At 39.0% G+C, this 72,089-nt stretch overlaps 1 long non-coding RNA gene across 1 annotated transcript; it reads right to left on the reverse strand.

The window, feature by feature from the left end:
• Nucleotides 1–38,896: 38,896 nt before the first annotated feature.
• Nucleotides 38,897–40,120, reverse strand: LOC141626945 (uncharacterized). The gene is made up of 3 exons (XR_012536510.1): nt 40,058–40,120; nt 39,741–39,777; nt 38,897–38,923 (listed from the first exon to the last, which is right to left on the reverse strand). It is a non-coding gene; the product is annotated as an uncharacterized LOC141626945 (long non-coding RNA).
• Between the last annotated feature and the right edge of the window lie 31,969 nt (nt 40,121–72,089).

Consider the following 72,089-nt stretch of genomic DNA (forward strand, 5'->3'; position numbering starts at 1 on the left):
AGCATTTTGAAAATATGATTTTTTGAATGAGTAAATAGTCATCTGATCCGTCCTATATCCGAGATAACCGGAGTCGGGATCGTCCTACAATAAAGCTGGAAAGGGAACAGACCCTGCACCAGGCAGCCATATGAGGCGCGAGCTTGTTGGTGATGCAAGGGGGTCTCCCCTGGTTTTGAAAATGAGAAAGAAAAGGGCATGTTTAGGCGCGGGTCAGTCAACGGTTTAAGACGCGTTCTGAACATTTGAAAAAAACGTTTATAAAACGTGTTGAAAAATGGGTATTTGAACCCGTTTTGGTTTAAAAGGGTCGTTTAGACCGCATTTGTTGATTTGAGGAACGAGACTCGAATAATCATCATGATTTTGATTATATTCGGTGTCTAGTTTGACTTGGCAAGCTTGACATGAATAGTTTTGAAAATAATTCTGAACTAATTGTTTTAAGTTCATTTGAATATAATTAGTCGATGCTCATCATCGTACCCGGTTTAAAATCCGGCATGGTATGTAGAACCAAGGATGACTTTGTGTTGGTTATTAATATGCTTGTTTTGAAAATGTAAAGAAATGATGAAAGGCTTTAAAATACCTCCCAAAATGAAATAAAAGGCTTTAAAACACTTTTAAATGTAATTAACTAAATATTATCACTGAAACACGGATTTAACCGTCATGGTATGAGGAACCAAGGGCGAAAAATGTTTTAAAAACAAATAAACTAAAAGAAAAGGTTTGAAAATATTTGAAATGGTAAAAACCGATTACAAATATGAAAATGGATTAAAGGGAAAAGACGAGAACAAACACGGTTGAGTTCTTACCTGGGCACCCCATTGAGGCACGAGCCTTTGTGCACAATAAAGGGCTTCTACCTCAGGCCAAAACTCAGTTTTGGCTCGTTTATCCCATGTTTTGGATCGTGTTATGCATGTTTTAGCATGTTATAGTCATAAAACAAATGAAGACATGATAAAAGAAGGATTTTTACACCCTCATACTTACATGTTTGGTTATGGCGAGAAACCAACGTAAGTGTAACAACTCGTTTGGTCGGAAAAGACTCGGTTTAAAACCGTTTTGGTAAGTAAAAAGAGTGTTTTATTAAGATTAGTGACGGTGTAGTGGTCGAAGTGGTCGGTCAAGTGATTTAATGCATGGTGACGGTACCAAACAATGTGTAAGGCTTGTATTTACGATCGGTAGGTCGTAAATACGCGTCGGATTGTGACTTAAGAAGTCGAGTCGAGAATTTTAAGGGAGAAAAGAGGGGGCGGACACTCGCGTAAGTTCTCAAATGGGGGCATTTAAGGGGTATTTATAGAAAAATGAGTGGTTGTGTGAGTTTTTAGCAACGTGGCCACCTGGGTTGCTCAAAGAGGCGCGAGCCACGTCGCGGGTCTTCGAGTTGTCCTGTCACTTTCACACAAGTGCAATCATGATTTGTTCTATCTAAGGATTTGTAGTCACATGTTTGGTACTTGACCATTCATGAATCCGGGAAATCTTAGTATATAAGGCTTTGAATGTTTTGTTTTTTGTGGTTGACTCGGTTTGACTCGTTGTTGGAGTCGGGATTTGAATTTTTGAGTAGTTTTTTGGTCCGGTGTCGGTTTTGACTCTAGTTAGTGTCATTGCGACCCCGTCATCGTGCATTAAACACTCCAGGTACTTTTGAAAGTTTTGAAATGTTTTATTTTCGAAATCGTTTTAAGTTTTCCGACGTAAAGTTGTACACAAACTGTCGATCAAACGCTGCGATTCCAAAACATGTTATAGTCCGATAATCATCGGGTGTTTGTTGGAGTCTCAGCAGATACTGGGTATCTACACTATTTGAGGGGAAAAGCGGGTTTGTGGTGGAATCGTAGTAAGGAGGGTATAAGGGAAGCTTAGAGGGAGAATGATGAACCTTTTATCACTTGGAGGGGTTTCAAGGAGAATATGAGAGCTGTATTTGTACCACAACATATTAGGAGTAAGATGAGAGCTGAATTTGATTCTTTCAAGATGACTGAGGAGATGACAGTAGAGACGTATTATAACAGGTTTATGGAATTGGCAGAATATGTGTCTGATTTGAACTTCAGTGAGGAGATACTAGCATTAAGGTTTGAGAAGGGGTTAACAACCACTATTAAAAAGAGGCTTGCAGCTGGTCAGCTAAGTACCATGGACGATGTTTATCAGCGAGTTGGACACGTAGAGCGTATTGCAGATATGTTAAGAGAAGAGAGGATGGAGAAGGAGGAGAAGAAGGAAAAGAGTGAGAAGAGAAAGGTTGAGTCATCAAGCGAGGGAGTTGGGGGTAGTAAGAAGCAAAACAATACTCAAATCTAAACATCTTTCACTCGGAGGGTTTAGTTATAGTGGAAGTGGAAGTGCAACACGAAGTGGAGAAGGAGGCTCAGGCCAAATTCCAGTTCGAGGATGGAGGTGTTTTAACGGTAATAAAATGGTGCATAGAGCTTTTGAATGTAGGAGTGCACCTAGGGGAAGTAATGAAAATATGAAACAAGAGGGTTATCGAACTCCCACACCAAGTATTGGGAGCAATAGGTATCCGGGACAATGGAGTACCCAGAGGAGCTACAACAATAGGCAAGGCAATGGGGGAAATCAGAGTAATGGTGGAAAGACTTTTGGTATAGCTAGTACAGTACAAGGGAATGGGGAGAAGGGTAACTAGTTTATTGATTGGGTTAAAGTCTTAAATTTATATAAGTATTTAAGTTGTCAGTAGTTTAATAAAGTAATAGTAGTTCCGAAACTTCGGAACGAAGTTTATTTTTAGGGGGGTAGAATGTGACACCTCATGTTTTAAGTTTATCGTGTGATTCATTTTCCTGTTTTGAAATAGTTTTGTGATACATTTTGATAAGTATGATATGGTTTGATAATGATTAAGTAAGTTAATTATGTTGCAATGATCATAAGTTAGAATGAGGCTTAGTTGTGCGGATGTTTATAAATGTTGTTTTAGTAGTTATGGGCGAACTTCGGGATGAAGTTCATTTTGAAAATAATTTATGAAAATAATCCATGTTATTTAAATAATTAATTAATGGAATTTCTAATAATGGTTGCGAGAAAGATGTTAATTAAATAATAAATAAGTAAGCAAGTCGGGAATTGGGTTTAGCTTGTGATAAGGCCTTGGGCCGTGTGATATAGATTTGGGCTAATTATATTAGGGCTAGTATCAGTAGTAGTCGGGATTTAAAGCGGGATTTAATAATAAAATAATAAATATAATAATTTGATAATTCCTAATAATAATTGAAAAAGGCAATAGTTTCTTAATGGCCTCATATATGATACCTGTCGTTTAAGTACCATAAATAAATACCTAAGTACTACTAACAGAAGTCATTGGTAAGTAGGGTCGATCTGCACAGGGAGGCGGTCAATATCTACTTGTCAATTTAATCTGTCTACGGTCACAATTTGGGGGTTTGAATTGTTTAAACTAAACTAAAGGAGATTAAGACAAGAGAAAAGGCTAAGAGGAATTAATAAGATAGAAAGAAAACTAGGATTGTCGGTTCACCAATGAATCGCAGCTAAGGTCACAGATCAGTCGATCGTATCGGTCCAAGGGGCAACGAATATCTCCTTCCGATCTCAATTCGCCCTAAAATACTATTAGCTTAGCTTCCGCCCTCACTAAAGCATCATATTTTTCACTGCGGGTCTCACCCCTTCCAGCCTTCCGGTCTAGGTTAAAGCTTACCAAGGTTAAATAGGCTCAATGAATCTATTCAAGTAGCTAGTTACAGTTAATAGCAGTGATTAACAACATAGACATAACAACAACGAAAGATCTATAACCTAATTAGCAACTAACAATAATTCATCGAAACCCCTAAATCCTAGCAGGGAATTTAGCTAAACATAATAAATAAAACGGAAGCAGGAGACAAAGAAATAAAGAACATTGCAAATTAAAGAGAGAATAAAGAGAGAATTACTAAATAAGTTCCGGAAGAATAGAGAAAGGCAGTATTCAGCAGTAACAGGAAAAAGTAAGGTATGAAGTGATGTATCAAGTGGTGTCAAATCCTAATGTCGTCTTTCCTATTTATAGGAAAGACAATTATTAAACCTAGAAAACGAAATTAAACAAAAGAAGCCCGAGCCCATTAGCGAATTACTCGATCGAGCAATTTAGAACTACTCGATCGAACAGATTCATAGCAAAACCTCTCGATCGAGTAGATAACCTACTCGATTGAGAAACTCCAATTATGCGCAATTCGATCCAACATGGGTTTCACTCGATCGAAGTCTTCTGCTATCCAAAACTACTCGATTGATCATAAAAGCCTTCGATCGAGTGACTTTGACTCAGCCAGCTACTTGTTGTTAGTTTCAGCCTTGACTTGGTGATATAGCTTCCGAAATGACTTCAGGCATCCCATAACAGCAGTATTTCCGTTTCAAATCCAATCATCCTCTAAATGAAAGCAAAATGGACGATAAAAGGCTTGATTCCGCTACTTTCGGGTCCATTCCTGAAAATAAAGCAAAACAAGCCAAAGTAGAATATTCGGGGCATTTTTTAGCATAAAACTACGAGCATTGCATAGAAATACGTGCATAGAAGGCTTATAAAGACTATATAAAATGCAAGTATCAAATCTCCCCTAACCGAACCTTTACTCGTCCTCGATTAGACTAAATGCAAACTAAAGGAATGGAAAAGAAAGCTCAGAGCTAGCTACAAATGCCCACTTATACCAATTTAATGCAGCAAACTAACACTTATAGAAAAAACTGTCAAATGAAAACGAGGTGTAAGATGTCTATAATAGAGCTGAACTGTCGACCTTGCAAGACCTTTGATAATGGACTCTCACGGGTCACTCTACTCTCATGAAGCAAAGGGTAAGCATATGAATGTAAGAGAAGAAGAAAATATAGTCGCTCACCTAAACTACGACCCGCATAAACATGCATGTAACTAATATGATAGACAATTCTAACTACCGTACATACATTCCAACCAAACAAGGTCCGTCACAGCTGAGGGCTTATAAAAGTATGGTTTAGTGAGGCAATGGGAAAGAAAAGGTAAAACATTTTTGGAAATGTGAGGGCATAAGCGGCCAAGCTAGTACCTGAACAGAACCAAGTAGAACATATCCATTTCTAATCCATCAAAATTAAGCACAATGCCCTTATTTGGCATTCAAACTCACCAAACAGAACTGAACATACTCCTCAATAGATATAAATAAAACATAGGAGTAAAAACCAACTTATTCAATCTTTTTTCATTTGTTTTTTTTTCTTTCTTTCTTTTTTATCTTTTCACGTTTTTTTCTTTTCTTTTTTTTTTTTCTTCATCCTCCTTTTTCTTCTTTTTTTTCTTCATCCTCCTTTTTCTTCTTTTCTACCAACTCCAAAACGATATATTATGAACCAAACTTTGATCGATAAAATATATACCTCAAAAACATACACTAAAGTAGCTCGACAAGGCAGGCTAAATTGGATGTAGTTAAGGGTCAAAAGGCAAATTTGGCTAAATGTGGAGTTAAATGGGTAAAAATGAAAGAAAAGGGAAATGTAAGCGCCTCCCTGCATGTGACACCAATCACTAACCCGAATGTATGTAGGCAAAAAGCAATTGAATTTTATTTTTATGCAAATAAATGAACTTGTTATAGAAAGAGTATACTACTCACAATCCTACATGAACTGGTCATAAATGACACCAGTTTATAATGCTCCAGATCTTAGAAATTATAAGTAGTTTGCAAAAATTATCAGGTCAAATCTATTCCTTCAGCTAAATTTAAACATAAACTCGTAGATATGCAATAAGACAAAGCTAATAAGATATCGATTTTATTGCAAGGCTTAAGCAAAAGGACAAATTATTGTGCAGTTTCATCATTGAAATCTACCGTTCCGACTCGACCTACATGCTAAAATAAACGTGAATGATTTTTTAAATTTTTTTGGGTTTTTTGAATTTTATAAAAATAAACAACAATGCATACAGAAATTAAACATGATAATAGAAATGCAATAAAAACATAAATGCAGACACAGATATGGATGCATAACCTCCCCAAACCAAATCGTATAATGCCCTCATTGTACTCAAAAATAGGGAAGGGAAATGCAAACTAAAAAGAAGAGTGAAGCTGTAGAAAACTTACAAGATTACGCGAAGTAGGGACCTCTCCAAACCAACCAGCAACATGGGAGGTCACTAACAGCTGCATAACAGCATCTATAGAAGCGAATCAAAACAGGCGAACTTGGTGCTCGATCGAAAAGATTAAGTACTCAATCGAGTACATTAGGCTGCAAAAGTGGTCGATCGAAGGAGTCAAGCACTCGATCGGGTAAAAAGAGTGCTCGATCGAGAGGTACCTGCAGACAAATGTCGACCCAAAAATCAATTCTAAATCGTTCACAGCCTATGGATTAAACACCATTTATTACACACACAACAAAAACTGAAATGGAAATCAACTAAAAGTTTAAACTCCGAGTTGCAACCCGGGTAGCGCTAGTTTCAGACAGGTCCCAGCTCAATCATCTTTTCTTCAATAGCCAGTCCAATTGAGCGCAGTCAAAATCGCTCAAACCAAGCACCAGTCGATCAAATAATTGCGCATGTGCTACACAAAACTGTAAGTAGCACCATAATAAAGAAAGAGCATATGAAAGCAATATAAAGTACCGTCTCAGCCTAACAAATTTTTGATGACAAATATGGTGAAACTTTATAAGCTTATTTATCCAACTGGGAGGGGTGGAGTATTGAAATATATAGCATAAGTCATACGAGGTAATTTACTTCTAGTCATAGCAATAATCATGAAATCATATTTAATTACCTTAGGTCGGTCGCTCCTAACGTCGGAATCATTGATAAAAGAATGTATTACCTCTTCCGTGCTAAAAGCGTTCTCTGACTCAGCTACCCTATCATTCCCCTCCTCCGTGGGTTCTATCCCGTAAATCGCAACCTCTAAAGCATCCAACTCGGCTTTGAAAGTGGGGGATTCACCATAACCATTGTCTTCATCAAAATCGTCATCCAAAACGGACCAAGATGACATAGCATTGCTCTCCGTGGCTATATCACTCGATCGAGAATGCATATTGCTCGATCGAGTAGTTTCTTCATCAGCAGTACTCGATCGAACAGTGTGGGGTGTTCGATCGAGGTCTTCCTCATACAAACCGTTCGATCGAGTGGTTATTTCTACGCGATCGAATTCCTCCTCATAGAATTCACTCGATCGAACATGGTGGGCTGTTCGATCGAGTGTTTGATGCTGAACCATAGTGAAGTGCTTGAGAAATGCTTCGTGCTCTTTAATTTCCGAGTCGTACAAATCTTCATCATCAGTAGGTAGCTCAGGTTCTTCATAGGAAGGACCGCAAATAGCAAGTACCTCCTCGGAATGCCTATAATCTATCTCGGTAGCTAATTGAGCTATTTGAGATTCAAATAGCTTGACACGAACTTCCCTAGATTTATCAGATTCTTGCACTCGAAGTGCAAGTGCCTTCACCAAGGACTTCAATTCAGAAACTTCTTCATTCTCTTCAACGTGAGGAAGGGTTTGTTGTTGCGGGGGCCAGATAATCGGAGGTTTTTGATAACCTTGTTGCTGAAGCGGATGTGGTGGCACATATGCAACGGAATGAGTGGCTTGCCTATGCTGTTAAAACGCATAGACTTCATCGTTCCCTGCTAGACATATAACAGCATTGTGCCCCGCAGCACCACATCTCTCACAGAAAACCACCTGTTGTGCCATAGGATGGAACATAGGTGGAAGATCAAAGGTACTCAAGCGTTCCATTTGCTGATCTTTTACCTAGAACTGTCAAGGTAGGACCTATCAAAACAACACTCAAGGAAAAAGGTAAGAACTGTCTCAAGCAATAAATTCCTTGAGGCTAGAGACAAACAAAAAGAAACAAGTAAATAAAATAGTTGCCTCCCCGGCAACGGCGCCAAAATTGATACCTGTCGTTTAAGTACCAAAAATAAATACCTACGTACTACTAACAGAAGTCAGTGGCAAGTAGGGTCAATCTCCACAGAGAGGCGGTCACTATCTACTTGTCAATTTGATCTGTCTACGGTCACAATTTGGGGGTTTGAATTGTTTAAACTAAACTAAAAGAGATTAAGGCAAGAGAAAAGGTTAAGAGGAATTAATAAGAGAGAAAGAAAACTAGGATTGTCGGTTCATCAATGAATATCGGTTAATCGCAGCTAAGGTCACAGATCAGTCGATCGTATCGGTCCAAGGGGCAACGAATATCTCCTTTCGGTCTTAATTTGCCCTAAAATACTATTAGCTTAGCTTCCGCCCTCACTAAAGCATCATGTTGTTCACTGCGGGTCTCACCCCTTCCAACCTTCCGGTCTAGGTTAAGGCTTACCAAGGTTAAATAGGCTAAATGCATCGATTCAAGTAGCTAGTTACAGTTAATAGCAGTGATTAACAACATAGACATAACAACAACGAAAGATCTGTAACCTAATTAGCAACTAACAATAATTCATCGAATCCCCTAAATCCTAGCAGGGGATTTAGGTAAACATAATAAATAAAACGGAAGCAGAAGATAAAGAAATAAAAAACATTGCAAATTAAAGAGAGAATAAAGAGAGAATTACTAAATAAGTTCCGGAAGAATAGAGAAAGGCAGTATTCAGCAGTAACAGGAAAAAGTAACATATGAAATGATGTATCAAGTGGTGTCAAAACCAAATGTCGTCTTTCCTATTTATAGGAAAGACAATTATTAAACCTAGAAAACGAAATTAAACTAAAGAAGCCCGAGCCCATTAGCGAATTACTCGATCGAGCAATTTAGAACTACTCGATCGAACATATTCATAGCAAAACCTCTCGATCGAGTAGATAACCTACTCGATCGAGAAACTCCAATTATGCGCAATTCGATCGAACATGGGTTTCACTCGATCGAAGTCTTCTGCTATCCAAAACTACTCGATTGATCATAAAAGCCTTCGATCGAGTGACTTTGACTCAGCCAGCTACTTGTTGTTAGTTTCAGCCTTGACTTGGTGATATAGCTTCCGAAATGACTTCACGCATCCAATTACAGCAGTATTTCCGCTCCAAATCTAATCATCCTCTAAATCCAAGCAAAATGGACGATAAAAGGCTTGATTCCGCTACTTTCTGGTCCATTCCTGCAAATAAAGCAAAACAAACCAAAGTAGAATATTAGGGACATTTCATAGCATAAAACTACGAGGATAGCATAAAAATACGTGCATAAAAGGCTTATAAAGACTATATAAAATGCAAGTATCAAATCTTCCCAAACCGAACCTTTACTCGTCCTCGAGTAAACTAAATGCAAACTAAAGGAACGGAAAAGAAAGCTCAGAGTTAGCTACAAATGCCCACTTATACCAATTTAATGCAGCAAACTAACACTTATAGCAAAAACTGTCAAATGCAAACGAGGTGTAAGATGTCTATAATAGAGCTGAACTGTCGACCTTGCAAGACCTTTGATAATGGACTCTCACGGGTCACTCTACTCTCATGAAGCAAAGGGTAAGCATATGAATGTAAGAGAAGAACAAAATATAGTCGCTCACCTAAACTACGACCCACATAAACATGCATGCAACTAATATGATAGACAATTCTAACTACCGTACATACATTCCAACCAAACAAGGTCCGTCACAGCTGAGGGCTTACAAAAGTATGGTTTTGTGAGGCAATGGGCAAGAAAAGGCAAAACATTTTTGGAAATGTGAGGGTATAGGCGGCCAATCTAGTACCTGAACAGAACCAAGTGGAACATATCCATTTCTAATCCATCAAAATTAAGCACAATGCCCTTATTTGGCATTCAAACTCACCAAACCGAACTGAACATACTCCTCAATAGATATAAATAAAACATAGGAGTAAAAACCAACTTATTCAATCTTTTTTCATTTTTTTTTTTCTTTCTTTCTTTTTTTTCTTTTCACGTTTTTTTTTCTTTTCTTTTTTTTCTTCATCCTCCTTTTTCTTCTTTTTTTTCTTCATCCTCTTTTTTCTTCTTTTCTACCAACTCCAAAACGATATAATATGAACCAAACTTTGATCAATAAAATATATACCGCAAAAACATACACTAAACTAGCTCGACAAGGCAGGCTAAATTGGATGTAGTTAAGAGTCAAAAGGCAAATTTGGCTAAATGTGGAGTTAAATGGGTAAAAATGAAAGAAAAGGGAAATGTAAGCGCCTCCTTGCATGTGACACCAACCACTAACCCGAATGTATGTAGGCAAAAAGCAATTGAATTTTATTTTTATGCAAATAAATGAACATGTTATGCAAGGAGTATATTACTCACAATCCTACATGAACAAGTCATAAATGACACCAGTTTATAAGGGCTCTAGATCTTAGAAATTATAGGTAGTTTGCCAAAATTATCAGGTCAAATCTATCCCTTCAGCTAAATTTAAACATAAACTCGTAAATATGCAATAAGACAAAGCTAATAAGATATCAATTTTATTGTAAGGCTTAAGCAAAAGGACAAATTATAGTGCAGTTACATCATTGAAATCTACCGTTCCGACTCGACCTATATGCTAAAATAAACGTGAATGATTTTTTAAATTTTTATGGGATTTTTGAATTTTATAAAAATAAACAACAATGCATACAGAAATTAAACATGATAATAGAAATGCAATAAAAACATAAATGCAGACACAGATATGGATGCATAACCTCCCCAAACCAAACCGTATAATGCCCTCATTGTACTCAAAAATAGGGAAGGGAAATGCAAACTAAAAAGAAGAGTGAAGCTGTAGAAAACTTACAAGATTACGCGAAGTAGGGACCTCCTCAAACCAGCCAGCAACATGGGAGGTCACTAACAGCTGCATAACAGCATCACTGGAAGCGAATCAAAACAGGCGAACTTGGTGCTCGATCGAAAAGATTAAGTGCTCGATCGAGTACATTAGGCTACAAAAGTGGTCGATCGAAAGAGTCAAGCACTCGATCGAGTAAAAAGAGTGCTCGATCGAGAGGTACCTGCAGACAAATGTCGACCCAAAAATCAATTCTAAATCGTTCACATCCTATGGAATAAACACCATTTATTACACACACAACAAAAACTATGGAAATCAACTAAAAAGTTAAACTCCTGGTTGCCTCCCGGGTAGCGCTAGTTTCAGACAGGTCCCAGCTCGACCATCTTTTCTTCAACAGCCAATCCAATTGAGCCCAGTCAAAATAGCTCAAAGCACACAACAGCCGATCAAATAACTGCGCATGTGCTACACAAAACTGTAAGTAGCACCATAATAAAGAAAGAGCATATAAAAGCAATATAAAGTACCGTCTCAACCTAACAAATTTTTGATGACAAATATGGTGAAACTTTATAAGCTTATTTATCCAACTGGGAGGGGGTGAAGTATTGAAATATATAGCATAAGTCATACGAGGTAATTTAGTTTTAGTCATAGCAATAATCATGAAATCATATTTAATTACCTCAGGTCGGTCGCTCCAAACGTCGGAATCATTGATAAAAGAATGTATTACCTCTTTCGTGCCAAAAGCGTTCTCTGACTCAGCTACCCTATCATTCCCCTCCTCCGTGGGTTCTATCCCGTAAATCGCAGCCTCTAAAGCATCCAACTCGGCTTTGAAAATGGGGAATTCACTATAACCATTGTCTTCATCAAAATCGTCATCCAAAATGGACCAAGATGACATAGCATTGCTCTCCGTGGCTATATCACTCGATCGAGAATGCATATTGCTCGATCGAGGAGTTTCTTCATCAGCAGTACTCGATCGAACAGTGTGGGGTGTTCGATCGAGGTTTCCTCATACAAACCGTTTGATCAAGTGGTTAGTTCTAATCGATCGAATTCCTCCTCTTAGAATTCACTCGATCGAACATGGTGGGCTGTTCGATCGAGTGTTTGATGCTGAACCGTAGTGAAGTGCTTGAGAAATGCTTCGTGCTCTTCAATTTCCGAGTCGTACAAATCTTCATCATCAATAGGCAGCTCACGTTCTTCATAGGAAGGACCGCAAATAGCAAGTACCTCCTCGGAATGCCTATAATCCATTTCGGTAGCTAATTGAGCTATTTGAGATTCAAATAGCTTGACACGAACTTCCCTAGCTTTATGAGATTCTTGCACTCGAAGTGCAAGTGCCTTCACCAAGGACATCAATTCAGCAACCTCTTCATTCTCTTCAACGAGATGAAGGGTTTGTTGTTGCGGGGGCCAGATAATCGGAGGTTTTTGATAACCTTGTTGCTGAAGCGGATGTGGTGGCACATATACAACGGAATGAGTTGCTTGCCTATGCTGCTTAAACGCATAGACTTCATCGTTCCCTGCTAGACAGATAACAGCATTGTGCCCCGCAGCACCACATCTCTCAAGAAAACCACCTGCTGCGCCATATGATGGAATATAGGTGGAAGATCAAAGGTACTCAAGCGTTCCCTTTGATGATCTGTTACCTAGAACTGTCAAGGTAGGACCTGTAGGGCCTATCAAAACAATACTCAAGGAAAAAGGTAAGAACTGTCTCAAGGAATAAATTCCATGAGGCTAGAGACAAACAAAAAGAAACAAGTAAATAAAATAGTTGCCTCCCCGGCAACGGCGCCAAAATTGATACCTGTCGTTTAATTACCAAAAATAAATACCTAAGTACTACTAACAGAAGTCAGTGGTAAGTAGGGTCAATCTCCATAGAGAGGCGGTCACTATCTACTTGTCAATTTGATCTGTCTACGATCACAATTTAGGGGTATGAAGTGATGTATCAAGTGGTGTCAAAACCTAATGTCGTCTTTCCTATTTATAGGAAAGACAATTATTAAACCTAGAAAAAGAAATTAAACTAAAGAAGCCCGATCCCATTAGAGAATTACTCGATCGATCAATTTAGAACTACTCGATCGAACAGATTCATAGCAAAACCTCTCGATTGAGTAGATAACCTACTCGATCGAGAAACTCCAATTATGCGCAATTCGATCGAACATGGGTTTCACTCGATCGAAGTCTTCTTCTATCCAAAACTACTCGATCGATCATAAAAGCCTTCGACGATTGACTTTGACTCATCCAACTACTTGTTTTTAGTTTCAGCCTTGACTTGGTGATATAGCTTCTGAAATGACTTCACGCATCCCATAACAGGAGTATTTTCGCTCCAAATCCAATCATCCTCTAAATGCAAGCAAAATAGACGATAAAAGGCTTAATTTCGCTACTTTCTGGTCCATTCCTGCAAATAAAGCAAAACAAACCAAAGTAGACTATTCGGGGCATTTCGTAGCATAAAACTACGAGGATAGCATAGAAATACGTGCATAAAAGGCTTATAAAGACTATATAAAATGCACGTATCAATATACTTGATGTGACCATAGTTGGCGCATATTTAGCCCCCGAATTACCATTATTTCCATGCTTTTTAGTGCCTATTTGGGTCATTTCTTATCTTTAGTTCTTTGTTTTGCATATTCTTTGAGATTTTGATCCCTTGGTAGGAAAGGAGTAAGAATCTTGCATTTTCATGGCAAAACGAGGCTAAATTGATTGTATTCAATGACCAAGCATCAAGAAGAGACAAGACTAGAAGGCCTTTGTACATATCATAGTAGAAGAGCAATGTTGAGAAAGGATCCTTGCGTCCCCAAGGAAATCCCCAAGGAATTTATGAAGAAAAGGGAAGAAAAAGAAGAAGAATTGACGCTGACCAACAATCCGAACGGATTGCAGACAATCCGTCCGTCCTGCCTCAACAATCCGAGCGTCCCTCCTTGGAATCCGCTCGGATTCCCCCTCAACAATCCGAGCGTCCCTCTCCTGAATCCGCTCGGATTGCCCAGCCCAAATCCGGCCGTCCTGACTCTAATCCGCACGGATTTGATGCAAGAAAGACGGATTTCATTCTTCAAGCTACGAAAAGAGAAGCCCTTCTCTCAGAAAATACCGGGTCCTCCTTGCTCAACTTAAAAAGTGTAATTACTAGTTTAGCCCTTAGTTAACCCTAATGCATCCTCCCTAATTTTCACTATAAATACCCCATTAAGCTAATTAGAGGAGTATGTTCTTCTTATCAATAATTAGTGTAGTTAATATCAATCAAATCTCTCTTCAATATTATAATCAAGTATTAATCAAGTTTTAATCCAAGTTTTAGTTCTTTAATCTCTCTCTTGTTCTTCCTTTATTTTGGGTAATTGAAGATTATTTGGGTTATTATTGGGAGATTGACAACCTCTCAATCTAGGATTCAAGTACTTCTATTATTCTTGCTTTATTATTGGAATCATTAGTAGGTATAATCTCTTAATCCCTTTTTAATTATTGTTAATTACTTTCATTTATTCATCATGTTTCATATTGTTGGTATGATTGACAACCTTGCTAGCATGATCAACATGATAATGAGTGAGTAGTCTCTTAGCTAGGGTTTAATGGGTGATTAGGGGAAACCAACATGGGGAATGATTCATGCTTAAATCAATATGCTTTCATATCTTATTTGCTTGCTTGTTTTGATCTTAATACATGCACATGTTATATTTGATGAAATGCTAAGCCTATGAATCCTTGCATTTACTATCATCTTCTATCTTTTCAATGAGACTTGTAAGACATAACCCAACTCGAGTCTTGTTAGACCATGCATGTGTTGAGTAGGAAAGATTAAGTCGACTTGTAGGTGTTGTACAATCTAATCGATTCGGCTCCGGGACCCAAACTTTCCTAGGATTGTAAGATATAACCCAACTCAATCCATCACAACAATAATTGCTTGCTTATAATTTGAGAACATGTTTGTATGATCATATCCCATGATTTCCCTATGAACCCATGACACCCTAGTGCTTTTAATCAATTGTTTACACCCCTTATTTTATCTTGCTAGTTTATTTTCATTGCTATTTTAGCTTAGTGACCTTCTACATCAACCCAATTTGTGACACCCCCTAGACACTACTAGTTACAATAGAATTCTCATTTCAATACCCGTCCCTTGGGATCCGACCTTTACTTGCCTCTTTACTAATTGTAGAGTTGTTTGTGAAGTATAAATTGTGTTTTGTATCGACCATTGACCAACGACCACATATACTTAATTGTGAACACGAAATGGCCTCGATCAAAAATGGCGCCATTGCCGGGGACGGTGTTTAATTGATTTAAGATTTCTTTTATTGTTATTAGTTGTGTCTCTTTCACCTTGGGGAAGTAAAACTCCTCAAGGTTTGCTCTAATTGTTTTCAAGTTGTTTGATATTTTGCGAGAATGGATTTTATAGATTGTTTTGTAGAGGACCACTTGAGTATCCCTTACTTCAAAGATCCCATGCAAGCATTAGAGGCCTTAGAAGCAAGTAAGGCTAAGAGCATGTATTGGGAGTTGGAGGTGGATCTCTTTGAGGCCGCTCTAGCTAACAAGGAACTCACCCATGCACAATCCGAGTTAGTGCATAATATTCTAGTGGAAGCATGTCAACCCATAGAGGATGAGCAATCCATCCTAGAGGATATTCTACAAACTCAAGAGCAAGAGGAACCCATCATGGAATTCGAATATGATGAGGTTCATGAAAGTGAAGATGAGTATGTCATGAGAATGGAATGTTTAATGGAGATGGAGCAAATTCTCAATGAAACTCCAAAGGAGGAAAGTGAGGTACAAACTCCTACTTTAAAACCCCTTCCCCCAAATTTGAAATATGCTTATCTTGACGAATCAAAGACCAAACCCGTGATTGTTAATGATAGACTTGATGATGACCAATTGGGAAAATTACTTAATGTGTTGAAACAACATGAGAAGGCTATAGGTTATAGTCTAGATGACCTTAAGGGGATAAGTCCCAACTTTTGCATGCATAGGATTCATCTAGAGGACGACCATAGACCTACCATTCAACCCCAAAGAAGATTAAACCCCACATGCAAGAAGTTGTCAAAGGAGAAGTCATGAAATTACTTGATGCGGGAATCATATATCCCATATCGGATTCTTTGTGGGTTAGCCCCGTCCAAGTGGTACCTAAGAAAGGAGGTACTACGGTAGTGACAAATGAAAAGAATGAATTAATACCCACAAGGATGATCACCGGTTGGCGTATGTGCATTGACTACAGTAAATTAAACTCCGCAACAAGGAAAGATCACTTCCCCTTACCATTCATTGACCAAATGCTTGAGAGGTTAGCCTCTAACAAATTCTTTTGTTACCTTGACGGGTATTCGGGATTCTTCCAAATCCCTATACACCCGGATGACCAACATAAAACCACCTTCACATGCCCTTATGGCACTTTTGCATATAGGAGGATGCCTTTTGGATTATGTAATGCCCCCGCTACTTTCCAAAGATGCATGATGAGTGTCTTCTCCGATTATCTAGAGACCATAATGGAAGTTTTTATGGATGATTTTAGTGTTTATGGAAAGGACTTTGACTCATGTTTGCATAATCTTTCCCTTGTATTGCAAAAATGTGAAGATGTTAGTCTTGTTTTAAATTGGGAAAAGTGTCATTTCATGGTCAATGAAGGAATTGTTTTGGGTCACTTGATTTGGGAAAAGGGTATCGAGGTCGATAAAGCTAAAGTTGAGGTGATAGAGAAACTCCCACCTCCCGTGAATGTTAGAGGGGTGAGAAGTTTTCTCGGTCACGCGGGTTTTTATCGTCGTTTCATAAAAGATTTTTCGAAAATAGCAAAAACCCTCACTCAACTTTTGCTTAAAGATGCCCAATTCCAATTCTTGTGAGTGTGTTGAAGCTTTTAATAGAATCAAAGAAGCATTAATCTCGGCACCAATCATCCAACCCCCAAATTGGGAGTTACCTTTCGAGATTATGTGTGACGCTAGCAACTACGCCGTTGGAGCGGTTCTTGGCCAACGGGTAGGGAGAGCTCTTCATGCCATCTATTACATAAGCAAAACCCTCGACCCTTCTCAAGTAAATTACGATACAACCGAAAAGGAGCTTCTTGCCATTGTTTATGCTTTGGATAAATTCCGTTCCTACTTGCTTGGATCCAAGGTGATTGTATTTTCGGATCACCGTGCTCTCCGACATCTCTTGATAAAGAAGGAGGCAAAACCAAGATTGTTGAGATGGATTTTGCTTCTTCAAGAATTTGACTTGGAGATAAGAGACAAGAAAGGAGCCGAGAATGTAGTAGCGGATCACTTGTCAAGAATCCGGTTTCATGATGAAAATGGAGAAACCCCAATCAATGACTCATTCCCCGACGATATTTTGATGGCTATTCAAACTCAACTTGAAAGGCACATCACCCCATGGTTTGCCGATTATGCCAATTATATTGTTGGAAAGGTGCTCCCTCCAAACTTGAACCACAACCAAAGGAAGAAATTCCTATTCGAAGTGAAGAGGTACTTTTGGGATGACCCAAACCTCTACAAGGAGTGTAGCGATGGGCTCTACCGGAGATGCATCCCTCAATGGGAAATCCAAGGAATCTTGGAAGGATGTCATTCATCACCCTACGGTGGGCACCATGGAGCAAGAAGAACCGTTGCAAAAATTCTCCAATCAGGCTTCTATTGGCCCACAATGTTTCAAGATACAAGAGAATTCATCATTCATTGTGATGCTTGTCAAAGAACGGGAAATATATCTTGGAGAAACGAAATGCCACAAAGGGGCATTCTAGAGGTGGAGATTTTCGATGTTTGGGGAATTGACTACCAAGGACCCTTTGTGACATCCAATGGGAACAAGTACATCCTTGTGGCCGTAGATTATGTTTCAAAGTGGGTAGAGGCAATTGCCACCCCAAATGATGATGCGAAAACGGTCACCAAGCTTTTCAAGAAGATAATTTTCCCACGATTTGGAGTTCCTAGAGCTATCATTAGTGATGGAGGAACACATTTCCATGAGAAGAAGCTTGCATCCCTTTTGACCAAATATGGTGTTCAACATCGAACCGGCTTGGGATATCATCCTCAAACAAGCGGTCAAGTGGAAAATTCAAATAGAGAGATCAAGCAAATTCTTGAAAAAGTTGTGAACAAGACTCGGAAAGATTGGAGCACAAAGCTTGATGATGCTCTTTGGGCTTATAGGACGGCCTATAAGACTCCCATTGGTGCCTCCCCCTACAAGCTTGTATATGGAAAGGCATGTCATTTGCCAATCGAATTGGAATACAAAGCCTATTGGGCAATCCGAGCACTCAATCTTGATCTCAAATTAAGCGGTCAAAAGAGGATGATCCAAATCCAAGAGTTGGAGGAATTCCGACTACAATCTTATGAGAATGCAAAGATTTACAAAGAAAGAACCAAATTGCTTCATGATAAGAGAATTCGACAAAAGGCCTTGCACAAGGGAGACAAAGTCCTTCTATTCAACTCCCGCTACCGACTCTTTAAAGGAAAATTGAACTCTAGATGGACGGGTCCCTATGTGATAACCGAAGTTGGAAAATATGGAGATTTCGAACTCAAGGCGGAAGATGGAAGCCAGTTCAAGGTAAATGGTCAAAGGTTGAAGCCATACTATGAAGGAGCATTTGTTGGAGAGGTCGAGGCTACCTACCTCGGGCCTCCTCCCCCTTGAAAGGACCATCTAAGGGAGAGTTTGGTGGAGTCCTCCCTAAACCACCATTTGTAAATATACTAACCCTCTAACTTGTATTTATTAATTTCTTTTATTTTAATAAATGTCATAAACTCTTTTCATGAGCGTAAGTGAGGGAGGGTTACTAACAAGTTTTTGAATAAAGGAAGGAGCAAATTCCTAAGTGTGGGGATGCATTGAAAGAAAGAAGAAAAAGTCAAAGCTCGCGGCCGAGAATCCGAGCGGATTCCTCGGAATCCGGCCGTCTTGGCGAATCCGGACGTCTAGGAGAAAAACCGCACGTCCGGTGTGTCGAAAAATTGAAGGTTTCGGGCTGTTTGAAAATCCGAGCGTCCTATGAAGAAGACGCCCGTCTGGTTGAATCCGACCGGATTTGTGGAAAGACGCTCGTCTCTTCGCCTGTGCATTTCAAGAAAAATCTCTGTACTGAAATCCGCCCGTTTTCTGAAAGAGACGCCCGTCCCACCATGAAAGAATCCGAGCGTCTTATTCTCGGGACGCCCGTCTTGTGGCAACAAAAATTTTGGAATTTCACTCGTGGCGAGAATCCGGGCGTATTGCCCGAATCCGCCCGTCTCGTGAAGGAGGAATCCGAGCGTCTTCCCTCCGAATCCGCTCGTCTCTCCCCACTATTTCTCGACCCGACTTTTTCCAATTAAAACGCACCCCACCACCCATATAATGCCACATCACTACTCCTTCCACTTACCCTATAAAACTCACCTCCTTATGACTCCCATACATATCCAAATCACTCTCTTCACCCACAAAATTAAAAATCCCCAATTTTCTAGGGTTTCCAATTCTCAATCAACAAGGAACATCCTTAGCAAATCTTCAAATCAAAAGAACCCAACAAAAGAAGCAAGAATGGCACCAAGGAGATCCTCCTTTAGAAGTGTAAGAAGACCAAGGATGGTGGGAAGTTCCTCTACCTCACATCTCAACACCATTAGAAGGGAACATGTAGAGATTGTAGACCTCACAAGGCTCGACGATTTCTCGAATGTGGAATTCCTTGATGATGTGCAGCGATTGGTCTTCCATCGACTCTTAAGTAAGAATATTCTTCCCACTAAATTTCTTTGTCATGATACCTTAAGAAAGCTTGGAATCTTTCACCAAGTAGAAGCACTCTTTGAGGTTTTTGGTCTTTCGACTCTCTTTCGCATGTATGAACCAACCTATCGGTCCCTTGTGCTAGAATTCTTAAGCTTTTTGAGAATCACAACCTTGAACAAGACTATTTGCATAGAGTTTAGGTTGGAGAATGTCTCTCGAATGATGACCCTTGTCGAGTTTACCAATGTGTTCGGACTTGATGTTTCGCCTACCCGAACATCAAAGCCCAAAAAGTATAATGTTGCACCATTGTGGAGGGCCATGACGGGCCGGGATTTCATTCTTACCAAAGAGTGTTTTGCTTTTCACATCCAAAACCCGATCTTGAGGCTTACATATAGATTTCTTTCGGGTACTCTTTTCGCCCGCCGTGATCCGGCCATTGTCAACCAATTGGACCTTGTATTTATGGAATCGTACCTCAACATTCAAGGGAGAGATGGGTATCAATTCAATGCACCTCTAGTTATGCTAGAGAAATGGGCAAAGTTTCGAAATGGGAATGATGATGGAATGAAGCACATAGTGAATGGTGGACTCATAACTAGACTTGCAAAGCACTTTAACCCAAGGTTCAATGAAAACAATGAGTACACTCCACTTGCGGGGAACACGAGAATTAATGAAGATCTCCTTATCGTCCAACACCATTGGATAACCCTTGAGGGGGTTGATAAGAGGATAAAGTGGTTGACAAAAGGGAGCGATCCACTCTATCTCCCAATGCATGATCTACCACGGGTCTCTCCAAGAAGAGGAAGCTTGTCCCCAATGCCCTCCTACCTCATCCCAAGTCAAAAAAGGCAAACTCCACCTCCACAAAATCCACCACCACAACAAGAACAACAAACTCAAAATGAGAAGATAAAAGTGCCTCCTTACCCCTTTCCCTACCAACCATATAACCATCCAAATCCCTTCATCCTCCCCCGTGACGACTTTGTCACGGGAATTTTGCAAGATTTACACTACCGTCAATATGAGACCTCTGTGGACACTTATTATGCTCTTTACCTCCAATACTATGAGATGGCTCAAAAAGGACGGATTAGTGAGGAAGGAGCTTTCCCCTCATGGGCTCAAATGGAATTGCTCTTTCCTAACTCGGAGAAGGCTAATGAAGGGGCGAACGGTCGCAAAGGGGAAGAGAGTGGGGATTCTTGTGGAGGTGATACGGTGAAGCTTGAGAGTGAAGATGAATTCATGGATCCAAGTTTAAGTGATGCTTCAAAGGATATTTGGGATACCGATATTGAAGGAGATGATGCCGATATCTAGGAGACTACTTCATAGCTAGGTGGAGCGGGCAAGAGGCACCCACCTTAGTTCAAGTGAAGTTTTCTCATCTCTCCTCTTTATCTTTATTTTTCATGAAAAGAGCTTTGTATCTTGTTTCTTTATACTTTATTTCATCTTGATCATTTGTTGGTTTAGTCCTAGCAACATCAAAGGACTCACACCTCGGTACCATTGAGGTGTTCTTTATTGTTCCCATTTGTAAAATCCAAAATGACAATCTAGTTTCATGCATAGCATAGTGTGTGCATGAACTATACCCATCCTTGACATTAGCAATAGTGTCTTATTTCGTTTGGGGAAGTTAATGCATACACAACGGGAGGTAATCTAAATTATCCTCTCCGTCATAACAAAAACCATGCATCATGTAGTATAGCTTAGTGTAGAATTGCATTAAGTATAGAAATCATGCATCATCTTTGCATAATTTCCATCATTTTGGCCATTGAGGACAATGCCCATATTAGTGTGGGGATGGGAATTCTAACACTTAACTTTTATTCAAAAAAACCCATAAAAATTGAAAAATTTCAAAAATCATAAAAATTGAAAAAATTGAAAAACCAAAAACAAGTTCATTTCCTTTGTATATATTGTCTTGTATATATTGTGTTTGTTTATCCTTGTTCACTTTGATTGACTACGCCACATCCGAGACATGAGGATATTGAAGACCGCATGGTATGATCTTTCCAATCTCCTTTTTCCTCTTTATGTTAATGACTATGTGGCTTTATTTTGATTGATGCGGTAAAACAATGTGAACTTAGGATTGCATTTAGTTTATATGGCATATTAGTTGGTAGAATCATTTGCATTAGGATGTGTATATGTTAGTTGCATCATGGCATGTAGTTTGCATGTTAGAAAAATTTTGTGAAACCGTCTATTTGGGAAGCTTGACAAGTGTACATAGGCCCTAGTAGATGCTTTTTATTCTTAAGACTTTGCTTGTTAGAATGCTTGTAAAACACCCTAGGATGTGTCATGCTAGTATCCTTTAACCCATGGTTTAAGGCCTAGTCAAGAGTACCTTGTGGTGTGATAACTCCTTGGCTACCGTTTATTCCAAGGTGACCCTTGAAACCATGCATACATCTATCATTCATCCATGTTCTACCACATTTTTGTCATCAAAGGGAATGGGCACAAAAAGAAATCAATTTGAGTTCAATGAAATGAAAAGTGAAAGAAAGTTTGCAAAAATGCATCAAATGAAAAGAGGAGCAAAAATAGAACTCCTAAAGCTTCAAATACAAGGCACCCTCATTACTAATTGGGGTGACTTTGAAAATGTCCAAAAGAAAATGCAAAAAGTTGAAAAATTGTCAAGTGTTGAAATGCCAAAAATCAAAAAGAAATGGCAAGAAAGTGTTCTCAAATGTCAAATGCCACAACAAATTGGGAGGAAAAACAAAAACAAAAGCAAACTCCCAAATTGAAACTCAAATATCTATTGATCCCTTTATCCATCGTATCCATTTTTGTGCATGGTAGAGAGGGGACGACCCTTCTTCTTGTCTAGGCAAGAGGGGGAATTCCGCGATCCTCCAGTGTTTCTAACACCATAGGGAGTCTATTCTTGACAAAAGCATTTAACGATTGAGGACAAAGGTACCCTAGCTTGACACAACTTGGAGGTGATTTATTGGTATCCTTCTAGGCTTAGTAGTTTGAACAAATTGCATCTATGAAGGATTGTGTACCCTTGAATTGCTTCCCTTGTAGATAATTTCCGCCACTTAGATGAGGAAAGTGGCTATTCTTTTTGTAGATGCATCCATTACTTGATTTTGTGTGCTTAATGTTTGGATGTGTCGCCATTTTGGCAAGAACCACCTTGCCTTGCAAGAAGGCATCCTACCTCATGGTTGTCTTGTTGTGAGTTGAAGGGGCGGAGTGAGACCCGCTAATTGTCTCATATCGGCTATTATTATTAGGATAGGTTAGTTTTGGTCCTAGTCTTTGTCACCTGTTTACTCGGGACGAGCAAAGGTTCGGTTTGGGGATATTTGATGTGACCATAATTGGCGCATATTTAGCCCCCGAATTACCATTATTTCCATGCTTTTTAGTGCCTATTTGGGTCATTTCTTATCTTTAGTTCTTTGTTTTGCATATTCTTTGAGATTTTGATCCCTTGGTAGGAAAGGAGTAAGAATCTTGCATTTTCATGGCAAAACGAGGCTAAATTGATTGTATTCAATGACCAAGCATCAAGAAGAGACAAGACTAGAAGGCCTTTATACATATCATAGTAGAAGAGCAATGTTGAGAAAGGATCCTTGCGTCCCCAAGGAAATCCCCAAGGAATTTATGAAGAAAAGGGAAGAAAAAGAAGAAGAATTGACGCTGACCAACAATCCGAACGGATTGCGGACAATCCGTCGTCCGGCCTCAACAATCCGAAGCGTCCCTCCTTGGAATCCGCTCGGATTCCCCTCAACAATCCGAGCGTCCCTCTCCTGAATCCCCTCGGATTGCCCAGCCCAAATCCGGCCGTCCCGACTCTAATCCGCACGGATTTCGATGACAAAGACGGATTTCATTCTTCAAGCTACGAAAAGAGAAGCCCTTCTCTCAGAAAATACCGGGTCCTCCTTGCTCAACTTAAAAAGTGTAATTACTAGTTTAGCCCTTAGTTAACCCTAATGCATCCTCCCTAATTTTCACTATAAATACCCCATTAAGCTAATTAGAGGAGTATGTTCTTCTTATCAATAATTAGTGTAGTTAATATCAATCAAATCTCTCTTCAATATTGTAATCAAGTATTAATCAAGTTTTAATCCAAGTTTTAGTTCTTTAATCTCTCTCTTGTTCTTCCTTTATTTTGGGTAATTGAAGATTATTTGGGTTATTATTGGGAGATTGACAACCTCTCAATCTAGGATTCAAGTACTTCTATTATTCTTGCTTTATTATTGGAATCATTAGTAGGTATAATCTCTTAATCCCTTTTTAATTATTGTTAATTACTTTCATTTATTCATCATGTTTCATATTGTTGGTATGATTGACAACCTTGCTAGCATGATCAACATGATAATGAGTGAGTAGTCTCTTAGCTAGGGTTTAATGGGTGATTAGGGAAACCAACATGGGGAATGATTCATGCTTAAATCAATATGCTTTCATATCTTATTTGCTTGCTTGTTTTGATCTTAATACATGCACATGTTATATTTGATGAAATGCTAAGCCTATGAATCCTTGCATTTACTATCATCTTCTATCTTTTCAATGAGACTTGTAAGACATAACCCAACTCGAGTCTTGTTAGACCATGCATGTGTTGAGTAGGAAAGATTAAGTCGACTTGTAGGTGTTGTACAATCTAATCGATTCGGCTCCGGGACCCAAACTTTCCTAGGATTGTAAGATATAACCCAACTCAATCCATCACAATAATAATTGCTTGCTTATAATTTGAGAACATGTTTGTATGATCATATCCCATGATTTCCCTATGAACCCATGACACCCTAGTGCTTTTAATCAATTGTTTACACCCCTTATTTTATCTTGCTAGTTTATTTTCATTGCTATTTTAGCTTAGTGACCTTCTACATCAACCCAATTTGTGACACCCCCTAGACACTACTAGTTACAATAGAATTCTCATTTCAATACCCGTCCCTTGGGATCCGGCCTTTACTTGCCTCTTTACTAATTGTAGAGTTGTTTGTGAAGTATAAATTGTGTTTTGTATCGACCATTGACCAACGACCACATATACTTAATTGTGAACACGAAATGGCCTCGATCAATACTTCCCAAACTTAGACTATAAATACATGATAAATATGAAAAGAAAATCACAAAGAAAAAAGAAAGAAAGAGGAGATTTAAGACGGAGGGAGCAATTAGTGATAAAGTTAAGACCGTCTCACAATTTAATGTATCAATTTTATAACTTATATAACTCGTAATTTAGACCGCCTCTAGACTAGCTAGGACTGTGACCTTGACCGTGGGACACCAGAGGGTGACCAGACCCACGTTGGACCACCGTTAACCGGCGGGGAGAGGGTGTTTGACCGGGGTTTTGTGGTGGTGGTTGTTAGGGTAAATAATACGTTAGACTCGATTTTTTACCCTTGTTTGGTATGACCCAGACCTGACAGGGGCTAGTGGTGAGACCTAGGAGGGTATTCGACCATGGTGGGTGGCTTAGGGTGGACGTAGGTGGTAGTACGTAGTGGTGATGGTCGGAAATTCGAAAATAAGGGAGGAATTGTTTGTGGTTGTTGCTGCCGGCATTGGGTGTTTCTATGGAGGTGTTGTTGAGTCGAGGGGATTGGGGGACCACCCTGGAGTCACCGTGGACCAGTGGTGGCTAGGCTGAGCTGGGGGATGTTAAAACCGTAGGTTGGTGTGAGTGTTGTCGGGTTGGATTGTTGTGTCGTTGGTGTTGATTGTTGCGGTTGTTAGGGCAGGATTGGGTGGCCGTGTCTTGCTGGTGGTGCTGGGTACGGTGAGAGCTAGGTCAGTGGTGGCTGAGTTGGGTTGTGGTGGTGTTAGAGAGGAGTTTTATTGGCGGTGTATGTTGATGTCGGGTTTTCGGTAATTATTATGTTTATGGTTGTGTTGCTAGGGCATAGGTCTGCGAGTGGTAGGGGAAGGTTGGGCTGCTGGCTGGAGGTCGTCGGGAGTCATGGTGGTGCAGGCTAGTGGTGGTAGATGGGGTGGTGCAACTAGGTGGTTAGTAGGACGGGTGTGGTGGCTGCAAAAGGGAGGTGTCTGTGTGTTGTTCACGGTTGCGTATGGGTGTTTGAGTTGTGGTGTGTTTGAGTTGTAACGTGGTCATTGTGTCGGGGTTAATACAAATTTATTGGGTGGAAGGGTTTGTTTATTAAAACGTAATTTATAATTATACGAGATTATAATTAACATAATTAATTAATTAATTTATAATTAATGATATTATTTGAATAAAGTAAATAATTAAGTAATTTTAAATATATTATTTATCTATAGGCGATGGACTTGTGGAACGGGTTTGTTGAAGAACATTTTTAGTAGATTGCATTATTCGGAATTGCTTGCCAGGTAGGAATTTTCTACTCAACTCGGGCTTTATTGTTAAGTGAATGAATATTTAATTATGACGGTTGATGAGATTAATGTTAATATTGTGATTCATTATTGGAGATGGAGTATATGTGTAGTTGTTGACGGAGCTGTATGACGGGATTGTTATTGAGTTCTTGTTGTTGGTTATATTTGGTATGGAGAGTTGATTATTCAGTTGAGCATAACACGGAGGGTGTTACTGCCAGTTGTGCATAGCGAGTAATCGTTACTGCCAGATGAGCATAGTAAGTAATTACTACTGCCAGAGATAGTTGTGCATAGTAAGTAATTACTACTGCCAGGTGAGCATGGTACGCAAGTACTACTGCCAGTTGAGCATAGCACGGTGTTAAGGGAGTTGTGCTACTGCTAGTGATGTAAGTGAGTTGTACAGATGAAGTGATGAGAATATGAAGGATATCTATTTTAGTTGGATTATTATTGTTGTTTAGTTTATTCCTACTCAACCTCGCGGTTGACTGTGTATTCGTGAACACCTGCGGTGAACCATAATGGGGAACAGATTTGACAGGTACTAAAGATTAGCTAACTTGGGAGCTAGGGGATGCGTGAGGACTGGCCAATCTACCTAGAAGTCTAGACCACATAGATTATGAGATCACTTTATTTATTTACGCTGCGAGTTGTAATTATTTTGTATTAAGTTTTAGTTGGTTAAGTTGTAATAAACATGTATTCATTAAAGTTTTAATTTAAAGTACTTTGGTGAGTTGGACTTTGTTATTCACTACCTCGGGAAACCGAGATGGTAACAGTCCTATTTATTTGGGAATATCTAGCTAAAGGCTCCTAAATAAGTGGGGGTGTTACAATCTGGCAGCCTCTTGGGGCGCGAACCAGTAGGTGACCCAAGAGGTGCCTCAAGATTTATAGAAAAGTTGTCAAATCGTGTTTGTGTTGCGTATTTTTGAATGTTGTTTGCATGACTCGGAGTAACTACTATTGTATTAGTAATACTTACTTTCGAGTTCGGATATGCGAGTTTGAAAAGTATAGTTTACAAATAACAATGTAAAATGTGTATGGTTAGCCGTTTTATCACCGTCCTCGAATCGACATGGTATTTATATCAACCAAGGATGATATCAATTATGGCTAAAATGAAAGAAAGAAAAATAAAAGAAAAGAAAAATAAAATGTTTGATATGAACTAATTATGCTAAGTTCATTTCCTTGTAATTAGTCGATATTTATCATCGTACTCGGGTTAAACCGACATGGTGTAAAGAATCAAGGATGATTATGAATATGACTAATAGTTTGTAAAAGGTAAATAAAAGGAAAAGTGAAAGGTAAAAGAAAAAGTGCTTGAAGATTCATAAATTTGTAATTAACCAACGAATATCGTCGACACTCGGATTTAACCGACATGGTATAATTAACCAAGGACGATTTCAGAGATAGTTAAAATTGAATCAAAAGAAAGAAGATAAAATAAAATGAGAAAAGTCGTAATAAAAAGAAAAAAAAGCAAAGGAAGAATGAATGCAAGCACAGACCGACTCCAACTAGGGAGCTCCTTGGGGTGCAGGTCATTGTGCGAGACAATGACACCCATTACTTAGTTAAGAGTCGAGTTTTGACTCATTTCTTCCATATTTGAATCGTGTTATGCATTGTTCATGTTTATAATATCATAAAAACAATAAATACATGAAATAAGTGAGTTGTTTACGCCCTCAAACTTACATGTTATGATGTTTACTAGGTAGACGACTTTGGAGACGGTTTTCTTGTTATGCGACTACTCGGGATCAAAATAAGTTTAAAAGAGTTCCTTAAAAAAGGCTTTTGTTTTGAAAATATGTTGAAAACATGTTGTTTGAAAACATGTTGATTAATGTTTAGTTGGTCAAATGCATGGCGACGGTTCGATTTTTTTGACTTAGTAAGTCGAGAGGTCTAGAAGTTTAAGGGAGAGGTGAAGGGGCGGAACACTCTCGTGCCTAGAGAGGTGCATATCAGGGGGTATTTATAGAGAAATTTGGGGTGGTAAGTCGGTTGAGTTTGCTTGGTGGCTAAGGAGGAAGCCAATTGAGGCGCGAGCCATGCTGCACACCAATGAGGTGTTCTGTGCTTTTCAATTTGGACGTGGCCTTTGCTTTATCTAATATTTAGTTTGTTTGATGTGAGGTGTTCACTATGATGTCATGTAAGATGGTTGTGAAGTGATATTTAGGTGTTATTTAGGGTGGGTATTTTGTGCTTGACTCAGGTTTGATTCGTGTTGAGTCGGAATTTGAATTTTGAATCGGTTTCTGGCCTGGTGTTGGTTTTGACTCTAATTAGTGTCATTCTAATGCAAATGACATGATAAAACCACTTATGTCATTATTTTAGATGTTCGAGACTCGGGTTCACTGGGGTTGACTTGGGTTGCGGGTTTCTGAGTCGGTTTTGGGTCCGAAGTCGGTTTTAACTCTAAAAAGTGTTGTTTTATTGCAAATGAAGTTAGAAAACCACTTTTGAAATTATTGTTCATATCTGAGTAATACATTAACCGTCTCATGTATAGCCAATCCTTGCACGCGTATCAAAACACGTTGTAGTCCGATCATCATCGGGTGTTTTTGGAAGGTACAGATACTGGGTATCTACAATCACCATCATATGACAAATTGATTACATATATACATTATTATGACAATGCCATTCCTAAGTCCTACCCTGGCTACACAACGCAAACAAGGCATCACTGTCCCACTTGTAACCGCGACCCTCGACATTATGACCACAACAGCCTCACAATTCACGCAACATCCCCAACTAATCGTGGTGAATGCCAAAGTTATTACACAACGTCAAACTCTCGGCCAAAAGCTGGGGTATCATTTCATCGTCACCGTAGTAATGACGAAATGACGCAAATTCACAATTACTACGTAACCCATAAACATAATACATTGAATCGATGTTGTACGTTAATTTTTCCTATAGAAGGTGCACGATGTCGACGAAAACTCGCCGAAACCGTACTAAAACTGGGTACCTTGCTGCCCTCTCGGTCCCGTCATCATACCACCCTTAAGAGGGGTCTTCTCCAAATCGGCCACCTACAAAAATTACATACACAATTACCATCTACTCTATTCAGTTACACAAATTACTATTTCCCCCTAATTTACAATACACAATTACCATATGGAGTCCTAAGTCCTAAAGAATGCGTAATTAGTCGTTGTAGGTTTACCTTATCTGGGTTTTATAGCATACTAGGTAGTATCCCGTGCTTTGCACGGTCTGTTTTTATATTTTATTACTATAATTGAAGGAAAAAATATATAATTGATATGTAACATTTAATATTATACTTAAAAATAAAATGATTAACCTTTTTCAAATCTTTTTTTTTTACTGATTTACTTCAAAGTATTTTTAAATAAAATATATAAAGTAAGTAATAAACAATGGTTTATAAATAGTATCGTGTATACAACATTTATTTGAGAATAACTAAAAAGATGAATTATGATTCCTATTTTCTCACATCTCTTATAACACAAATGTCCTTAATAATCATTGTTTTTATTGTGATTATTCATATGCACTTCTTGCCACAATGTGCATACCTATTCTTTACCACAATGTGTATACCCATTTGAAATCGTGATAATCTCGTTCTTTTCAATTTGAATTAAATAAAAGAAATTGACCATAGTGTGTATACCCACTTGAAATCATGATATTTCTCGTTTCTTTCCAATTAAACAAAAAAAATTACATACAGATGAACTATGTGGAATTCAATGCTTAAATTATCATGTAAAACCCTCAATTTGCATGATAAGATTTTAAAATTTTGTTATCATAACGCCACTGTACAAAAATATTTAAATAGTATTTTGACAATTTAAAATTTGTATGAATAGAATTTTTAGATACATGCAAAAAATAAATAAAAAATAATGTATATATACATATCCAACTCTTACGTAAATTTGTTTGTATTGTACAACATACATGCATTTAAATTTTAAAAGTGAAGTACATTTCATCTTTGGGGAGTACACATTCATTGAATTTATATTTTAATAACTCTAATGAAATTATACTCATACAGTAGTATTTTTCGCGATAAATCTAAAAAATTTAGTTTCGTAAATTTTCTCAAAATATTTTTAAAATTAACTATATTATTTATTTAATTTAATCTAATAAATAATTTTATTAAATTATTGTTGATGTTGATGCTACATTAATGCTTGTAATTAATAACTAAGTTGTCATTAATGGGTGTATTTAAGGCTGAATATGCCGCGTGTCACATCCACAGCTTCCCAACCCAGTTATTTATATATATATATATATATATATATATATATATATATATATATATATATATATATAGAAGGAGGATTAAATGAGTCCACTCCCCTTTAGGGAGTCCGTAAGTCCAAATCTCAGCCCTTGGATCTTAAAAAATGAAAGGTTAAGATTAGAACAAAATGAAAGGGTGAGCTATAAAAGAGGACTCAAAATCCTAATTTTTCATTTCAGTCATCACACAAATCTCTCAACTTCTCTCTCTACCTCCCATCTCTCTCAAACACAAATCTCTCAACTTCTCTCTACCTGCCCACGACGCCGCCACACAACTGGCCGCCACCACCTACGTTGCCGCCGCTCTCTCCTACTCTTTTTTCATTTTTTTCGAAAATTTCGAAAATCTCACCTGTAGCCGCTGCCTCCCTCTCTCCCCGACACAACCACCACCACCCCGCTCCTGCCACATCCCCTATCACGCCTTTCTTACCGCCACCACCCCGCTCCTGCCACACCCCCTGCCTCGCCGCCTCCACGCCAACGCTGCCGCCTTCCTCCTCCTCTTTCTCTGTTTGTTTTTTAAGATCTGGTGGTTCCAGATTTGATAGGTGGTGGACCATGGTGGTAGTAGTGGTTGTCGTTTTTTTTCTGATTTAGTTTAACTTTTTTTTCCTGATTTTTCTTCAATTGCTGTGGTGGTGGTGGTTGTGGGTGCGGGTTAGATGGTGGCGGAAGAAGTTGCCCTCTTTTTTTTTCCAGATTTGGTGGGTGTTGGGCCTTGGTGGTGTTGGTGGCGGGCCGTGGGTGTGGGTTATGGGTGATTATCTGTTTTTTCAGATTTAGTTAATTCAAGATCTACACTTTTTTTGTTATTGTCGACATTTTTTTTATTTATTTGGTCAGATATACACTTTTTTTCGATCGAAATTGTTGTGGTTGGTGGTCAGAGGGTGGCGAGTGGGTGGTTGGAAGATGGCTAGTGTGGAGGCGGTGGTTGGTGGTCAGAGGTGGTTAAGAACGATATGGATTGAAATTACATGGATAAGGACTAAAATTACACTTCTAACGACTAAATTTATGTAAATTGAAATTAATATATTCAAAATTACTCTATTTAGTATAAAATTTCACAGTCACGGGTTAAAGATTCAATCTTAAAAGAATAACGTTTCATGAACAAGGAAAAATTACAAATGGCCAAAAAATTAAAGTTTCACTCGAACAACATTAAAGTTTCACTCGAACAACATTAAAGTTACATTCATAAATTAGTGAAATTAAATAAATATTAGTCATTAAAGTTTCACTTTAAAATATTAAAGTTTCACTCGTATATCATTAAAGTTACAGTCAAAAATTAATTAAATTAAATAAATACAAGTCTCAATTACATTATTTCATAAAATTGAATTTTTATATTAAAAAATGGGCTAAAAAATTTAAAGTTACATTTTTTTCATTAAAGTTTCAGTCGTAGAACATTAAAATTATATTTTAAAATTAGTTAAATTAAATAAATACAAGTCCCAATTAAATTATTTCATAAAATCAAATTTTTATATTAAAAAATAGGCTAAAAAAATTAAAATTACATTTTTTTTCCATTAAAGTTTCAGTCTAGAACACTAAAGTTATATTCAAAAATACAAAAATTTAAATTTTTATATACAAAATAATTTTAAAAAATTAAAGTTACATATGTTAATAATTAAAGTTACATTTACAGATTAAAGTTTCACTTTTAAAATATTAAAGTTTCAATTTAGATATTGCTTAAAAGTTTTAAATCTCAACCATCAATCTTAGAAGATCAATGGCTTAGATTAGGACTTAGGGACTCACCATTTTAGGTGGACTCATTTGAACTTCACTCTATATATATATATATATATATATATATATATAGAGAGAGAGAGAGAGAGAGAGGCAAGATCCGGTGAGTCCACCTATATTTTTGAGTCCCATGAGTCCACTTATGTATAACACGCTGTACACAAGAATATCACGAATTGAATAACAATATAGTAGTATTTTTTTTCAGATTTGTGGCTGAAAGTTTAAGTTGACGAAAGATGTAGTAGGGTCACAAGTCACAATCTATAAAGACCACTAACGTACCAGAACAAAAAAAAAAATCGAAGTAGGAAGTTTATCCGCAGATACATTCACGGACACCCCAAAATGGAAATTATGGAGTTTATTCGTGGACAAAATGATTACATCATTTAAACATTCCCAAGTCCCTGTAATTCAAACAATATAAAGAGAGTAACGGATTTATAAAGCATACTTGTTCGTAGCAGGAGCGTTCCAGGATATGAAAAATCCCGTGATAAATAACACCAAACCATGCATGACAGCAGTGGAAGGGTAATCTGGCAAAAACAATAAAAGCACAGCATTTAGAGGAATTGTTGATCCCGAGCTTATCTGAGCAAGTATTATCCCGCCACTTCGCAGAACGCCCGACATCCTTGTCCCCAAGCCATCCTCCAAACAAACCTCCTATTGAACCGGCTATAGTAAACAGCCCAAGAAGGAATGATGTTGTTGTGTGAGAAAAGCCTGTTAGCTCCAACCACATCGGAGCAAATGACAAATCAGACCAAGGAAACGAGCCCATAACACCCTGGACCACAATAATTTGGAAAGATGGTATATTTATGACTGATTTGGCTTCATTTACTAATTCAATCATGGAGGAGAAGTAAGAATCGAGAACTGCGTGAATAATTGATGAGATGACTTATTTGTGAGATAATCGACAGTAAATAACCAGTCATTTTGCATTATTCAATGTTATCAATTCCACAGTAACCAGTCAATTTGCAACTATTCAAGAATCGAGTAGTAGTTTGACATATTTTGGTTCAGTGGTGTGATATTGTATAGTATAACCCGTGATATTGTTTAGTACAACCAGTGATATTGTTTATTGTAAGGTTTGATACTGTTTTGTATAACTCGTGATACTCTTTTACTGGACTCACAGACTCAGATACAAGATCACAGGTTATACTAAACAATATCACAGCTTTGTTTTACAAAAAAAAAAAAAAAAAAATTGTAAAAAAAAACGTAATATTTTTGTGTAGAGCGTGTGATACATAAGTGGACTCACGAGACTCAAAAAGATAGAGTGGACTCATGTGATCCTAATTCTATATATATATATATATATATATATATATATATATATATATATATATATATATATATATATATATATATATATATATATATATAAGATTTGTTCTACGTAAAGAATCCTTAGATTACAATAAAAGTCAAAGTAAGCTGGTTGTAGAAAAAAAAACATGCATAATTAGTGGCTTCATATACCCTCGTTCCATTATGTTATTCTAAGTTTCGTAAATAAAGGATTAAAAGGTAAAAACAAATGACTCACTATATTGTTTGTGCTTCTTGCATTACAAACAAATAAATAGAGAGACTATAATATAGTGCAAACCTATGTACTTTTAATACAAAAATTATGAACCGTTAGTATAATATGTTATGCATAAAAGTTCGAACATGAGGTTCTCATGATTTTTATGGGAAGAGGGTTTATATATATATATATATATATATATATATATATATATATATATATATATATATATATATATATATATATATATATATATATATATATAGAAATAGGATCTCGTGCGAACCTAAAGTTCGGTGCGAACTTACGAACTAAAAATCTACCACTAGATTAACTAACTCACAAACACTCCGACATTCACTCATTATCTCTCTCCACCCTATTCCTGCAAACCCCCAGTCCAACACTTAGCCTTCTTATTCCTAATGCTTATCCATCCTCATCGTCATGTCGCCGGAGCTCCGGCATCAAACTCGTCGGTGCGTCACCCCAACTCCACTATCACCGGCGAATCACCCCTCCGATTTTCGTCCTTTTACTTCTTCTTTTCATTCCATCTCCGTCGCTGGCTACCACCATCACAAATGAAGTCAGTCCCGCCATAATCGGTTCATCTAAACAGCAATTGTCCGACAAGGTTATATGGAAAATAATTTTTTTATAAATTCTTCATCAGTTCTTTAAATTTATGATTTGTATTTTAATAAAATAAAAAAATGAGTAAATCCTAAATCTACTAAAAAGGAACTAGATTTGGAAAAAAAATAATCACATTAATGACTTATTCGGAAGATTTCGAGTCGAGAAATGTTCTCGTTGGGTAAGTCTGACTTAATCGGTGGTGGTAATGGTGCTGATAGTTTGCGGCAACGGCGTTTGTGTGGTGGTTATTGCGACGAGACCGATGTAGTGGTCCTGGTGGTGATTCATTTGTTTTGTGGGCCTCTGTGCAAGTAATGGGACTGAGGGCGAATGGTGGTGGATGGCATCGTGCAGTGGTTGTCGGGGAAGGGGATAGTGTGTCGGAATTGGGGTTGTTTGGTGGTATGGGACAATGTGTCAGAGTTGGGGTGGCCAGTTGGGGTCGTCGCCGGAGCTCTCACGATGCCAGGGTGGTAGTGGTCGGGTGAGGGACCGAGAGTGTGGCAGTGCTCGTGGGGATGATAGTGGATGTCATCAATCGAGTGGTGAGTAGTGGAGGCTGAAGGGGTGGCTAGTGGTTTCTGGATACGCGTAATACTACCCCAGGTACACGAGTATCGTGCTATCGATACACAAATTGACTCGTGTATCTAGGTATACTAATTTGTGTACCTGACTTCACTAATTTGTGTATCTGACTAGTCGTCCCACCTCTATAATTCTGATATTATAATTTAATGGCAACTGCCCCTGTTGTGTAATGTCGTAATGTTCAATTCCAGGAGAATCATTTAGCTTGAAAAAATTGTACTACGGATTAACTCTAAACTTTCTAATGTGTCATATACAATAAAAATGGTGATTTGTTTATCATCAAACATCAATTCTTTAATGTAACGTTATTTATAACACTTTCTCGACAATCACGTCACTAACTTAACATTTGACGTCATTTTTAAATTGTTTGGTACTCAATTCGAGAATAATATAATCACTCCATCTTCAATAATCATAGGCAAAATATTTTACTATAATACGTTGGTAAAATAAAATAAAATAAAATTGATTGTGTTTTGGTTAATCGACATAATTAGCAAAAAGTAGTAGGAGTATTAATTAATGACCTATAAAATAAGAATATAAAGAAGACATACTGTATTGAACATTCATTGTGCAATCTCATCAACTCATTTAGAGATTTCGAACAACTACCTTGCTAGATACACTCCTCTAACAAGTTACATACACTCTTTTACCTTGCTAGATACATAAATTTACCTTGCTAGATACACATCTCTAGCAAGCTAGATAACTCTTTTATCTTGCTAGATACACTCATTTACTTTGTTAAATACACTCTTTTATCTTGCTAGATACACTTCTTTACCTAACTAGATAAACTTATTTACCTTGCTAGATACACATCTCTAGCAAGATAGATGCACTTCTTTACTTTGTTAGATACACTCTTTTTCCTTGCTAGATACACTCCTTTAAATTGTCAGATACACTTCTCTGTCATGCTAGATACACTCCTTTAAATTGCTAGATACAAGCCTTTACCTTGATAGATAGATACACTTTTTTAGATACATGTCTTTACCTTTCTAGATATATATTATGATGCAAACCGTAAGAACTACTTAAATACGTAAAATAGTAGTCTAGATACGTAAAATATTACTTGAAAAACCAGTTTAAGTAATTTCAACAACTAACTTATACGCCATTTACGCGCACTTTGATTGGTGTATTACCTTATGTTTGTGCATATCTAGTTACCATCTCATCCAAGCTTAACCTAATTATAACCATAATCAGTAATTTGAGGACACTCAATTTTGGAGTGTAAAACTTTTATTTGCATTTTATCGAAGATTTCAATCAAAAAATGGTAAAACTAATATCACATAACAAAACAGACTAACGTTAACAAAATCATAAGTTTGGTCGATTTCATTGTCACGAAAGACAAATAATTGTAGCTAGCTAGATACACTCCCTTTATGTTACTATATAAATACCTTTATCTAGCTAGATACACTTCTGTAAGTTACTAGATACACACATATAGCTAGTTAGATACACTTTTTTACCTTGCTAGATACACATCTCTATCATGCTAGATACACTCATTTACCTTTCTAGGCTAGATACACATCTCTGATATGCTAGATACACTTCTTTACCTTGGTAGATACACATTTATGACATGCTAAATACACCTTGTCTACTTTCGTCTCATCGTCTTCGATCACTCAAGTCATACACTAATTAATTCTTCACTCTGGTCAGAAATCTCCTGCCGAAATAAACCTTTTCGAAAGCATATAAGGAAACCTCCTGCGAGAATAAACACGCATTATAGCAGAGGAAAACTGAATAATGCATACGCTAATAAAGACATAAAGGGATAATTGCGAAAAGAAATAGAAGCAGCCTACATACGTATCTAAACAGAAGGAAATTATAAACGGTGGATGGAATAGGAATATCATAAGACTGGTAATCAAGAGTAGCGAGTATTAAATAATTACTCTTAAAAATGATGAAAATGCAGAATATGGGATGGGAAATGGGGTGTCTACCCATGGCGACGTCTACAATTTCGGGATCTTAATACAAGAAATGTTCACCGGAAAAAGAGCAAGTGGTGAGACGGTGAGTGAAGGACAATATGTGGAAGACATCAGCCTTTGCTGCAACCCCTTTAATCCTGAAAATGTCATCGAAATGTGCAGCCACATTGTCAACTACGGTTCACAGTTCAGTGTCACCAGCATGTGAATTAACAGCAACCCTTAATTCATTAACCGGTCTGTTTTGATCTTCTAGTCAGCGAGCATATTCTGCATCAAACGCCAAAGCTTCAGCTGCAAGGTGGTAAAACAATAACTTTACGACTGACATTTTTGAACAATAGATCATCATTCCTCAAGCTAGACTTGTTAAAATCTACAAGACCCACACCGCTTTTTAGGGAAATGAACTGGCAATGACAACCAATTTGACAGGTACACCAAGTTTTCTTTGTTTTTGAACCATGAGCAAGAAGAAAAAAAAATGTAATATAGATAAACCACAGAACACAAAATAAGAATCGTGCCATTTTCACCAATTGTCCGTGGATCGATCCCCGAGAACTTGAAATGAAGACTCCTGCAAGACAAAGAATCATGAAGAGCCCGACGCATGAGCAACTATAATTGTGATGAATCGAGGAAAGTAAAGCTTTTAAAAAAGCAATAGAATGGTCGAGAGTAAACTCTTTGTCGGGCCCATTGAAGCACTTGCTCAAGTGGGTTAGCTTAAGTCGGCTATTTTCCAGCTGTTGTACATATGCCTGAATAATGAGAGGGGGAAAAAGATTAAAAAGGCCGCGTGTTGGAACCCAAAAAGAAAACTTAGTTGGGATGTACCACAAGTCCCAAGTTATACAGCATATACCTGTGCAGTTATTTTGATTCCTTGCGCAACCTTGATCTCCTTATGATGCAGATATGTTCCCTAGAAGTACAGACAACAGAGCATCAAGTAAATACACACCGACAATATCATAAACGGAATAAAAACTCGAACTACAAAAACGAGATCAATGGATTTTAAGTGGACTAAAGGCTTTAATGGTGATTTAACTTACCTTGACTCGAGTTCGGTCATTGGGCGAGCCGTTAAGAGAGCGCGGATAGTGGTAACAATTGGGCCCTCCAAATGATAAATCGGCAAAAAAAGCAGCAATGATGAGGTTACCCGCATGCCAAAAACAACAATCCGATCTCCTTCACGGAGAACACCATTTACCAACACAAAGATCTATGGTTATTCCATGGCCCTCGATAACCTTAACCTCCAAAGATAACGTGCACCTTTGAAAAAATAACAACCTCAATAAAGAGAAATCGGATTTTCAAGTAGGAGTGCATATTAATGAGACAGTGGAATTATAAAGAATAAAAACCCGCACTTTGTTCTTTGAATGTAAGTTTCTCAATCATTGTCTTTTCCGACCATTTAACTAACAACAACAAGATATCAGGAATACCTTCCCCATCGCCAAGCGTCGACAACAAAGTATAAGTTAAAACAAAGAATAATCATACTTCATTCTCAAATTAGCTCTCAAACTTGCAGAATTATGGTACCTGATTACACTAGTAGGTACAATTTGAAGGTTTCCCCCATTTCTTTGTTTTTGTAATATAATTAAGTATTTAGACCTTGTTCCTTGAACTGTGTAACAATCTACAAGGGGATGACAATTTAATTAACAATGAACATGAATCCAACAATCTATAAAATGGTAAAATAATCTTAGATTACAGTTAATTACATTGGTGAGCCTCGTATTAAAATCAGAAATTAGATAAGTAACAAATAAAACAAGAATGAACCGAAGAATCGCAAAGATCGTCTCCGTCTCCGAGCTCGCACCCCTGCACTCCAGTAAGTTAAATGTATGTATCTAGTAATTTTAAGAAATGTATCTAGCAAGCTAAATATATGTATTTAGTAGCTTAAAAAAGTGTATCTACCTTGATAAAGGTATGCATCTAGTAATTTAAAAGAGCGTATCCAGCACCCTAAAGGTATTTATCTAGTGACTTAAAGGAGTGTATCTAGCAAGTTAAAGGTATGTATCTAGTAATTTAAATAAATGTATCTAACAAACTAAATATATGTATCTAATAGCTTAAAAGAGTGTATCTAGGAATTTAATGGTATGTATCTAGTAATCAATACACATTCAAACAATTCTTACTCAATACTCATGTTTGTCCACAGTATCACAATTGATCCAAGTGCTCCAGAAAACATAAATGCGGAGTATATCTCGACGTGCATAATTTGGGATACAATCGTTTGGAGTACAACAAATGTGCACGACGCTAGGAACGGAAGGGACTAGCAAGCAAATCAGTGGAATCACACCAGTTTTACGTCCCAGATGCAAATATTTTCCTGATTAAAACCATTTTCTCGCAAACATGAATTACAAATTAGATACCGAGAACATCTAAAGCTTAAACACGCCCATCATAAGAGCATCAACAGCAAAAAGACAGCATAGTTCAGCTTTAGTCTCAGACAAATAACTATATTTCATCTCAGTTAAGGAAAGTGCATCAAAATCGTGAATAAAGCCATCAATTAATTACGCATTCCATCTACACCAACGTCAAATTTCAACAAAACAAGCTATAATTCAAACTTAGCTAATCATCCAGATCATTTTACGATTCAAAACCATACCTCAAATATTCGATCCAAACATCGTCCGCAAAATCTCCTGCATTTTCGCAATTTCAACAACAATAATTTCATCATTTCACAAACTGTAATATAAACCTAATTAGAGAGAAAGAAAAAAAATAATGAAAGGATAGAAAAAAAAATGACCGGCGATCAAATGAATTTAATGCCGGAGATCTGTATGATGTATAATGGTGAAATTAATTAGTGGATTTATTATTAATCGCCGATGAACTGGAGAAATCAATTGCTGGTGGTGTTCACCGGTGGAGAAAAGACAGGAGAAAATGGAGGTCATGGTGACCAAAGATACGTACCAAAGATGGAGATGCGCCAACACTGGTCGCCGGTGATCAGCCGGTGTCGTCGTATCTCATTGCGGCGTGCGCAGCAGTGAGTGAGGATAAATGATGAGAGAGGAGAGCGAAGGGAGGTCGGGGAGTGTACGGAATAGGAAAGGAAAAGGGGTTAATTTTATTATAATTTGTTGACTTTCTTGAGTGAAATACGAGTGTTATAGTCTTAGTTAAATACGGTTAAACTTGAACTTTAGTTCGTACTGACCCCGACCCTATATATATATATATATATATATATATATATATATATATATATATATATATATATATATATATATATATATATATATATATATATATATATATATATATATATATATATATATATATATATAAGGTTACGAACGAGTTAGTTACGGTGCGAACCATACGAACTAGCTTAATTATACTTTTTTTTTCCAGATACATTTTATTCTCTTACTAGATACACTTCTTATTCAAATACATTTTATAACATAAGTAGATACACTTTTTCCACACTAAAATTCTAGATGTACTTTTACACCTTTTTAACACTAATTTTTTTGGAGTTTTAAGAGTAACTCTAAGATACATTTTATACTACTTGCGGATACATTTTATATTATTTGCGGATACACTTTGTGTAAACTGTTACAAGTTTTAACACTAACTCTTAGATACGTTTTATGCTGTTTGTGGATACATTTTATATTTTTTGCGGATACACATGTCATTAAAGCCAGATACACATCTTATCAAACCCAGATACACATCTTATTAAAGTCAGATCGTATTTCCAGATACATTAGCTAGTACCTCTGGATACACATGATATTAATACGGGATACACATGTATCGTGTATTAATACCAAGTGTATCCCGTATCAATACCATGTGTATCTGTGGTGGTATTTTGTGTATCCACTTCCACCACCGTCATCACAACCCCCACCACCACCGCCACCGCCACCACTGCCCCCACCACCACTGCCACCACAACCACTGCCACCACCACTGCCCCCACCACTACCACCACCACTGCTACTGCCACCATTACCAAGCTGACCCGACTAACACCACACCACTATCACCACCATCCCACAAACAACACCGTCAACATCACCCCCACCACCGCGAATGCCACAACCACCACCACTTCTTTTAGCACGGATTTCAACCTCTCCTCAAATTCACCCCTATACTTAGTTCCAGCCACCAGAGCCCCCATATCCAAAGCAATAAGCCTCACATCGGCCAAATTACTCAGAACATCACCACTAACAATTCTTTGAGCGAAGCCTTCACAACAGTCTTACCTACACGCTGCTCCCCGATCAACACAGGGTTGTTCTTGGTTCGTCTATACAGTATTGATACGTGCATTTTATATAGTCTTTTTAAGCCTTTTATGCACGTATTTCCATGTAATTCTCGTAGTTTTATACTACGAAATGCCCCGAATAGTCTACTTTGGTTTGTTTGGCTTTAATTGCAGGAATGGACCCGAAAGTAGCGGAATCATGCCGTTCATTGCCTCTTTAGCTTGCATTTATGGAGATGGAAGAATTGGAGCGGAATTACTACTGCCTCGAGAAGCGTAAAGTGGTCTCGGAAGCTAAATCAACAAAGCAAGGAGCTGGTTCAGCAGTGATTGACTCGATCGAAACCTTTTGTTGGCCAATATGTTCGATCGAGTACTTATGGATGCAGAGAAGACCTCGATCGAGACCCTGCTGTTCTCAATCGAGAGGTGGTATTTTATAGGTCCTCGATCAAGTATATTAATTACTCGATCGAGAGGTTCTGCTCGAAGAGTGTTCGATCGAGGAGTCTAAAAGTACTCGATCGAGCATTTTGTTATCTGATGCGAGATTTTATCGTATAATCTTATTTACTTAATATCCTAGTTTCGAACTTAGGTGAAATAAATATCTTTCCTATATAAAGGAAAGACTTAATTAGGTTTTGGGGATCTTTCATTCACTAATCCTGCAGTATTAAGCAGACACTTTTCTTCTCTTGTTAAACGTTACTTTACTCTCAATTCCGGATCTTAAACTTTTGTAATCTCTCTTTACTCTCTCTATTTAATTTAATTCTCCTTTGCATACTTTATATTATTGTCTTTAATTTATGTTTTAATAGTATTGTTATTAGTTTATGCAATTTCTTCTTATTAATCTTTATATCATGTCTTCTATTATTTCATTAATCTTTGTTGGTTTTATTATCGCCATGAGTGGCTAAATCCCTTAGTGCTAGGATTAGGGAAGCCATGATAGTAAAAAAATGATGTTATAATTAGGTTAAGAGGTTTACATGTGAGAATTGATTCATGACAATATAACTGTAATTGTTTAGTTAAGTGCACGCTTCTAAGTCAATTAACCCGATTAGATTCAGACCTAGATCGGAAGATTGGAATGAATTGACCTGTTATGAACAATAGACTACTCTAATGAGGGCGGAAGCTAAGTTAGTAGTATTTTAGGGTGGATAACGGACCGGAAGGACCTTTCCTTTAGACTTCTCACATTAGACCAACTGACCTTACCTTTAGCAGAATTGTGTGATATCATGGTGAACCGACATCCTGGCATTTCTCTCTCTATTTGATCACATCTTTATTTCATTTTGCCATTTTAATTGCTGTTTCTCTTGTTGCTCTACATTCAGTTCAGTAGTTTAGTCAAAATAAATCAAAACCCCCCTTTGTTACCGTGACAGACTAAGATAACAAGTAGATACAATAGCCTCCCTGTGGATACGATACCCAACTTACCTCTGCTATATTAGTTATAGCCGGTTGGTTTATTTTTTATAGGGTTACGACAGCCTTGTCAAGTATCCTAACCACCCTTCGGATCTCCTCATCACGACCATTTACCGGGTCAAGCTTTCCAGCCTGATCAACTAGATCGCACCCATAAGTCTTAAGAGCTTAGAAAAGTAGTATCTCCTTAAGCACTTTCCATTTTCCTCCCGTCCTTTCCAGCCTGATCAACTAGATCGCACCCATAAGTCTTAAGAGCTTAGAAAAGTAGTATCTCCTAAAGCACTTTCCATTTTCCTCTCGTCCTTCCCTCTTGCCCTCTCCACCTCAGTCTTTACTCGAGCTAGAGCAACAACAACCTCTTTAAACAAGTCTCCCACCTGAGAATCCTCAATAATTCCCAGGACAAGATGATCAGCCGCCAAGTGGGCACCCTAGATACACAAAGTGAATGCTCCGGATACACAAATATAAAAGTGTATCTGACAATACCGGCGAACACACCACCACCAGTCACCCCAACAACCATCACTACCTCTCACTAACACCATTTCTTAACCCATGAACTACCACTACTTACAACCATCGCATCAGCACTGGCCAACCACCACTCCCACCGCTGCCAAGTCTTTAAACAACCACCAGATCACAATCCCTCATTTTATGACCAAATATTCCGACATTAAGCCTGACAACTTTGGATTTTCGATTTTGTTATTCATTTGCAGTGGATCTACAATTTAAATTCCCATCTCAGTTTTAGTTAATACTAAAAGAAACCCCAATTGACAGCCGCACAAATCAGTTGAAGAGTTGAATCATCGTACATTAGAGCTTAAAAATTAGGAGAGGGAGAGGCAGTGATTTGTGGTTTCGATTAATGTGTTTATGCGTGAGGCAAAGAGATAGAAGATAAAGATGGTGGTCTGGTGATAACAGCGGTGGTCTGGTGATGACGGCGGTGGTCTGGTGATGACGGCAGTACTCCAACGACGGTGGCGGTATTGTGGGGCCATCGGCAGTGAAAGTGGTGAGATATGAGAGAAGATGTGTAAAGAGGAGATGGGTGTGTAGGGTTTGGATATTAACAGAAATAAGATATGGGCGTTTGTTATTTTGGTTTTGATATTAAAATTGGCCCATATATACTAGTTCATACGGTTCGCACCGTAATTTAGTTCGCACGGGATTACGATTATATATATATATATATATATATATATATATATATATATATATATGTATATATATATATATATGTATATATATATATATATATATGTATATATATATATATATATATATATATATATATATATATATATATATGTATGTATATATATATATATATATATATATATATATATATATATATATATATATATATATATATACTCCTCTTAACTAAAAGTAAGGAGGGACTACAACTATTCATCAATGAATAGTGTTGAGTGGATGAATAGTTGAACTCCACTGGGCGGGTTTGGGTGTCATTTACGCGGATTGTTGGGCCGAGCTTTGCATTAATTGGGCTGCGGTTGCCTTGAAGCTTGCTTTTGGGCTTTATTATGATTCAGTTGCCTTTGGATTCGGTTTCAGTTTTCTTTGCGTGGTTCTCTCCATTTTCACCATTTTTTTCCACCTTTTCCTCTCTGCTAGTGATGTCAATGGATCGGATTCGGGTCGGGTGAAGTCTCATCCGTCATCCTCCGTCACATTAAAATCTCATCCAACCCATCCGTCATCCATGAAAATTATCATCCGTCATCCACCCATCCATCATCTATGGATGAAACGGGTGGATCGGGCGATAAACGGGTGATAGTGTATTTGTATGCCTAAGACTAAAAAAATGATAAGACTTTTTATTCTTTACAAAAAATTAATTTATCTAATTATTTTAATGTAATTTTTTAATGTGTATTTTCACAAAATATATATTGAAAGTAGAAAAATTAAATATTTTATATCTTAAAAATGTAATACATATATTTTTTTTTTCAAAATAAAAAACAATAAAATCGGGTGGTGGAGGGATGACGGGTGAAATTTCTTCATCCAACTCATCCGTCATCCGTCGTCCGTTTCATCCATCATCCATCCGTCATTTATTAGGTCGGGTTTTCGTCTGTCTTTTAGGATTGGGTGGATCAAATTTTGATCGGGTGCGGGTGAAATTGACATCCCTAACTCCCTACCTTTCATTCTCTTCTCTCATCACTATCAAACGACTCTCAGTCCCTCAGTCCCTCATCACTTTCCACTTCTCTAACACCATTCCATTTCTCCACCGTCCACACCTGTTGGAATAATATCTGACCCAGGCTAAATATCTGACCCAGGCTAACAAACTCTTTCTTGGTTGATTAGTTAGTCGGTTAGATATTTTAGAATGTCCTCACAATCATTGTACTATAAATAGAAGTCAACACTTTGTAATTTATTACACAATTCAATCAATATACTCACATATTATTTACATCGTCTCTCTCCTAAATTCTTTGTCTTACTAAAGCTTCGATCATTCATTAATGGCGTCACTCTACTTCTGCTTCCATGAATTCCTTCATGGTATCAGAACAGGTTAATCCCTGTCTCCGATTATCGATCTTATTTTCAATCAATTCTCATTGCAAAATTCGATTTTCTTATTTTCCCCAATTTTTAGGGTTTCCAATTCGAAAAGACAAAAACACGCATTATTTTTTTATTTCTTTGATTTTCTTTCCATTCAACAATGGCGATTGATTCCGCTGCAACTCCGACTGAAGATTCACTGCTACAAGTCTCCAATTCAGATCTTCTTGTTACTAAACTTGTCGCAAATGTGTTCGACGGCACTGGTTTCAACGGATGGAAGCGAAGCATGGAAATCGCGCTTTCTGCGAAGAATAAGCTAGGTTTTGTTGACGGTTCCATTGCTAAACATGCTACTTCATCTGACAACTTCAAGCTCTGGAAACGTTGTAACGATACGGTATTTTCTTGGATTCTCCAGTCTTTGTCCTCTGATATTGCTCAATCTGTTCTATATTCAAGTTCTGCTAAGATTGCTTGGGATGAATTAGATAGTAGATTCGGTCAAAGTAATGGTGCTCAACTCTATGGGATTCAAAAGAAATTAACTGATTATAGTCAAGGAAATGATAGTATCTCGACTTATTTCACTAAAATGAAACTTGTTTGGGATGAAATTGATGCTATGGGGCTCAATTCTGGTTGTTCTTGTGAGTGTACATGTGGTGCTGCTGCTAAGCGTGAGAAATTTCAACAAGATCAGCGTACTGTACAATTTTGATGGGCTTGAATCTTTCTTACAAAGTTGTGAGAGGGACCATTCTTCTCCAGAATCCTCTGCCTTCCCTGTCCACAGTCTATAACAACTTGCTACAGGAAGAAAGGCAGCGAGAGATACAAAATGAGGTACAATTTCATGCCGAGTCTGCTGCATTTTATGTTAAAAATTACAAGCACAGAGGTCCTACAAACTTCGCACAGCACAATCCTGCACAGCAATACCACAAGCAGGCACATTATCCTCCGCGGCAATACAACAAGCAAGTTCATCCAGAGCAAAAGAGTCCTGATGAACCAAGTGCTAAATTCTGCAATTATTGCAAGAACTATGGTCACTCAATCAAAACCTGCAAAAAGTTGGAATACAACAACAGGAAGAAGTTTGCTAATGCAGTCCAAGGCGGGGACACGGTTGATGGTTCAGCAGCTAGCTCTTCCACTTCAGAAGATATTCCACCTGGTTTATACAATCAGTTGAAAGGCATGATGCACACTGCACAACCTACTGCTGTTCCTAATGCCACTGCTAATTTTGCTGGTATAACATCTTATTCATCTCTTTCTACTTGTCATGAGTCTTGGATTTTAGATAGTGGTGCTAGTGATCATATGTGTGCTAATATAGAGCTGTTTTCTGATGTTAAAACCATTGCTAAGCCTTTCTCCATTTCCTTGCCTACTGGTCAAATAACTACTATTACTTCTATGGGCAGTGTACCTATAAATTCTAACCTTACACTTCAAAATGTTCTATATGTTCCATCTTTAAAGTTTAACTTGCTTTCAATTGCTAGATTAACTAAACAATTAAATACAACCATCAGTTTTTCATCTACCAACTGTTTTATGCAGGGCTCTTCTATGAAGATGCCACTGACTCTTGGTAGTATGCACAATAACCTCTACATCCTACCTCATCAATCTGGCCACAATGCTTCTATCAATACTACCTCATGTTCTTTTTCTACTTCTAATGTTGTTCCAATGGTAAATTCTGTTAGTGTTTGGCATTCTCGATTGGGCCACTTGCCATTGTATAAGCTGAAGAATTTTGAATTTTGTAAACTTTCTGAAATTAATAAAAGTGAGTTTTTGTCTTGTTCTATTTGTGCTAAAGCTCGACAACATAGATTCTCTTTTTCAACTAGTCACATACAAACCACCGATGCTTTCTAACTTATTCACATAGATCTTTGGGGACCCTATCATATCCAAACCTACAATGGTTACAAATATTTTTTAACCATGGTTGATGACTTCACTAGAACTACTTGGGTGCATTTGTTGACTTGCAAAAGCAGTGCTTTTGACTACATTAAGAATTTCATTGCTCTTGTAAAGACCCAGTTTAACAAGAATATTCAGGCTGTCAGGTCAGACAATGCCTTAGAGTTAGGTTCAAGCCATATGACCAGAGATTTCTTCCTTTCCCATGGCATACTACACCAAACTTCATGTTTCCACACCCCACAACAAAATGGAGTGGTGGAGAGAAAGCACAAACATCTTCTAGAAACTGCAAGAGCACTAATCTTTCAATCTAACCTGCCCAATAAATATTGGGGTGATTGTGTCTTAACTGCTACTTACTTAATCAACAAACTTCCCACAAAGATCCTAAACAATAAATCACCTTATGAACTTCTTTTCAAAAAACAACCTAATCTTTCCCATTTAAGATCTTTTGGATGCTTATGTTATGCCACTACACCCAAACCTGGTAGAGGTAAGTTTGATCCAAGAGCAACACCATCCCTATTCTTAAGATATCCTTTTGGCAAGAAAGCCTATAAACTTCTAAACCTAGAAACCAAAGCAATTTTTATCTCCCGAGATGTAGTTTTCCATGAAACCATTTTTCCTTATGTCCTGGATACTTATAATACTTTTCTTCCTATTTCTCACATTTCCCATATTCCCTCTGAATCATTAGAATCACCTGTTGTTTCTACCTCAGGTGCACCTACCCATATTACCACTAATACCAGTACCACCTTTCCCTCCTCAACTGGTTCCTCCACTAATATCCCATCTGTTGCCCCAGTAAGACAATCCACAAGAATTTCCAATTTTCCTTCTCGTTTAAAAGATTTTCATTGCCCACTCAGAAAATCCACATCTTCTGGTCATTCAAATTTCACCTGTGCACACACCTTAACTTCTTTTTGTGTCTCACCCCTTTCCTCCTCTGATTCTTTATGCTGTAACATCAGTAGCAGCTCCGTTTCTAGTACGCATTTATTGCCCACTATACAGGATCCAAGTTCTTATGCTCAGGCAGCCAGCTTTCCTGAGTGGCAACAAGCCATTGCTGCAGAATTTTCTGCTCTTGAAGCCATCAATACCTGGTCTCTTGAACCTCTACCCCCTGGCAAGAAGGCAATTAATTTCAAGTGGGTTTTCAAAGTCAAGCACAAGTCTGATGGCTCCATTGAGAGATACAAGGCTAGGCTAGTGGTCAAAGGTTACACACAAAGAGAGGGCATAGACTACACTGAGACATTCTCTCCTGTGGTTAAGATGACTACAATTAGAAGTCTTGTTGCAGTTGCTTTAAAGAGGAACTGGAGTTTGACACAATTGGATGTCAATAACGCTTTCTTGCATGGGGATTTGGAGGAAGAAGTTTACATGAAGCCTCCCCCGGGTCTCATTGTTTCTGACTCCTCTTTGGTTTTCAAGCTTCAGAAATCCCTCTATGGCTTAAAGCAAGCCTCTCGGCAGTGGTATGCTAAGTTGAGTGCAGCACTGAGATCAAAGGGTTATATTCAGCCACTCAATGACTATTCTTTATTTTCGAAGTCTGTGGGCTGTTCCAAATTTTACCTAGCCATTTATGTTGATGACATTTTGATTACTGGTGATAACACAGAAGAAATACAGTCCATCAAGATATTTTTGGACGATAATTTCAAAATCAAGGACCTTGGGTCACTTCATTATTTTCTGGGGCTGGAGTTCACTAATGTTTCTAATGGCATGGCTGTCACTCAACAAAAATACTTGAAGGATCTGCTGCTTGAGTTTGATTGTCTTCATAAGCCACCTATGGTCACCCCCATGAATTCTTCTGTCAAGCTACATTCTGATTCCGGCAGACCTCTTCCTGATCCTACACCTTACAGAAGATTGATTGGAAAGCTTAACTTTCTTACCCATACTCGACCAGATATTTGTTTTGCAATGCAACACTTGAGTCAATTTTTGTCAGCTCCTACAGATCTTCATTGGGCTACTGCTCTTCATTTGTTGAGGTACCTTTCAGGTTCCTCATCTCAAGGCATTCTTATGAACAACTGCTCAGATTACACTCTTCAAGCATTTTGTGATGCAGACTGGGCAGCCTGCTCTCACTCTAGGAGATCAGTCAGTGGTTTTGTGGTTTTAATGGGTGGAAGTTTGCTCTCATGGAAGTCCAAGAAGCAACAAACAGTTTCCCTTTCCTCTGCCGAAGCTGAGTACAGGTCGTTGAGGAGGGTTACTGCTGAACTTGATTGGCTCACGAGGTTACTTTCTGAACTGGATGTGCCAGACATTACTCCTGTCCCTGTCAAATGTAAAAGCCAGGCCGCAATACATATTGCTAAGAACCCTGTTTTCCACGAGCAGACAAAGCACATTGACTTGGACTGTCATTTTGTGAGGGAATGCTTGCTTCGAGGCTTGATTACCTTATCCTATCTTCCTACTCATTCTCAACCTGCTGATTTGCTTACTAAGCCACTCAATGGCCCTCAGCACCATATCTTACTTAGCAAGTTGGGAGTGTCCAACTCACTCTCCAACTTGAGGGGGGATGTTGGAATAATATCTGACCCAGGCTAAATATCTGACCCAGGCTAACAAACTCTTTCTTGGTTGATTAGTTAGTCGGTTAGATATTTTAGAATGTCCTCACAATCATTGTACTTTAAATAGAAGTCAACACTTTGTAATTTATTACACAATTCAATCAATATACTCACATATTATTTACATCGTCTCTCTCGTAAATTCTTTGTCTTACTAAAGCTTCGATCATTCATTAATGGCGTCACTCTACTTCTGCTTCCATGAATTCCGTCAACACCACCTTCCTCCCTTCCATAAACCCTAATTTTTTCAATTGAAGATCAATCACAGTAATCAGTGCATTGGGTCGGACAATCTACACCGTTAGATTTTGGAATTCGAGAAATGGGTCAAGCTATGAATCGTCTCGGTTGCCGCCTTCAAGGCAACCACCATTTTCAAGAACACTGTATGCTCTTTTCCTTTCTTCCTTTTCATGTTTAGTCGATTTTAGATCTATGATAGCTTGCTCTTTTGTACTGAAATGCTTGATGCTCATAAGGAATTTTTGATGATGTACCAAGGACTCCTATATTGCCATCTACACCACCTTTTGTCCTCTTTCATACAGAGCAATAAGGGTCTTGCTAAAATTTTTGGGAGGTTAGTACACTTCCCGGATAATGCAACACTTTCAATTTGACCAACCGACCTGAATCGTTGCTATCGAAATTATCTAATTAATCGTAGGTAGAATATTCTCAGCAGTCTGACCTTGCTGCTACACCCTTATCGCATAACGATGAGTTGAACATAGGTGATTATTTATACATAACTTCCTTTTCTTTGTGGGCAAAACAAATCAGTTACGTTTATGGATAATGCTTTCATAGCAATGCATGTGGAATTGTGAATGATATCTTACTACCTTGTAACCGTGTTACCACTAGAAATGAAATATAGGACGCGAAATTTCATTTTTCTTCTCACTTTTATAGTTCTTGTAATTTACAAGTTAATTGTATTCTTACTGACCTTGTGTTAATTTGTTATTGTTTAGGTGGTTGTGGAGTTGTGTAGAAAATTGAACGAGAGAAACACAATAAAGTATTCATCTGATTTCTGTTAGTTTACGTTTGATTTTGATCTGTAAATTTCACCACCCTTTTCCTCTTGAAAAACTACTTTTTCATCTTCATTTTCTGCAGAAATTCGTTTGGTGACTTGCAATCCGAGGCCAGCTGACATATTATGATTTTAGGGCTATTAGCTAGCTAAAGGCATCTGGGTTTCCTTCCTTTTGGTACAATTTCTCTATTTTTCATTTAGGTTTGTTTAATCTTCGGTTAATAATCATCCTATTTTCATGAATAAGTTGGATTCTTTTGGGGTTTTGGTGGAAATATTGTAGAAACTGAGATCTATGATGTATGATTTTAGTGCCCTTTGATACTTTATATGTGTGATTCTCATAAATTGAATTGTTTTGAAGTCGTGGGTTGACCTTGATTTGGATTGAATAATTGCTCTTTTTGGTGGTTGTATAACACCAATTCTTGTTTAAGACCGTCTTAACTGAAGATGATTGATACAAGTGTCGTGAAGAACATGGTTGCAGGGGGCAAGGCTCGAACTCGGGACTAAGTAAAATAACTACCCGTCTTGAAGACATGTTAGTTAATTATTTAGTAGTTTAGTCAAATAAAACTAATCCTAAGATTAGATTAATTAGCTGTTAGATTAATCTTAGTTATTAAAGTTTATTATTTTAATTGTTGATTAGGTTGGTTAGGAGTCCTAAGTAGGACGTTTTTTTTAGCGAGAGGAGTTTTATACGTCAATTAGGAATCGATTTTAATTAGCTATAAATATCATCCGCTCGTATCTCAATTAGGTATTCAAGTGATAAATAAAAAGGCGGTTTGCACGTTTACAATTGTAAGCACGGGTTCGAGCGTGTTTTCGTTCCGCCATTGTTATAGTTTGACGCGTTTTCAAGCTTTAACCTGGGTTATAGTCAATAGGTCTTGACTATAATTCACCATTGTTCGGATTATAGGTCTAATCCGAGCAAATACCCCATTTTTGTGTTCGTTATTTTTCGTTAGATTGTCATGCTTATCACGTGACAAGTTTCAAGTTTGTTAAAATTCGTTAAGCTTCCGCTACTCGTATCATTAGTGGTATCAGAGCTTCGGCTCTTGATCCTTAACGATATGGATTTTTCCAATCCTGAATTTATGAATAGCGTCTATAGGGCGTTGGAGAGTATTCATGAGGCTAATCCACGGTGGCAGCCACGACGAGGTGAACCATCCAGGCCGGTGGATGAGTTCAAGATTGAGAACTCCCGAGTTTGTTGGCGGAACCGATCCAGGAAGACTACTTGGATTGGGAACGGAAGATAGACCGGATGTTCGATTTTAAAGACTTGGAGGACGAGAAGCGTTGCAAGTATGCTATACTCAAGCTGAGTCGAGGAGCATCTCTTTGGTTCGAGAATCTAAAATCCCAAAGGGCACGGTCAAACAAGGCGAAAATCACTTCTTGGGACTCTTTGAAACGTAAATTAAGAAAGAGGTATGTACCCACTACTCATAGATTGGACTTATATCGAAAGATAGCGGATTTGACGCAAAGAAAGTTGAGCGTGGAGGAGTATATAAATGAGTTCGAGAAGTTGGCTATGATGGGAGAGTTGGAGGAAAACGAGGAGCTGAAGATGGCACGATTTTTGCGGGGTTTGAATCAAAACATTGCTCACATTGTGGAGTTCTGACCATATTGATTTTGATACTCTTTGCGGTTTGAGTTTAAAAGTTGAAGCACAGGGCAGGACAGAATATGGAACAAGTGACTTGAACAAATCGTTATCTTGGTCAAAAAACGACACATTGGAAGCAAGTGGTTCGAATTCAAGCATCAACAAGGCTGCTGTACCGGCAATCACTCTAGTAGCAGCTCCTGTGGCGTCAAAAGCAGTTGCACCTCCAAGAGAACAAAGTCTAATGAAGGTTCGTTGTTTTAAATGTCAAGGTTTCGGGCATTACCAAAACGCTTGTCCTAATAAACGAAACATCACTTTGTGTGAAGCGATTTCTGTTCGGGTTGAATTAATGGAAGAGGAGGCAGTAGGTGGAATTTTCACATTCAAGGAGGTTGAGGAGGAAGAGAAGGGCGTGGAGGTTTATGAGGCGCCTATTTACGACACAACCTTGGTTGTTCGTTCCTTACAAGCTGTACCAGAGCCTGTTATTAGCGCGGAACAATGAAATCAACTCTTCTATACAAAGTGTCAGGTAAATGATCGTTGGTGTAGCCTGATTATCGATGGCGGAAGTTGTACCAACGCAGCTTCAAGTGAGATGGTGTCTAAACTGTCTTTGCCAACCACGGCTCATCCCAAGCCTTATGCTTTACATTGGCTCGATGACGGAAGCAAGGTGAAGGTATCAAGGCAAGTTCAAGTGGGTTTGACGATGGGATCATACCAGGATGAGGTTTTGTGCGATGTCATACCAATGGAAGCTTGTCACATTCTTTTAGGTCGTCCCTGGCAGTTCGATCGTGATGTAGTGCACCGAGGTAGGAGCAATGAGTATGAGCTACTAGATAAAGGAAAGAAGGTCATCTTGAAGCCTATGACACTCGGGGCAGGCCGTAATATGCATTCTGACCGTGGGAAAAAACCGAGTCTGACATTACTGACAATGGAGGATGAAATTGAACCATTGCTGGATGAGGAGATAAAGTTTGAAAATGACAACAGTATTACTTCTGTTTTAAATAATATACCAGATAGCAGGAAGGGTGATAAAAACCCATTAGGTTCCTACTTGGTTCGAGTTTTCACAGTGGAGTGTGATGCAATGGTTAAAAGACCGTCTTATCAATTCAGTTTTGTCTACACGGTTGCTGACAAAATTTCAAGACTTGTGCACGGAGGGTGGAGGGTGGAGGGGTGGCTGGCACAAGGGGAGTTTGAAAATAAAAGGGGCGAACAAGCTGCAAATTAGCATCAAGAATGGTTCAACAACGTGTTCAAAATTGTTGCTAATTTTCGTCATCAGTTACGCGCCGGTATTTGTCAGATTAGTCTTTGATCCTGGTGGGTTGGGTCTTCAAGAATTGAGGACAATTCCTTCTAAAGAGGGAGGGGATGATACAAGTGTCGTGAAGAACATGGTTGCAAGGGGCAAGGCTCGAACTCGGGACTAAGTAAAATAACTACCCGTCTTCGAAGCAGCATGTTAGTTAATTATTTAGTAGTTTAGTCAAATAAAACTAATCCTAAGATTAGATTAATTAGCTGTTAGATTAATCTTAGTTATTAAAGTTTATTATTTTAATTGTTGATTAGGTTGGTTAGGAGTCCTAAGTAGGACGTTTTTTTTAACAGTAGGAGTTTTATACGTCAATTAGGAATCAGTTTTAATTAGCTATAAATATCATCTGCCTGTATCTCAATTTGGTATTCAAGTGATAAATAAAAAGGCAGTTTGCACGTTTACAATTGTAAGCACAGGTTCGACGTGTTTTCGTTCTGCCATTGTCATAGTTTGACGCGTTTTCAAGCTTTAACCTGGGTTATAGTCAATAGGTCTTGACTATAATTCACCATTGTTCGGATTATAGGTCTAATACGAGCAAATACCCCCTTTTGTGTTCGTTATTTTCTGTTAGATTGTCACGCTTATCACGTGACAAGTTTCAAGTTTGTTAAAATTCGTTATGCTTCCGCTACTCGTATCAATGAGTCTCACAACAGAATAAAATAGATAAAAGGAGGTTGTGAGACGTTTTAAGTTAAGACGATTTTAAGCAAGACGTATTCATCTGATTTATGTAAGTTTACGTTCGATTTTGATCTGTAAATTTCACCACCCTTTTCCCGTTGAAAAACTACTATTTCATCTTCATTTTCTGCAGAAATTCGTTTGGTGACTTGCAATCCGATGCCAGCTGACATATTATGATTTTAGGGCTATTAGCTAGCTAAGGGCATCTGGGTATCCCTCCTTTTGGTACAATTTCTCTATTTTTCAGTTGGGTTTGTTTAATCTTTGGTTAGTCATCCTATTTTCAAGTTGGATTCTTTTGGGGTTTTGGTGGTAATATTGTAGAAATTGAGATCTATGATGTTTGATTTTAGTGCCCTTTGATACTTTATATGTGTGATTCTCATAAATTGAATTGTTTTGAAGTCGTGGGTTGACCTTGATTAGGATTGAATAATTGCTCTTTTTGGTGGTTGTATTGCACCAATTCTTGTTTAAGACCGTCTTAACTGAAGATTAGTCTCACAACACTGAATAAAATAGATGAAAGGAGGTTGTGAGATGTTTTAAGTTAAGACGATTTTAAGCAAGACGTATTCATCTGATGTCTGTTAGTTTACATTCGATTTTGATCTGTAAATTTCACCACCCTTTTTCCCTTGAAAAACTGCGATTTCATCTTCATTTTCTACAGAAATTCGTTTGGTGACTTGCAATCCGATGCCAGTTGATATATTATGATTTTAGGGCTATCAGCTAGCTAAGGGCATCTGGGTATCCCTCCTTTTGGTACAATTTCTCTATTTTTCATTTGGGTTTGTTTAATCTTCAGTTAATCATCCTATTTTCATGAATAAGTTGGATTCTTTTGGGGTTTTTGTAACACCCCCATAGTCCAAGTGCCTTACCAGGACCACTCAAGTATGGAGACATTACCATCTCGGTTGCCCGAGGCAATGATAATTAAACAACAATAAAGAAACAATGTTTATTATAAATAATTTAGTGAATAGATACAATCCTCAAAACCAAACCAAAGTACGTTACATGATTTCAAACTGACTGTCTAACTGAAATGTAAATAAACTAAAGGCTACAGCGGAAGACTCCTATCATCATGTCGTGGCATCCCGCCTATCCCAAGACTCATCTCAATACTGCTCAATATCTGCTCACCATCCCCGAATGGATCACCGCAGTTTACAAAACAACACCGGTCGTGACTAATCACACAATCAACATGTATAACAATAATAAGATAAACAGACAGCTTAACTGTCACACACACACACACACAGCCAACCAATTCCCATCATCTCAATCCTGACTGTCCACTGGACCAGCCCTGCCAGTGGGGGACCGCAGCCGTACCCACCAAATCCCCGCTCCACATAGCAGTGAGCGATAACCCTGTCCATTAATGTGCACATCCCCTTCCGTGCCGGGTTCCACGAAGGGCGAAACTAGGGCGTGAAGTCACTCCCGCAAGTGACCCCACTCAGCCGAGAACGCATCTCGAGAACCATCAACAGCAGTCACAACCACAAACACGGTACAATCATTATATCAAACAACCAAATACAACACATCACCAATATCCCATTATGAGACTAATACTGAGTAGGAAATCCTACCGGAAAGCTGTGATCAGACGGTATCAACAATTTGTATCAAAAAGCCTCTTCTACGAACCCTCCTCCTATCATATAACACATAGAGGCTACACATCACATACTACACGCAAAAACCCCCAATCTCTAAATTAGGGTTTAACCAAATCAAGGGAAAAACAATAAAAAGGGTACGTAGATCTTACCCTCGACGCAAGGAACTCAACGATACGAACAACGACAAGAACTGACCGTCTGAACTCCGGGAATTGCTAAGAATGCGATTAAGAAGATGAACTTGTTGCTTTCTCTCTTAAACAGGGTTTTAGGTTTTGTAAAAGTGATTTAAAACAATGACGACGATACTTAAATACCTTAATCGCATAATTAACAAAACCCGAGAAAACTCCCCATAAAACCGGACACTCGATCGAGTACCCAAGGTACTCGATCGAGTACCCCCTTACTCGATCGAGTACCCAACAGGTCAGAAACTATTTTATTTCGGAACTTACCCTTACTCGATAGAGTAAGGGCTACTCGATAGAGTACCCCAAGACTTATAAATACGGAGTATTACAGTCTTCCCTCCTTAAAAGGAACTTCGTCCCCGAAGTTCAAACCACTACTAACAAAGGTACTCCCACAACATTCCCGACTCAAAAGCCAAACAAAATTTAACATAAAAATGATACTAACCCAACTCATCCCGACAAACATACCGACACTACATATAAAAGGTGTATAAAACTCTCTTAAAACGCTCGCGATCATCTCCTACCCCCTAAAAGAAACAAGGTTACGTCCCCGTAACCATACATACCTGATCAAAAAGGAAAGGGTAACGCTCTTTCATAGCTTCCTCTGGCTCCCATGTAGCTTCCTCGGTCTCGTGGTTAGACCAAAGGATCTTAAGCAAAACTGTCTCACCACTCCTAGTCTTTCTAACCTTTCGGTCTAGAATCTGCTTAGGCACCTCCAGATATGATAAGGACTCATCTAGCTCTAAGCTCTCTGCCTCCAACACATGTGACGGGTCACTCACATACTTCAGCAGCTGCGATACATGAAACACATTATGCACTCTCTCTAACGCATTTGGTAAAGCCGACGATAAGCAACTTCCCCAACTCGCTCTAAGATCTCATAAGGCCCTATAAACTTCTGACTTAGCTTGCCTTTCTTCCCAAATCTCATAACTCCACGCATCGGAGACACTTTCAGAAGAACCTTGTCCCCAACTTGAAACTCTCTATATCCGCGATGTAGATCCGCATAACTCTTTTGCCTGTCCGAGTTTTGCTCTCATCCTTTCCCCGATCATCTTAACTGTTTCCACCATCTCATGCACCATCTCCGGTCCTAAAACCACTGCCTCAGCACTGTCGTCCCAACAGATTGGACTCCTACATCTCCTCCCATACAAAGCCTCAAACGGTGCCTATCAAGTCCAACCTCTGCTCCCAGCTACCACCAAAATCCATCACACAAGCTCGCAACATATCCTCAAGAGTCTTGATTGTTCTCTCGATCTGCCGTCTGTCAGGATGAAATGTGTACTCATCTTCAAAGTTGTTCCCAACGATTCCCGCAACTCTTTCCAAAACCTCGATATAAACCTCGCATCTCTGTCAGACACTATGTCCTTAGGGACTCCATGTAACTTAAGCACGTTCTTTCGATAGGCCATAGCCAATGGTGCCTTAGTCCATGTATCTTTCATTGGAACAAAGTGAGCTGACTTGGTCAGACGATCCACTATCACCCAAATCATGTTGTTACCTTGTTGACTCTTAGGCAAACCCACAATGAAATCCATGGAAATGGATTCCTACTTCCACTCAGGCACCTCTAAAGACTGAATCTTACCTTGTGGTCGTCTCTGTTCCCCTTTAACTCTCTGGCATGTCAAACAACGGGACACAAACTCAATTGTCTCTTTCTTCATCAGGCCACCAAAACGTTTTCTTCAAATCCTTGTATAGCTTGTCTCCACCTGGATGAACTGAATATGGTGTGCAATGCGCCTCTGTCATGATCGTCTTTTTCAACTCCTCATCATTAGGAACACACCACCTACCATCAAACCTCAAACTACCATCTGTATGAATAGAAAAGCAGGACACTGTCCCTTTCTCTACTCCAGCTCTCCACTCAACTATCTTAGGATCCAAAGCCTGTTTACCTCGAATATCATCATAAAACTCAAGATGTACTGTCATATCACCCATGGCATCTCCTTTCTGCATCATATGTATACCAAAACTCGCTACCTCATCCCTCAGCCTCATCAAAGATAGAGCTGTACACAGAGAATGTACACTCTTCCTACTCAAAGCATCAGCAACAACATTGGCCTTCCCTTCATGGTAGATGATCTCCATGTCATAATCGCCAATCAGCTCCATCCACCTCCTCTGTCTCATGTTCAACTCCTTCTGCGTGAAGATGTACTTAAGACTCTTGTGATCAGAAAATACCTTAAAGATTGCTCCATAAAGGTAGTGTCTCCAAATCTTGAGAGCAAACACCACTGCACCCAACTCCAGATCATGAGTAGGGTAATTCTCCTCATAAGGCTTCAACTGCCTAGAAGCATAGGCAATCACTTTACCATTCTGCATTAACACACATCCCAGCCCATTCTTCGAGGCATCAGTATAAACCTCGAAATTCTCGCTCCCTTCAGGCAATGCTAGGACGGGAGAGCGTGGTCAAACGCTCCTTTAATGTTTGGAACGCCGTCTCATAACTCTCATCCCAACGAAACCTGTTCTCTTTCCTCATCAACGCTGTCATCGGTCTAGCTATCTTGGAGAAATCTTTCACGAACCGTCTGTAGTATCCAGCTAAACCCAAGAAACTCCTAACCCCAGCAACATTCTTTGGTGCTTCCCACTTTATCACTGCCTCAATCTTCGCCGGATCCACAGCTACCCCATCTTTAGAGATCACATGCCCCAGAAAAGCAACTTTCTCTAACCAGAACTCACACTTGGACAGCTTAGCATACAACTCATGATCCTCAAAGTCTGCAACACGATTCTCAAATGCTCCTCGTGCTCCTCCTTAGTCTTAGAGTAGACTAAGATATCATCGATAAACACCACTACAAACTGGTCCAAGAACTGTCTGAAGATTCTATTCATCAAATCCATAAACACTGTCGGCGCATTAGACAACCCAAACGGCATCACCACATACTCATAATGGCCATACCTCGACGTGAAAGTTGTCTTTGGTATGTCCACCTCTCTAATCTTCACCTGATGGTACCCCGACCTAAAATCAATCTTAGAAAAGACTGTTGCACCACTCAACTGATCAAACAGGTCATCTATCCTTGGCAAAGGATACTTGTTCTTTATCGCCACACGGTTCAGCTCCCTGTAATCTATGCACAACCTCAAGCTCCTATCTTTCTTCTTCACGAAAAGAACTGGTGCTCCCCAAGGCGATACACTTGGTCTAATGTATCCCTTCTCTATCAAATCATCCAACTGTTTCCTAAGATCCTCCATCTCCTTAGGACCCATACGGTATGGTGCCTTAGAGATTGGCCCCGTCCCTGGCTTCAACTCAACGGTGAAATCTATCTCCCTCTTCGGTGGCAACCCCGGAATCTCCTCTGGAAAAACATCTGCAAACTCTCCCACCACTGGTATCTCATCAACTGTCGGAATCTCTATCCGGTCATCTCTCACATGGCACAGGATCAAAGGACATCCCTTCCTTAGATAAGACTTCAAGGTAACAGCTGCAATCAACTTAACTTTGGGTTTGACTAGAAACCCACGATAAGACACACTAACACCATTTGGACCTCTTAAGGACACTTTCTTTTGATGACAGTCTATCTTAGCTTTATACTTTCCTAACCAATCCATCCCAACTATCATCTCAAAACCGTTAAGAGGAAACTCTAGCAAGTCTACAGGAAAATCAACTTGCCCAACTATCAAAGATACATCTCTAAACAATCTCCCACACGATACAGACTCACCCGAAGGTATGAAAACTTGCTCACTAACAGATTCATATACTCTCAAACCCAACTGTTTAACATGACTCGAAGACACAAACGACTGAGAAGCCCCCGAATCGAACAACTCTAAGGTAGGAATACCATTAACAAGGAATGTACCGGTGATAACGTGCGCATCCTCCTCAGCTGCCTTCTTCTCCATCATGAATAACTTGCCACTGGTCTTCTGTCCGCCTCCCTGAACAGTACTGGCTGATGCGGTCGGCTTAGCACCCGACCCTTGATTGTTGTTGTTGTTCGTCGGTGTTTTCTGATAAGAATTACCGCCGTTGCGGTTGCCTCCACTCTGGTAACTCTGACTTCCCCGGTTTGGCCATGATCCAGGCGGTCTGTTGCTCGCGAAGCTCTGTGCAGGTCTCTGAAAGGATCCCGGTGCACTCGTGCACTCATGTCTCTTGTGGCCTACACCACCATAACCATAGCAAGTCACTCCCCAACTATTACTCACACTTCCACGGCCACGCCCAAAGGAAGCCCCAGCACTAAACCCAGACCCAGAAGAAAATCCTTTAGACTGATTGTGGTTGCCTTTCTTGTGATTCGATTGGCCACCACCCTCGCTCTCAGACCTCCTCTTCTCACCACCTGACCTCTCTTGAGCCATCTCCACCAACCTCTCCGCTCTCCCAGCCCTCTCATAAGCTTCCTTAACATCAGTAAGGATCCCCACGGGTAACTTATCCATAATCTTGGTGGTCAACCCCCTCTCAAACCTCAATGCCAAATTCTCCTCACTCAAACCCATGTCCTCAGCATACCTAGACTTCTCATTGAACAGCCTGTAGTACTCAGCCACAGACATCTCAGCGGTCATCTTAAAACCATCAAACTCTTCTCTCAACTTACTCCTCACATGTTCCGGTACAAACTCCTTCCTCACAGCCCTACGAAACTCCTCCCAAGGTATAGCAGGTAAGCCTTGGTTGGTATATATTTCCTTAGCACTCACCTTCACTGAATCCCACAACTTGCCTGCTGCCTCCCTTAGATAGAACGCAGCCTGTTCCACTCTCATCTCATCAGGACAATGAACCAAGTCTAAGATGTTCTCCATCTCTCTCAGCCAACTATCAAGCAGATTAGGCTCCCCCACTCCCTTGTACTCTTTCGGGTTGAACCTCGCAATGTAGAGGCTGATTTTAGAATGATCAACCTCCTTCTCCTTATTCTTATCCTTGTCCTCATTCACTCTCTTGGGGTCTCGTAAGAGCATCCTGGTGCTCTAACATCTTAACGATGTCATCCACGGTCATAAGCTCGGCTCTCGCATACAAAGCGATTCGTTTGGCGGCATCTTGAAGCTATATAAGAAAGGGTAAACATAAACACACGTACTAAACCTCAAAACACGAAAACACGCTGCCCAGAACCCACTCGATCGAGTTCCCAAACACACTCGATCGAGTAACGGGCTACTCGATCGAGTGCCCCACGTACTCGATCGAGTACCCAAACTTCGGACCCCAAAAGACCTTCGATCTCTTACCTACTCGATCGAGTATCTAGGCTACTCGATCGAGTGACCCCCTACTCGATCGAGTACCCTTAGTTACTCGATCGAGTGCCCCAAAACTCGATTCTGGACTCAAAATCGCCAAAAACCCACCCGATCGAGTCAGTCCCACTCGATCGAGTAACACTAATTCGTAAGAGCTACCCGCATGTTACGTCATATGCTAACATGCTAAACTTTATGAACCACATTATATCGTAATAAACATGCTACGCATCTTTTCTACTATCTATGAAATCATTTCATCATATTATTAAATGCCACATTGTAAAGCATCCAACATGTTATCATTTCATCAACAAATTCCCACATATCACCATTTTCTTTCACATGCTCAACTTCCTACTTCAACACCCAACAATTAACACATTTCACCACATCCGTACACAAGTTAACCATACACACATACGACTCGACAAACACTTCCCCCATGTGACCGGTTCAAAGTTGTAGGGCGACCCCTGCGACTTTAGGACGTCTCCCAAGCCTTTGCTCTAGCTCCTACAACTTTTACCCCGGGTTCATTTTAATTGACTCCCTATGTTCGTTAAGTCCATTGGTTACAGGTTTCAGGATCGTCGCTCTGATACCATTTGTAACACCCCCATACTCCAAGTGCCTTACCAGGACCACTCAGGTATGGAGACATTACCATCTCGGTTGCCCGAGGCAATGATAATCAAACAACAATAAAGAAACAATGTTTATTATAAATAATTTAGTGAATAGATACAATCCTCAAAACCAAACCAAAGTACGTTACATGATTTCAAACTGACTGTCTAACTGAAATGTAAATAAACTAAAGGCTACAGCGGAAGACTCCTATCGTCATGTCGTGGCATCCCAGCTATCCCAGTACTCATCTCAATACCTGCTCAATATCTGCTCACCATCCCCGAATGGATCACCGCAGGTTTACAAAACAACACCGGGGTCAGTACTAATCACACAATCAACATGTATAACAATAATAAGATAAACAGACAAGCTTAATCATCACACACACACACACACACTGACCAACCAATTTCCATCATCTCAATCCCGATCGTCCCTTTGGACCAACCACGCGAGTGGGGGACCGCAGCCGTACCCACCAAATCCCCGCTCCACATAGCAGTGAGCGATAACCCTGTCCATTAATGTGCACATCCCCTTCCGTGGCGGGTTCCACGAAGGGCGAAACTAGGGCGTGAAGTCACTCCCGCAAGTGACCCCACTCAGCCGAGAACGCATCTCGAGAACCATCAACAGCAGTCACAACCACAAACACGGTACAATCATTATATCAAATAACCAAATACAACACATCACCAATATCCCATTATGGGACTAATGCGAGTAGGAATTCCTACCTGGAAAGCACAACTTGATCGAGACGGTATCAACAAATTTGTATCAAAAAGCCTCTTCTACGAACCCTCCTCCTATCATATAACACATAGAGGCTACACATCACATACTACACGCAAAAACCCCCAATATCTAAATTAGGGTTTAACCAAATCAAGGGAAAAACAATAAAAAGGGTACGTAGATCTTACCCTCGATGCAAGGAACTCAACGATACGAACAACGACAAGAACTGACCGTCTGAACTCCGGGAATTGCTAAGAATGCGATTAGGAAGATGAACTTGTTGCTTTCTCTCTTAAACAGGGTTTTAGGTTTTGTAAAAGTGATTTAAAACAATGACGACGATACTTAAATACCTTAATCGCATAATTAACAAAACCCGAGAAAACTCCCCGTAAAACCGGACACTCGATCGAGTACCCAAGGTACTCGATCGAGTACCCCCTTACTCGATCGAGTACCCCAGCTACTCGATCGAGTACCCAACAGGTCAGAAACTATTTTATTTCGCAACTTACCCTTACTCGATAGAGTAAGGGCTACTCGATAGAGTACCCCAAGACTTATAAATACGGAGTATTACAGTTTTGGTGGTAATATTGTAGAAATTGAGATCTACGATGTTTGATTTTAGTGCTCTTTGATACTTTATATGTGTGATTCTCATAAATTGAATTGTTTTGAAGTCGTGGGTTGACCTTGATTAGGATTGAATAATTGATCTATTAGGTGGTTGTATTGCACCAATTCTTGTTTAAAACCGTCTTAACGGAAGATGAGTCTCGCAACAGAATAAAATAGATGAAAGATAGATGAAAGGAGGTTGTGAGACGTTTTAAGTTAAGAAGTTTTTAAGCAAGACGTATTAGTTTTACTAACTTATGTTGAGAGTTTTAATGGGAGGTTGTTGTATTGGTTGCTGTTATTCAAGTAATCAAGTAATGACTTAAGAAAACAATTCAAATAAACACAATACTTATAATGCGCAAGTTATAAGTAAGGATTGTAGTTGAAAATCTTAGTAATACGTTGTGATATGCGAGAGTATATTTATAAAGACTATACACATCCTGAGCTTAGGTGACTTGGGTGTAATGTTTTAAAAACTTGGGAACCTTGTATGCTGTGAAATTTTTTTTGGTAAATTCTGGATTCTTCCTCATGAATTTTTACATTTGTTCGTCTTACCTGCTAAGAAAAATTAATGCATCTTTTTATTTGAGTGCTGATATCTACCAAACAAATCACTAGAATTTATTATACATTTTTCATCTTTGCAGGTTAATTTCAATACTTCCAGGAAGAATTTAGGTTTATCATTCGTTTTCTCAGGTATTTAGATTTCTAACCCCATCTTTGTTTTTTAAGCACCTACTTTACGATCTGGCTTAGTATTTCCCATTTTTGTTGGGTTAGGAATTATGTTTTTTTAGGCTTCATGAAGGTTTTAATTATTTTGGAAAAAAAAGCAAATTTTGTTCATGAAATTAAGTGTGTTAGGTACAGGTAACATGATTTTTGATTATGTGTGTTGTTGGCCTGAAATTCGCAGATATCTCTGATCAATATCTTGCCTTGGCCTGACTGTCAGGGTGTCAGGACGTCAGGACACATGAAGATAGGCGCCAGGCTATGGAGAGGACAACGGTCAAAATATCAGAACGATATTAGACCAGGAAATCATATTATAAGAAGAATACACGCGCAACATTAATTAGGAAGATTCTACAATTAAGGCAGCAATTAAGGATGTAATAATGGGTATTATTGCGGGTAGTTAAGACAGAATATTTGGCATTAATGGTGAGACTAATCAGCCGTTCAGCATATCATTATATAAGAAGCATTTGGAAATCATTTGAAGACAGAAGACATACACAAGACAAATTAAAGCTTACAATATTCTCTCACAACTTATAAGCTAATTACGTCCCATTGTGCTAAATAATCAATATAATAGTGAAACCCTCTCCAAACTTGGTGCCCGTGGTTTTTCTCATTTAAGGGTTTTTCACGTATAAAATTCTTTGTCTTATTGTTATTCTTTTATCATACTTTACTTTCTTGCATTATACCCTGTCAACCTGACTCACAGATAAATTAGAGCTAGTTAACCCTGCCTAAATCTATCCTGACCTGATTTCGCCTTGCGCAAAATCCACACAAAATAATAGGCGCCCACTGTGGGGCATCTATCTCTTTAAATCTTTTTTCCTCATCCTATAAAAATCCAAATATCCTACAAAAATGGCCCAGCCTATCGTTGAACAATTGAATGCAGCCCTCCAACAAATAGCTGAGTTGGAAAGCTTAAAAGAAAAAGTAGCCCAAACCGAGGCTGAAATCCTCTAATTAAGAGAATCTGAGTCAGCTCTGAAACAAAAATTGGAAAAAACCCAAGGAGCAGGCCCTAGATTTCAGCCAGGAACATCATTTGCATCAATTATCAAAAACATTGATTTTTCCAGTTTTGGGAGTCCAAGTGGTTCCAAATTCGTCAATACTGATGACGATGGTGAACCAAGAAATGACAATGAAAAATCTGATGAATCTGCAGTAGCCATCATGATGGCAGTGGTCCAGGAAATCAAGAAACTAAATGAAAAATTCGACAAGATACCTGGAGTACCTGTTAGTTTAGAAGAAGCTGCCCCTGACAGCTATGCTGATTCCCTTTCATAGACGAAATAGCAAAGGTGGACTTGCCCAAAACGTTGTGGTCCCGTCTATGAAAATCTATGATGGAACTACGGATCCACAAAATCATGTGGCCCTCTACAAACAGAAAATGTTAGCAGCATCCATTCCCAGTGAGTTTTGACAAATTTGTATGTGTAAGGGATTTGGAACAACCCTGACCGGACCTGCTTTACAGTGGTACATCAACCTGCGAACTGGGAGCATCCATTCTTTTGCCAACCTGATCAACAACTTCAACCAGCAGTTTGCGAGTAGCAGAGAGTTGGAGAAGCGATCCAGTGATCTTTACAAGATTACACAGAAGCCTGGTGAAACTCTCAGGACATTCCTCGCAAGATTCAACAAAGAAAAAGTATCTATTCCCAGGTGTGACGTTGGAACAGCAGTGGAGGCATTCAGGCAGGGGTTGCTACCTCATAGTGACTTATACAATGAACTCATTAAGTATCCCTGCCATACCTTCGAAGATGTCCAGGCCAAAACCCTTGCTTTTATCAGGCTGGAAGAAGACAAGAGTTACAAACTCGGATCATCCAGTGGACCAAAGGACTATGAAAAAAGCAATAGGAAAAGCAACAAAGGAAACAATTACAGACCTACTCCATATTATATGCCAGACCATTCAGAAGTCAACCTGGCACATGAGTATCAAGGTAAGGCTAAAAATTTTTCGCCTATTTCTGAGCATAATTTCAATGTTGATATTGCAGGGTTAATCCAGAGGCTTGACAACATGGGACCAGTAGTCAGATGGCCCAGAAAGGTGGAAAATCCTAACCCTAGGAGAGATAACTCCAAATGGTGCGAATTCCACATGGACGTTGGACACACAACAGATGACTGCTTCACCCTGAGGAAAGAAGTGGCTTATCTGTTGAAATCTGGATACCTGAAAGACCTAATCAAAATGAAAGGCAGGAATGTAGATCAAGACAAAGAGAACCAGGAGCACAAGCAGGATCGCAGCCTTCCTCCACCGCCCCCAATCTATGAAGTAAAATTCATATCTGGTGGATCAGAAATCTGCGGCCTGACCAGTTCAGCAGCAAAAAAGATAGCCAGGACGCCAAGGATTGTATCACCCTGTAAACCAGATCATCTCCCAACAATCAATTTCAGTGATTATGACCTGGTAGGTATCCCTGATGTTCATCATGATGACCTGGTAATTTCTATGCAAATTGGAACCGCCACAGTAAGAAGGATCTTAGTAGATGGAGGCAGCTCAGTAAACTTGATCATGCTTGACTTGCTGAAAGTCATGAAAATCAATAAGGACCAAATCACCAAAAAGTCCAGCGTTTTGGTAGGGTTCAGTGGAGAAACCAGAAGCACATTGGGAGAAATCCACCTTCCAACCTATGTTGAAGGAGTCTCATCCTATGAGAAATATTGAGTCTTACATTGCTTGTCATCCTATAATGCAATTCTGGCCAGACCCTGGATTCATAATGTCAAGGCTGTACCATCGACTTATCACCAGTGTATCAAGATACCGACGGATTGGGGCATAGCCACAATCAAAGGGGATCACAAGACAGCCCAAGAATGCTATACAACAGCCTTGAAACCTCCTAAGGCAGGTAAGTCCCTTGCATAGCAATTACAGTACCTTGTCAGGAGCACTTATGTAGCACCTCCCAGAATGGAAACAGATCAGGTAATCCTAGACCCTGAGTACCCTGACAGATATGTTCTAGTAGGATCTGACGCCCCAGATAGTGTCAGGCCCGAACTGGTAAAATTCCTTAAAAATAAATCATCTTGGTTTCCTTGGTCTCATTTTGATATGACTGGAATTAGTGCTGATATAATTACGCACAAACTAAATATTGAGCCATCTTTTAAGCCTGTATAACAGAAAAGACGAAAATTTGCAGCTGAAAGAAATGTCATAATCAACGAGGAAGTGGAAAAACTCCTGGATATGGGAATGATCAGGGAAGTAATGTACCCTGAGTGGCTGGCTAACGTGGTTGTTGTGCAGAAAAAGAATGGAAAATGGAGAGTCTGTGTAGATTACACTGACCTAAACAAAGCCTGCCCCAAGGACCCATTTCCTTTGCCACATATTGATGTCATGGTAGACGCCACAGCAGGGCATGAGATGCTGATATTCATGGATGCCTCCAGTGGATTCAATCAAATAAAAATGCACCCTGTTGACCAGGAGAGTACTGCATTCATTACATATCGAGGCATATACTGTTACATAGCCATGCCTTTTGGCCTGAAGAATGCAGGGGCAACGTACCAGTGCCTGGTCAACATGATGTTCAAAGATCAAATAGGTGATATCATGGAAGTCTACATAGACGACATGGTGGTAAAGTCCAAAAATGCAGAAGATCATGTGAATCATTTGGAAGTAGCATTCGAAATATTGGAAAAATACAACATGACGCTCAACCCTACAAAATGCCACTTTGGAGTTTCTGCAGGTAAGTTCCTTGGATACATGGTTACGAAGAGAGGCATAGAAGCCAGCCCAGAACAGATAAAAGCTATCTTGGAACTTCAGTCACCCAAGTCTGTCAAAGATATTCAGAAATTGACAGGCCGGGTAGCCGCCCTGAACCGCTTCATATCAAGATCCTCTGAAAGGTGTAAAACATTTTACAACCTGCTCAGAAAAAATAAACAGTTTCATTGGAGGGATGAACATGAGGCAGCCTTTCAAGACTTAAAATCTCATCCGTCATCTCCACCCTTACTGGCTAAACCAGAGAAGGGAGAACCCCTGTCAGTATACTTATCCGTCACTGACACAGCAATTAGTGAAGTTCTTATAAAAGGACATGAAGGCCAACATCCTGTCTATTATGTAAGTAAGAGCCTGCTGGATGCCGAGATGAGGTATGGATTACTTGAAAAATATGTTTTAGCTTTAATTATGTCGTGTATTAAACTACGACCCTATTTTGAAAGCCACCCCATTATAGTCAGGACCAACTTATCCATAAAATATGTCCTGCGCAAGCCTGAATTATCAGGTAGGATGGCCAAGTGGTCAGTTCAAATCAGTGCATATGATATTTCTTTTGAACCCAGGGCAGCGATTAAATCGCATGCCTTAGCGATTTTTGTGGGCGATTTGGCCCTAACCTAGAACCCGACACGAAAAAAGAACTCAACCAATTAGAAAATAAAACCCCAGACCAGGAATGGACTTTGTTCATAGATGGGGCATCTAATGCCAGGGGGACAGGGTTAGGATTAGTGCTTAAATCACCACAGGGAGACGTGATAGCTCAGGCTATAAGCTGTGAATTCAAAGCTACTAACAATGAAGCAGAATATGAAGCTCTGATAGCAGGCTTAAAGGTATGTCTAGACCTAGGTGTTCAAAACCTAATGGTAAAAACTGACTCTCTCTTAATTGCTAATCAAATAAATGGAATTTATACGGCTAAGGATGCAAAAATGATTTCGTATTTAGAATATGCAAAAAACCTTACGCTAAATTTGCTTTATTTGATATAGATCAAATATCAAGAGACTTGAACACGCAGGCTGATGCTTTGGCCAGCTTAAGTTCAAACTTTACCCCCACAGTTTTCGATAAAATACCAATTGTTCATTTATGATAGCCAACCATCAGCAAAGCTGAACAAGTCAACCCTGTCAATCAGGATAGTAATTCTTGGACTAAATCCTATTATGATTGGTTTCTCCGAGGAATACTACCTCGGGGAAGACATGAAGCAAGGGCTTTTAAAATCAGAGCTTCAACCTAGGCCATTATCAATAACACTTTATTCAAGAGATCGCAGGCTGGACCATACCTGAGATGCTTGGAGCCTGACAAAGCCAAACAAGTACTTTAAGAAATACACGATGGACATTGTGGTAACCATAAAGGAGGAAAAAGCCTGGCAAGTAAAGTACTCAGGACAGGATACTACTGGCCTACACTGAGGGCTGACTGCCTGGAATACTCTTCAAAATGTGAAGCCTGTCAAGTTCATGCACCAATAATACATCAGCCATTTGAGCTCCTTCACTCAATTTCTGCGCCTTGGCCATTCATAAAGTGGGGCATGGATATTTTAGGGAAGCTACCTGTAGCTCCAGGAAAGAAAGTATTCATGTTGTCTATGACTGATTACTTCTCCAAATGGATTGAGGCTGACTCTTTCAGGCAAGTAACCGAAAAAGAAGTAATATCCTTCATCAGAACGAATATTATTTGCAGATATGGAGTCCCATCAGAAATAATATGTGACAATGGAACCCAATTTGTGGGAAAAAGGACCCAAAAATTTTGCCAAGAATGGAATATCAACCTGGTAACATCAACCCCTGGATATCCAAAAGCTAATGGCCAGCCTGAATCCAGTAACAAGGTAGTCATAAACTACCTAAAGAAGAAACTAAAGAGAAGATGAGGCAGATGGGCTGAAAAACTTCCATTAGTGCTATGGGCAGATAGGACAACTCCAAAGACATCAACATGCCAAACACCTTATTCTTTGGTGTATGGCTGCGAAGCTGTCATTCCTGCAGAAGTGCGGGTGCCAACATCAAGATATAGCCTGAATAATGTTGAACTAAACAAAGACCTGATACAAGATAATCTGATCATGATAGAAGAGCTAAGAGACACTACCAAAATCGGGATGGCATCATACCAACAAGCAGTAACCAGGACTTACAATAAAAATGTTAGAATTAGAGTCTTCAGGGAAGGAGACCTTGTCCTACGAAAAGTTTTTCCAAACAAAAAAGAAAAATCAGCAGGCAAGCTCGCCCCCACATGGGAAGGCCCTTACTTAATTGATTCAATCATTGGACAAGGAGCATACAGGCTCCAAACATTAGAAGGAGAAATGATCCCAAGATCTTGGAATGTAACACATTTGAAACTATTCCATATATAAAACCTATGTCAGGCCATAATTAGGTACAAAATCATATCTTTACTATCAGTAATTCAACCTGACGTGCTATCTGAAAAAATTACGTGTTTCATATGCTCTATGTGCAATCTATGTCTATATATTTAACTAACCCAATTTCTCTTATTTTTTGAATCCTGAACAATTATACATGATAAATGTTTATATGCATAAATATTCAGGATTGAGGGCTACTCTACTATATGTCAAAATCTGAAACAAAACTTTGCACTTAATTGTGCCTAACAAGTTGGTAACTATCACCGGATACAGTAAATGTCAGGACCAATCAGGCATGAAATAATTGCCTGAGCTGACTAGGTTTACTGCACATATTTACAAACGGCTGGACGCAGTAAGACGGTGGAAGGGTGTGCCATCCCAACCATTAGTCTAAAAAGCCCTCCTGTCAGGCCGAGTACCAAGCCCTCCAGTCAGGCAGGGGACATAAGCCCTCCTGTCAGGCCGGTTTTCCCACCCCTTCAACCACTATGGCAAAAACTATACTTGGTTGAATTACTCACGACAGCTCAAATAACAGGACAAGCTCAAAAAATGTCTTACAGGTTAACAAAATAAAGATTTTGACAGGTCCACAGGATTGGAAAAACAAAGTTCACAAGTTCAAAAAATTCAAAAGCAAACAGAACGACAGGAAATAAGCATGATTAGCCAAGGAAGGCCATTACTATCATATTAATAAAGCCCTTACCCCTTGGGGCAAAGGCGCCAAAACATTCATAAAGGCCAAGGATAGCCTCCCTGACCTGAGCAGAGACAGAAAAAATAAAATTGTTTGTCCAAAGACATCCCCCCTGGATGGGCCAATACCAACAAAGAAAAATTCAAATTACTGCTTCTTCTTAGAAACAGCATCAGCACTCCCACTCTTGGCCTGATCAACCCCAGCATCGACATCCTGCTCCCCTGGAGAATCGACCTCCTGTTCATTTCCCATATTGTGCAGATCAGGATACTTGGAGGCAGCGAAGGTCATCTCAGCTTCAGGGTTCCAATTTGCCCTGACCTCAACAGGCTCCGACATGGCAGCTACCTTCCCCTTAATATAAAAATAAAGGGAGGCATCATCAAGCTTAAACTCCAAATCATCCCTCTCCAGGGTGAGCTCTTCATTCCTGTCTAACGCCTCCTGCAAGAGCTGTCTGTTTGAATCTGCCTCAACCTTAACAGCATCCCTCTCAGCCTGCGCCCCTGCCAAGTCAGCAGCTTTAGCAGCCAGGTCAGCCCGTGCAAAGTCCAGTTCAGACTTCAGCTTATCATAATC

Source organism: Silene latifolia, chromosome Y, assembly GCF_048544455.1.
Source record: "Silene latifolia isolate original U9 population chromosome Y, ASM4854445v1, whole genome shotgun sequence".
Lineage (NCBI taxonomy): Eukaryota > Viridiplantae > Streptophyta > Magnoliopsida > Caryophyllales > Caryophyllaceae > Silene > Silene latifolia.